Genomic DNA, 71216 nt, shown 5'->3' with positions numbered 1-71216 from the left:
GCGGCCAGTAAGGCATTCCTTGGTCTGAGGCCTGATGTGCCCATAGAATCCTACTCGCAGGTCCAGCAGCAACCCACTGAGTCATTCCTAAAGTTTGTGGAGAGACTAACCCGAGCTGTAGAGTTGCAGGTCAAGCAGCCGGCGGCCAGGGAAGAGGTCATCGCAGAGATGGCTATGGTGAATGCCAACCCTCAATGCAAGGCAGCCATCCTGAGCCTCTCCCTGGACCCCCCGCCAACCATACAGGATATGTTGGAAGTTTGTGCTGCGAAGGCACCACACCTGCAACCTACCAGCTCAGAGAGACAGCGGCCCAGAGGAATGGCCTCAGTGGGAACAGCAACGCATCGCCCTGCAGCGGACCAGAGGAGGACCACGGGCCTGAACACCAAACCACCTCCAACTGCCAACGGCCGAAAGCGAGCCCCGCCGGCCAGGAACACCTGCTTCCTATGTGACCGGCCTGGACATTGGACAAGGGACTGCCCGCTCAAGTGGCAGTTCAAGCAATTTAAAAAGGAACATGAACCTGGGGGACAGGAGGGCCAACTGCAACAAAAAAACTGAATGGGGAGCGCGCGCCCGCCCCGCGTTGTAGTGGTGAAGACAAAAAAGGGACGGGACGCGAGGGGGAGGGGAAACTTAGAGAGACCAAACTATCAGACACGACTTTAAAACCGGACTTGACTTCCTTTTCTGATGGTTCTTTCAGGTTGCAGCTGTTGACACCGTTCCACCTAAAGACCAAAGAGTGGCATACCGCACCGGTAAGCGCTGGTGGTGAGCTGTGGGCAGAAGACCAAGGCCCTGACAGATATGTCATAGTCGGAAATGTTACCTGCACACCACAAGAGATCGAAGTCGCTCCGGGACTAATGACATCTAGTCCCGAAGGACCTGTTCTCTTGCTGCGCTGTGTCCACCCACCTCTTTTCCTGCCCAGAGGGCAGACAGTCGCCCAGGCTATCCCTGTAGAAAGGCCACACCCAACGGTGTGTGCCACACATGTCATAGGGACAGAGAAGCCTCGGGTAGGCTGCGAGATCAACAGAGGGGAGGAAGTCCTACACCTCAGAGGGCTTCTGGACACAGGGGCAGATGTGACGATCATTCCCACACGAGAATGGCCGGCACATTGGGAATTGCAGAACGTGGCTGGACACGTGCAAGGTGTTGGGGGCTTTCAATTGGCCAAACAGTCAAAGAGCATCGTGCAAATCAAGGGACTGAGCGGACAATTGGCAAACATACGTCCGTTCGTATTAGACTACAAGGAACCCCTCTTGGGGAGAGACCTCATGCAGCAGTGGGGAGTCACAATTGACCTACCTGACCCCCCGAAAAATTTTTGGGTTGCGGCCACTGAAGAGCGCCCTACTCAAAAACTAAATTGGAAAACTGATCAGCCCAGCCCATTTGGGTAGAGCAGTGGTCGCTCTATGGTGAGAAGTTGAAGGCGCTCGAGAAGCTCGTGGAGGAGCAACTTGAAAAGGGGAATATCGTGGAATCCAACAGCCCGTGGAATTCCCCTGTCTTTGTTATCAAAAAGCCTAACAAAGACAAATGGCGGCTCCTCCAGGACCTTCGTCAAATTAACAATGCTATTGAGGACATGGGCTCTCTCCAACCAGGGATGCCATCCCCAACGATGCTCCCTCAAAATTGGAATCTGGCAGTAATTGACATTAAAGACTGCTTTTTCCAAATTCCCCTGCACCCTGACGATGCCCCGCGTTTTGCCTTCTCGATTCCTGTTATCAATCGAGAAGCCCCAAGGAAAAGATACCATTGGAAGGTGTTGCCACAGGGTATGAAGAACAGCCCGACCATCTGCCAATGGTATGTCTCTTCCTTGCTTGCCCCAGTTTGCGCAGCAGCAAAAGAGGCCATCATCTTCCATTATATGGATGATGTCCTCGTGTGTGCCCCCGACAATGACATGCTTGCCAGTGTGCTCGACCTGACAATCAATGCATTGGTTGCTGCAGGGTTCGAGCTCCAAGAGGAAAAGATTCAACGGATGCCACCTTGGAAGTACCTGGGCCTACAAATTACAAAGCGGACCATTGTGCCGCAAAAATTGGCTATCAATACCAACATCAAGATTCTGGCAGATGTCCACCAGCTGTGTGGGTCTTTAAATTGGGTGAGGCCGTGGCTGGGTCTGTCCACCGAAGACCTAGCCCCCCTTTTTGATTTACTAAAAGGGGGAGAGGAGCTTAGTTCTCCCCGGACACTCACCCCAGAGGCGCAAACAGCTCTGGAGAAGGTGCAACATCTAATGTCCACCAGGCAGGCAAGCAGGTGTAGGCCTGACTTGCCATTCAAATTCATCATCCTGGGTAATCTGCCACACTTGCACGGGGTTGTCTTCCAATGGGAAGACAACAAAAAGAAGAGCAAAAAGGACCAGGACCGGAGGGATCCCCTCTTAATTATAGAGTGGGTATTTCTCAGTCACCATCGGTCCAAGAGGATGACACAGCCACAAGAGCTGATGGCTGAACTGATCCGGAAGGCTAGGATCCGGATCAGAGAGTTATCAGGATGTGACTTCGACTGCATCCGCGTGCCAATTAGGAAAAAAATGGGCCAAATTCCTAAGGCGATGTTGGAGAGTCTGCTTCAAGATTGTGAAGCATTGCAGTTTGCTCTGGAGGGCTACACAGGCCAAATTTCTTTGCATAGGCCAGCCCACAAAATATTCAATTCGGAAGTTCAATTCGAATTAAATATAATAAGCGTTCGGAGCAAGGAACCTCTAAAGGCCTTGACAGTTTTTACTGACGCGTCCGGGGCGACTTGGAAAAACGCCCAAACTCAGCGGTGGGAGACTGACATCAAAGAGGTAGAAGGATCGCCTCAGGTTGCTGAGTTGGACGCAGTCGTCAGGGCTTTCGAAAGGTTCCCCGAACCCCTAAATTTGGTAACAGACTCTGCATATGTTGCAGGGGTAGTCTCCAGAGCCGAGCACGCCATTTTGCGTGAAGTCTCCAACATGGCCTTGTATGAGTTGCTCTCAAAGTTAATAAATCTGGTCTCCCACCGAGAGCAACCATTTTACGTGATGCACGTCAGGTCACACACGGACCTGCCCGGGTTCATCGCAGAAGGCAACAGGAGGGCAGATGCCCTCGCTGCGCCAGCTGCGATGGCCCCGACTCCAAACGTGTTTGAGCAGGCCAAAATCAGCCATCAGCTGTTCCATCAGAACACTCCTGCCCTAGTTCGTCGATTCAATCTAAAGCACGACCAGGCCAGGGCGATTGTGGCTGCATGTCCAGAATGCCACCAGCTAGCCCTTCCTGCCATTGGTACTGGCGCAAACCCCCGTGGACTTAACAGCTGCGAAGTGTGGCAGATGGACGTGACACATGTTGCTTCATTCGGCAGAATGAAGTACGTACATGTGTCGGTTGATACCTTCTCGGGAGCAGTTTTTGCCTCTGCCCACACAGGGGAAAAGGCTAGCGATGTCCAAAAGCACTTAGTGCAGGCAATCGCTACCCTGGGCATCCCCAAAGTCATCAAAACGGACAATGGCCCAGCGTATACGTCCAAGGAGTTCAGGAGCTTCCTGCAGCGATGGGGAATAGAACACAAGACTGGCATCCCCTATTCCCCGACAGGTCAAGCCATTGTAGAGAGGGCCCACCAAAACATCAAAAGAATGCTCCAGCGCCAGTGCTCCCCCAAAAAGCTAGAGTCACCTGCTGTCAGGCTCTCAAAGGCATTGTTCACCCTAAATTTCCTCGACTGTGCCTTTGAGAACCTGAACCCACCAATCGTGCGGCACTTTGGGCGGTCTCAGCAGTTGCAAATGAAAGAAAGGTCTCCGGTGATGGTTAAGGACCCGGAGACTAGGGAGATACAAGGGCCTTATGAACTAGTTACCTGGGGGAAAGGGTACGCATGTGTATCCACCCCCGAGGGCCCTAGGTGGATCCCATCAAAGTGGGTGAAACCGTGTATCTCCCAGACCGTCAGGAAGGGAGATCAAATACCCCCCAAGACCGGGGTAGGTTAGTCGTGTGCCTCTCTGAGCCCCGAGCCCCAAGTTTATCCCAGTTGTTATCCCCAGTTTCAACCTCATTTTTCTAAGTTTTGTTTTAGTTTGGAGACATCGGAGATGGGTCCTGTGCCGTCAGCGGATGGGGATTATCCAGGTGGACTAGATCCATTCTCCGAACCGGACTGATCTTGTTTTTTATTCTCTTGGTTGTCATAATTATGTTCGGGCTGCTGAAAAAACTGCTAACCAACATGATTATGAGCTCATCCTCCCCTGCAGACATCAACCAAGCAGAGCTCCCCAAAGACTTTGAACTCGAGCCTATGGCCCAGGAGATGACATGGTTCGGGGACCTGTACCCGGACTCAGAGTACTGTCCCCAAGCCGAATTCATGTCATCTTAAAAAACAAAAAAGGAGGAGATGTGGGAGTGTGTTTGTTTAGTTCAGTCCAGGTCTCCCCTCTATGTTCCTTAAGTTTGGTGTACCCCAGTTGGCGCCCCCCGTATTTTATTAAAGTCACCCTATATGACAGTTTTGTCTCCTCCCAGGACCCTGTCTGTCACTCTGGCACCCCTCCCAGGCTTCTGGAAAGTTCTAGCCAGGGGGCCAGGTGACTGGTCCTGGGAAAGAAGTCCCTCCCTTCCCCTGTTACAGTTGGTTCCCTTATGTGTCCCTCGTTCTGTTTGCCGCACCCTTCTCTTCCCTGGTTGGTTACTCTGTACTCCCCCGCCTTGTCTCCCCCCCCCCCCCCCCATAAAATCCCCTGCACGAGACAGGCAGGTGCGCTGAGTTGGGCACCCCCTGGTGGTTGAGGTCCCCCCCGTTCGGAGGACCAATAAACTTTCTGGATTTAACCCAACTCTGAGCCTGCCTCCTTTCCTCCACCGTCTGCCTTTATTGCCGCGGTCCCTTGGAAGGACCCACGAGCCAGACCTCTGATCCCTCCGATATCAGAGGCTGGCCCCCGCAGCCTGCTGTGTCCCGAGCTGACCGGGCTGAGAGGGAACTGTTCCTAGGGGACACAAAGGCAGCTTGGCGCCCAAGCGTGGGGCTTCCCGTTCCATCGGACCCCACGGAAGGGGCGTCCTCGGCAAAGGCAGCTTGGTGCCCGGGCATGGGGCCCCGCTTCCATCGGACCCCACGGAAGGGACTGATTGTTTCGGCAAGTGCGTCATCGGGACGTCAAGCTACCCCAGCTGCAGCACGCTCCGTTTTAGTTAGCTGCGCTCCTGGGGGTGAGGACGGTAGCTTCGCCGTGCCTGCGAAGTCGTTCTCGGCGGAGGAACCGGCCGCCTGGAGCTAACCTGGACTCCAGTCAGGTAAGTATTTTTCCCCGGGGGGGGAAAAACTTGCCTCAAAGCCGGTAAAGGCTTTCGGAGGGACCAGTGTCCCCGGCTCTTGAAGAGCCGAACGCAGGACGATCCCCTGCTCTCAAAGAGCCGAACGTAGGCTGCGCAGCCCCGGAACAAGCGCGGTTAGCTTGTCTCCAGTTGGTTTTTGGGAAAACCGGCCTTCCAGGCTTGAAGTTTAGCTCCAGACGCTGTGCTGTTGGCTATGGGCGCTAAACTCTCCACAGCACAGAAGGGGGCATTTCTCCAAGTTGCGGGACTCCTTGAGGGTGGGGGGATAAGTTTTTCAAAGGGATGTTTAAAACGGTTTATTCGGTGGCTGTTTCTGCACTTCCCTCAGTGCTCTCAGGATACGGTTTTGACCGTTCCCTTTTGGAATGCCGCGGGAGAAAAACTGGCGCGATCTAATTCTGCCAAAGAGAAAGATTTCTCCTTTCTGTACTTGCAAATTAGATTGGCGTTAGCTAAAAAAAGGGAGAGGGAAGGACGAACAACCCCGAATTCCCCAGTTGTTACCCCTAACCCGTCTCCCGAACCCGTGTCCCCTCAAACGGGCATGCTGAGGAGAGCAACCCGCGATGCGCAGGGCTGCCACCGTCTCCCTGGCTCTCCTCGGGATCCCCGGAGTCCCCGCTCAGACAGTCCCGGCCAGACTGCCCGAGGCTTATCCGGTTCCCCGGCTTCCCCAGTTGTTAGACCCCGAGTTCGGTTTGGCTATCCAGAGAGTTTAGAAAATGCCCTCCCTGCCCGAGGAGGACAAGATGGCGGGCGCCACGTGGCAGAAACCCCCTCTTGCTTTTCCCCGCGCTTTTCCACCCGAAATCCCTTTCTCCCGAGTCCCAACCCCTTTCTCCCCGACCCCTCCTACTCCCAAGCTGGTTCCACACCTCTTACCCCTCCTACCTGCCACCAGTGGGCGCCCCCGTGCTCCTCCCCCAGAAATCGCGGTTCCATGCCCGGCTGCCACCCACTTCCTGCTTCCGGTTCCCACGCCTGTCCTTCCGGTTCCCACGGTGTCTGGCCGGAAGGGGGGGGGGCCCGAGGACCGGAACCCGGAACTGGATCCCATTCCCTCGGCCGCTCCGGTTTTTTATCAGAGGTCCCGGAGAGGAGGAACAACCCATGTCAGCTGGGAACCCCTCTCACACCAAACAATAAAGGAACTCTGCAAGGCACAGAAGGAGTTTGGGAGAGAAAGCGAATATTTTCGTGGCCTCTTAAAGGCAAGTCTCTCCGGAGCAGTAATGACACCTTTCGATCTGCGTCAGCTTTTCTCATGCCTGCTTTCCTCGGCAGAGTTTCTGCTCTGGAAGGCAGCGTGGGAAAGGGAGCTCCGCAGACTCCTTCCAGCGCTCTTGCAAGGTTCTGATACGGCCGTTGATGCCGACAATAAGGAATTCACATTGGACCATCTAAGCGGCGAAGCAGATTGGGCTTTGGCGCTGAAGCAAGCTCAAGGCTTGCCTTTGGAGGTTCTGCAACAGGTCAAGGAAGCGGCCAGTAAGGCATTCCTTGGTCTGAGGCCTGATGTGCCCATAGAATCCTACTCGCAGGTCCAGCAGCAACCCACTGAGTCATTCCTAAAGTTTGTGGAGAGACTAACCCGAGCTGTAGAGTTGCAGGTCAAGCAGCCGGCGGCCAGGGAAGAGGTCATCGCAGAGATGGCTATGGTGAATGCCAACCCTCAATGCAAGGCAGCCATCCTGAGCCTCCCCCTGGACCCCCCGCCAACCATACAGGATATGTTGGAAGTTTGTGCTGCGAAGGCACCACACCTGCAACCTACCAGCTCAGAGAGACAGCGGCCCAGAGGAATGGCCTCAGTGGGAACAGCAACGCATCGCCCTGCAGCGGACCAGAGGAGGACCACGGGCCTGAACACCAAACCACCTCCAACTGCCAACGGCCGAAAGCGAGCCCCGCCGGCCAGGAACACCTGCTTCCTATGTGACCGGCCTGGACATTGGACAAGGGACTGCCCGCTCAAGTGGCAGTTCAAGCAATTTAAAAAGGAACATGAACCTGGGGGACAGGAGGGCCAACTGCAACAAAAAAACTGAATGGGGAGCGCGCGCCCGCCCCGCGTTGTAGTGGTGAAGACAAAAAAGGGACGGGACGCGAGGGGGAGGGGAAACTTAGAGAGACCAAACTATCAGACACGACTTTAAAACCGGACTTGACTTCCTTTTCTGATGGTTCTTTCAGGTTGCAGCTGTTGACACCGTTCCACCTAAAGACCAAAGAGTGGCATACCGCACCGGTAAGCGCTGGTGGTGAGCTGTGGGCAGAAGACCAAGGCCCTGACAGATATGTCATAGTCGGAAATGTTACCTGCACACCACAAGAGATCGAAGTCGCTCCGGGACTAATGACATCTAGTCCCGAAGGACCTGTTCTCTTGCTGCGCTGTGTCCACCCACCTCTTTTCCTGCCCAGAGGGCAGACAGTCGCCCAGGCTATCCCTGTAGAAAGGCCACACCCAACGGTGTGTGCCACACATGTCATAGGGACAGAGAAGCCTCGGGTAGGCTGCGAGATCAACAGAGGGGAGGAAGTCCTACACCTCAGAGGGCTTCTGGACACAGGGGCAGATGTGACGATCATTCCCACACGAGAATGGCCGGCACATTGGGAATTGCAGAACGTGGCTGGACACGTGCAAGGTGTTGGGGGCTTTCAATTGGCCAAACAGTCAAAGAGCATCGTGCAAATCAAGGGACTGAGCGGACAATTGGCAAACATACGTCCGTTCGTATTAGACTACAAGGAACCCCTCTTGGGGAGAGACCTCATGCAGCAGTGGGGAGTCACAATTGACCTACCTGACCCCCCGAAAAATTTTTGGGTTGCGGCCACTGAAGAGCGCCCTACTCAAAAACTAAATTGGAAAACTGATCAGCCCAGCCCATTTGGGTAGAGCAGTGGTCGCTCTATGGTGAGAAGTTGAAGGCGCTCGAGAAGCTCGTGGAGGAGCAACTTGAAAAGGGGAATATCGTGGAATCCAACAGCCCGTGGAATTCCCCTGTCTTTGTTATCAAAAAGCCTAACAAAGACAAATGGCGGCTCCTCCAGGACCTTCGTCAAATTAACAATGCTATTGAGGACATGGGCTCTCTCCAACCAGGGATGCCATCCCCAACGATGCTCCCTCAAAATTGGAATCTGGCAGTAATTGACATTAAAGACTGCTTTTTCCAAATTCCCCTGCACCCTGACGATGCCCCGCGTTTTGCCTTCTCGATTCCTGTTATCAATCGAGAAGCCCCAAGGAAAAGATACCATTGGAAGGTGTTGCCACAGGGTATGAAGAACAGCCCGACCATCTGCCAATGGTATGTCTCTTCCTTGCTTGCCCCAGTTTGCGCAGCAGCAAAAGAGGCCATCATCTTCCATTATATGGATGATGTCCTCGTGTGTGCCCCCGACAATGACATGCTTGCCAGTGTGCTCGACCTGACAATCAATGCATTGGTTGCTGCAGGGTTCGAGCTCCAAGAGGAAAAGATTCAACGGATGCCACCTTGGAAGTACCTGGGCCTACAAATTACAAAGCGGACCATTGTGCCGCAAAAATTGGCTATCAATACCAACATCAAGATTCTGGCAGATGTCCACCAGCTGTGTGGGTCTTTAAATTGGGTGAGGCCGTGGCTGGGTCTGTCCACCGAAGACCTAGCCCCCCTTTTTGATTTACTAAAAGGGGGAGAGGAGCTTAGTTCTCCCCGGACACTCACCCCAGAGGCGCAAACAGCTCTGGAGAAGGTGCAACATCTAATGTCCACCAGGCAGGCAAGCAGGTGTAGGCCTGACTTGCCATTCAAATTCATCATCCTGGGTAATCTGCCACACTTGCACGGGGTTGTCTTCCAATGGGAAGACAACAAAAAGAAGAGCAAAAAGGACCAGGACCGGAGGGATCCCCTCTTAATTATAGAGTGGGTATTTCTCAGTCACCATCGGTCCAAGAGGATGACACAGCCACAAGAGCTGATGGCTGAACTGATCCGGAAGGCTAGGATCCGGATCAGAGAGTTATCAGGATGTGACTTCGACTGCATCCGCGTGCCAATTAGGAAAAAAATGGGCCAAATTCCTAAGGCGATGTTGGAGAGTCTGCTTCAAGATTGTGAAGCATTGCAGTTTGCTCTGGAGGGCTACATAGGCCAAATTTCTTTGCATAGGCCAGCCCACAAAATATTCAATTCGGAAGTTCAATTCGAATTAAATATAATAAGTGTTCGGAGCAAGGAACCTCTAAAGGCCTTGACAGTTTTTACTGACGCGTCCGGGGCGACTTGGAAAAACGCCCAAACTCAGCGGTGGGAGACTGACATCAAAGAGGTAGAAGGATCGCCTCAGGTTGCTGAGTTGGACGCAGTCGTCAGGGCTTTCGAAAGGTTCCCCGAACCCCTAAATTTGGTAACAGACTCTGCATATGTTGCAGGGGTAGTCTCCAGAGCCGAGCACGCCATTTTGCGTGAAGTCTCCAACATGGCCTTGTATGAGTTGCTCTCAAAGTTAATAAATCTGGTCTCCCACCGAGAGCAACCATTTTACGTGATGCACGTCAGGTCACACACGGACCTGCCCGGGTTCATCGCAGAAGGCAACAGGAGGGCAGATGCCCTCGCTGCGCCAGCTGCGATGGCCCCGACTCCAAACGTGTTTGAGCAGGCCAAAATCAGCCATCAGCTGTTCCATCAGAACACTCCTGCCCTAGTTCGTCGATTCAATCTAAAGCACGACCAGGCCAGGGCGATTGTGGCTGCATGTCCAGAATGCCACCAGCTAGCCCTTCCTGCCATTGGTACTGGCGCAAACCCCCGTGGACTTAACAGCTGCGAAGTGTGGCAGATGGACGTGACACATGTTGCTTCATTCGGCAGAATGAAGTACGTACATGTGTCGGTTGATACCTTCTCGGGAGCAGTTTTTGCCTCTGCCCACACAGGGGAAAAGGCTAGCGATGTCCAAAAGCACTTAGTGCAGGCAATCGCTACCCTGGGCATCCCCAAAGTCATCAAAACGGACAATGGCCCAGCGTATACGTCCAAGGAGTTCAGGAGCTTCCTGCAGCGATGGGGAATAGAACACAAGACTGGCATCCCCTATTCCCCGACAGGTCAAGCCATTGTAGAGAGGGCCCACCAAAACATCAAAAGAATGCTCCAGCGCCAGTGCTCCCCCAAAAAGCTAGAGTCACCTGCTGTCAGGCTCTCAAAGGCATTGTTCACCCTAAATTTCCTCGACTGTGCCTTTGAGAACCTGAACCCACCAATCGTGCGGCACTTTGGGCGGTCTCAGCAGTTGCAAATGAAAGAAAGGTCTCCGGTGATGGTTAAGGACCCGGAGACTAGGGAGATACAAGGGCCTTATGAACTAGTTACCTGGGGGAAAGGGTACGCATGTGTATCCACCCCCGAGGGCCCTAGGTGGATCCCATCAAAGTGGGTGAAACCGTGTATCTCCCAGACCGTCAGGAAGGGAGATCAAATACCCCCCAAGACCGGGGTAGGTTAGTCGTGTGCCTCTCTGAGCCCCGAGCCCCAAGTTTATCCCAGTTGTTATCCCCAGTTTCAACCTCATTTTTCTAAGTTTTGTTTTAGTTTGGAGACATCGGAGATGGGTCCTGTGCCGTCAGCGGATGGGGATTATCCAGGTGGACTAGATCCATTCTCCGAACCGGACTGATCTTGTTTTTTATTCTCTTGGTTGTCATAATTATGTTCGGGCTGCTGAAAAAACTGCTAACCAACATGATTATGAGCTCATCCTCCCCTGCAGACATCAACCAAGCAGAGCTCCCCAAAGACTTTGAACTCGAGCCTATGGCCCAGGAGATGACATGGTTCGGGGACCTGTACCCGGACTCAGAGTACTGTCCCCAAGCCGAATTCATGTCATCTTAAAAAACAAAAAAGGAGGAGATGTGGGAGTGTGTTTGTTTAGTTCAGTCCAGGTCTCCCCTCTATGTTCCTTAAGTTTGGTGTACCCCAGTTGGCGCCCCCCGTATTTTATTAAAGTCACCCTATATGACAGTTTTGTCTCCTCCCAGGACCCTGTCTGTCACTCTGGCACCCCTCCCAGGCTTCTGGAAAGTTCTAGCCAGGGGGCCAGGTGACTGGTCCTGGGAAAGAAGTCCCTCCCTTCCCCTGTTACAGTTGGTTCCCTTATGTGTCCCTCGTTCTGTTTGCCGCACCCTTCTCTTCCCTGGTTGGTTACTCTGTACTCCCCCGCCTTGTCTCCCCCCCCCCCCCCCCATAAAATCCCCTGCACGAGACAGGCAGGTGCGCTGAGTTGGGCACCCCCTGGTGGTTGAGGTCCCCCCCGTTCGGAGGACCAATAAACTTTCTGGATTTAACCCAACTCTGAGCCTGCCTCCTTTCCTCCACCGTCTGCCTTTATTGCCGCGGTCCCTTGGAAGGACCCACGAGCCAGACCTCTGATCCCTCCGATATCAGAGGCTGGCCCCCGCAGCCTGCTGTGTCCCGAGCTGACCGGGCTGAGAGGGAACTGTTCCTAGGGGACACAAAGGCAGCTTGGCGCCCAAGCGTGGGGCTTCCCGTTCCATCGGACCCCACGGAAGGGGCGTCCTCGGCAAAGGCAGCTTGGTGCCCGGGCATGGGGCCCCGCTTCCATCGGACCCCACGGAAGGGACTGATTGTTTCGGCAAGTGCGTCATCGGGACGTCAAGCTACCCCAGCTGCAGCACGCTCCGTTTTAGTTAGCTGCGCTCCTGGGGGTGAGGACGGTAGCTTCGCCGTGCCTGCGAAGTCGTTCTCGGCGGAGGAACCGGCCGCCTGGAGCTAACCTGGACTCCAGTCAGGTAAGTATTTTTCCCCGGGGGGGGAAAAACTTGCCTCAAAGCCGGTAAAGGCTTTCGGAGGGACCAGTGTCCCCGGCTCTTGAAGAGCCGAACGCAGGACGATCCCCTGCTCTCAAAGAGCCGAACGTAGGCTGCGCAGCCCCGGAACAAGCGCGGTTAGCTTGTCTCCAGTTGGTTTTTGGGAAAACCGGCCTTCCAGGCTTGAAGTTTAGCTCCAGACGCTGTGCTGTTGGCTATGGGCGCTAAACTCTCCACAGCACAGAAGGGGGCATTTCTCCAAGTTGCGGGACTCCTTGAGGGTGGGGGGATAAGTTTTTCAAAGGGATGTTTAAAACGGTTTATTCGGTGGCTGTTTCTGCACTTCCCTCAGTGCTCTCAGGATACGGTTTTGACCGTTCCCTTTTGGAATGCCGCGGGAGAAAAACTGGCGCGATCTAATTCTGCCAAAGAGAAAGATTTCTCCTTTCTGTACTTGCAAATTAGATTGGCGTTAGCTAAAAAAAGGGAGAGGGAAGGACGAACAACCCCGAATTCCCCAGTTGTTACCCCTAACCCGTCTCCCGAACCCGTGTCCCCTCAAACGGGCATGCTGAGGAGAGCAACCCGCGATGCGCAGGGCTGCCACCGTCTCCCTGGCTCTCCTCGGGATCCCCGGAGTCCCCGCTCAGACAGTCCCGGCCAGACTGCCCGAGGCTTATCCGGTTCCCCGGCTTCCCCAGTTGTTAGACCCCGAGTTCGGTTTGGCTATCCAGAGAGTTTAGAAAATGCCCTCCCTGCCCGAGGAGGACAAGATGGCGGGCGCCACGTGGCAGAAACCCCCTCTTGCTTTTCCCCGCGCTTTTCCACCCGAAATCCCTTTCTCCCGAGTCCCAACCCCTTTCTCCCCGACCCCTCCTACTCCCAAGCTGGTTCCACACCTCTTACCCCTCCTACCTGCCACCAGTGGGCGCCCCCGTGCTCCTCCCCCAGAAATCGCGGTTCCATGCCCGGCTGCCACCCACTTCCTGCTTCCGGTTCCCACGCCTGTCCTTCCGGTTCCCACGGTGTCTGGCCGGAAGGGGGGGGGGCCCGAGGACCGGAACCCGGAACTGGATCCCATTCCCTCGGCCGCTCCGGTTTTTTATCAGAGGTCCCGGAGAGGAGGAACAACCCATGTCAGCTGGGAACCCCTCTCACACCAAACAATAAAGGAACTCTGCAAGGCACAGAAGGAGTTTGGGAGAGAAAGCGAATATTTTCGTGGCCTCTTAAAGGCAAGTCTCTCCGGAGCAGTAATGACACCTTTCGATCTGCATCAGCTTTTCTCATGCCTGCTTTCCTCGGCAGAGTTTCTGCTCTGGAAGGCAGCGTGGGAAAGGGAGCTCCGCAGACTCCTTCCAGCGCTCTTGCAAGGTTCTGATACGGCCGTTGATGCCGACAATAAGGAATTCACATTGGACCATCTAAGCGGCGAAGCAGATTGGGCTTTGGCGCTGAAGCAAGCTCAAGGCTTGCCTTTGGAGGTTCTGCAACAGGTCAAGGAAGCGGCCAGTAAGGCATTCCTTGGTCTGAGGCCTGATGTGCCCATAGAATCCTACTCGCAGGTCCAGCAGCAACCCACTGAGTCATTCCTAAAGTTTGTGGAGAGACTAACCCGAGCTGTAGAGTTGCAGGTCAAGCAGCCGGCGGCCAGGGAAGAGGTCATCGCAGAGATGGCTATGGTGAATGCCAACCCTCAATGCAAGGCAGCCATCCTGAGCCTCTCCCTGGACCCCCCGCCAACCATACAGGATATGTTGGAAGTTTGTGCTGCGAAGGCACCACACCTGCAACCTACCAGCTCAGAGAGACAGCGGCCCAGAGGAATGGCCTCAGTGGGAACAGCAACGCATCGCCCTGCAGCGGACCAGAGGAGGACCACGGGCCTGAACACCAAACCACCTCCAACTGCCAACGGCCGAAAGCGAGCCCCGCCGGCCAGGAACACCTGCTTCCTATGTGACCGGCCTGGACATTGGACAAGGGACTGCCCGCTCAAGTGGCAGTTCAAGCAATTTAAAAAGGAACATGAACCTGGGGGACAGGAGGGCCAACTGCAACAAAAAAACTGAATGGGGAGCGCGCGCCCGCCCCGCGTTGTAGTGGTGAAGACAAAAAAGGGACGGGACGCGAGGGGGAGGGGAAACTTAGAGAGACCAAACTATCAGACACGACTTTAAAACCGGACTTGACTTCCTTTTCTGATGGTTCTTTCAGGTTGCAGCTGTTGACACCGTTCCACCTAAAGACCAAAGAGTGGCATACCGCACCGGTAAGCGCTGGTGGTGAGCTGTGGGCAGAAGACCAAGGCCCTGACAGATATGTCATAGTCGGAAATGTTACCTGCACACCACAAGAGATCGAAGTCGCTCCGGGACTAATGACATCTAGTCCCGAAGGACCTGTTCTCTTGCTGCGCTGTGTCCACCCACCTCTTTTCCTGCCCAGAGGGCAGACAGTCGCCCAGGCTATCCCTGTAGAAAGGCCACACCCAACGGTGTGTGCCACACATGTCATAGGGACAGAGAAGCCTCGGGTAGGCTGCGAGATCAACAGAGGGGAGGAAGTCCTACACCTCAGAGGGCTTCTGGACACAGGGGCAGATGTGACGATCATTCCCACACGAGAATGGCCGGCACATTGGGAATTGCAGAACGTGGCTGGACACGTGCAAGGTGTTGGGGGCTTTCAATTGGCCAAACAGTCAAAGAGCATCGTGCAAATCAAGGGACTGAGCGGACAATTGGCAAACATACGTCCGTTCGTATTAGACTACAAGGAACCCCTCTTGGGGAGAGACCTCATGCAGCAGTGGGGAGTCACAATTGACCTACCTGACCCCCCGAAAAATTTTTGGGTTGCGGCCACTGAAGAGCGCCCTACTCAAAAACTAAATTGGAAAACTGATCAGCCCAGCCCATTTGGGTAGAGCAGTGGTCGCTCTATGGTGAGAAGTTGAAGGCGCTCGAGAAGCTCGTGGAGGAGCAACTTGAAAAGGGGAATATCGTGGAATCCAACAGCCCGTGGAATTCCCCTGTCTTTGTTATCAAAAAGCCTAACAAAGACAAATGGCGGCTCCTCCAGGACCTTCGTCAAATTAACAATGCTATTGAGGACATGGGCTCTCTCCAACCAGGGATGCCATCCCCAACGATGCTCCCTCAAAATTGGAATCTGGCAGTAATTGACATTAAAGACTGCTTTTTCCAAATTCCCCTGCACCCTGACGATGCCCCGCGTTTTGCCTTCTCGATTCCTGTTATCAATCGAGAAGCCCCAAGGAAAAGATACCATTGGAAGGTGTTGCCACAGGGTATGAAGAACAGCCCGACCATCTGCCAATGGTATGTCTCTTCCTTGCTTGCCCCAGTTTGCGCAGCAGCAAAAGAGGCCATCATCTTCCATTATATGGATGATGTCCTCGTGTGTGCCCCCGACAATGACATGCTTGCCAGTGTGCTCGACCTGACAATCAATGCATTGGTTGCTGCAGGGTTCGAGCTCCAAGAGGAAAAGATTCAACGGATGCCACCTTGGAAGTACCTGGGCCTACAAATTACAAAGCGGACCATTGTGCCGCAAAAATTGGCTATCAATACCAACATCAAGATTCTGGCAGATGTCCACCAGCTGTGTGGGTCTTTAAATTGGGTGAGGCCGTGGCTGGGTCTGTCCACCGAAGACCTAGCCCCCCTTTTTGATTTACTAAAAGGGGGAGAGGAGCTTAGTTCTCCCCGGACACTCACCCCAGAGGCGCAAACAGCTCTGGAGAAGGTGCAACATCTAATGTCCACCAGGCAGGCAAGCAGGTGTAGGCCTGACTTGCCATTCAAATTCATCATCCTGGGTAATCTGCCACACTTGCACGGGGTTGTCTTCCAATGGGAAGACAACAAAAAGAAGAGCAAAAAGGACCAGGACCGGAGGGATCCCCTCTTAATTATAGAGTGGGTATTTCTCAGTCACCATCGGTCCAAGAGGATGACACAGCCACAAGAGCTGATGGCTGAACTGATCCGGAAGGCTAGGATCCGGATCAGAGAGTTATCAGGATGTGACTTCGACTGCATCCGCGTGCCAATTAGGAAAAAAATGGGCCAAATTCCTAAGGCGATGTTGGAGAGTCTGCTTCAAGATTGTGAAGCATTGCAGTTTGCTCTGGAGGGCTACACAGGCCAAATTTCTTTGCATAGGCCAGCCCACAAAATATTCAATTCGGAAGTTCAATTCGAATTAAATATAATAAGCGTTCGGAGCAAGGAACCTCTAAAGGCCTTGACAGTTTTTACTGACGCGTCCGGGGCGACTTGGAAAAACGCCCAAACTCAGCGGTGGGAGACTGACATCAAAGAGGTAGAAGGATCGCCTCAGGTTGCTGAGTTGGACGCAGTCGTCAGGGCTTTCGAAAGGTTCCCCGAACCCCTAAATTTGGTAACAGACTCTGCATATGTTGCAGGGGTAGTCTCCAGAGCCGAGCACGCCATTTTGCGTGAAGTCTCCAACATGGCCTTGTATGAGTTGCTCTCAAAGTTAATAAATCTGGTCTCCCACCGAGAGCAACCATTTTACGTGATGCACGTCAGGTCACACACGGACCTGCCCGGGTTCATCGCAGAAGGCAACAGGAGGGCAGATGCCCTCGCTGCGCCAGCTGCGATGGCCCCGACTCCAAACGTGTTTGAGCAGGCCAAAATCAGCCATCAGCTGTTCCATCAGAACACTCCTGCCCTAGTTCGTCGATTCAATCTAAAGCACGACCAGGCCAGGGCGATTGTGGCTGCATGTCCAGAATGCCACCAGCTAGCCCTTCCTGCCATTGGTACTGGCGCAAACCCCCGTGGACTTAACAGCTGCGAAGTGTGGCAGATGGACGTGACACATGTTGCTTCATTCGGCAGAATGAAGTACGTACATGTGTCGGTTGATACCTTCTCGGGAGCAGTTTTTGCCTCTGCCCACACAGGGGAAAAGGCTAGCGATGTCCAAAAGCACTTAGTGCAGGCAATCGCTACCCTGGGCATCCCCAAAGTCATCAAAACGGACAATGGCCCAGCGTATACGTCCAAGGAGTTCAGGAGCTTCCTGCAGCGATGGGGAATAGAACACAAGACTGGCATCCCCTATTCCCCGACAGGTCAAGCCATTGTAGAGAGGGCCCACCAAAACATCAAAAGAATGCTCCAGCGCCAGTGCTCCCCCAAAAAGCTAGAGTCACCTGCTGTCAGGCTCTCAAAGGCATTGTTCACCCTAAATTTCCTCGACTGTGCCTTTGAGAACCTGAACCCACCAATCGTGCGGCACTTTGGGCGGTCTCAGCAGTTGCAAATGAAAGAAAGGTCTCCGGTGATGGTTAAGGACCCGGAGACTAGGGAGATACAAGGGCCTTATGAACTAGTTACCTGGGGGAAAGGGTACGCATGTGTATCCACCCCCGAGGGCCCTAGGTGGATCCCATCAAAGTGGGTGAAACCGTGTATCTCCCAGACCGTCAGGAAGGGAGATCAAATACCCCCCAAGACCGGGGTAGGTTAGTCGTGTGCCTCTCTGAGCCCCGAGCCCCAAGTTTATCCCAGTTGTTATCCCCAGTTTCAACCTCATTTTTCTAAGTTTTGTTTTAGTTTGGAGACATCGGAGATGGGTCCTGTGCCGTCAGCGGATGGGGATTATCCAGGTGGACTAGATCCATTCTCCGAACCGGACTGATCTTCTTTTTAATTCTCTTGGTTGTCATAATTATGTTCGGGCTGCTGAAAAAACTGCTAACCAACATGATTATGAGCTCATCCTCCCCTGCAGACATCAACCAAGCAGAGCTCCCCAAAGACTTTGAACTCGAGCCTATGGCCCAGGAGATGACATGGTTCGGGGACCTGTACCCGGACTCAGAGTACTGTCCCCAAGCCGAATTCATGTCATCTTAAAAAACAAAAAAGGAGGAGATGTGGGAGTGTGTTTGTTTAGTTCAGTCCAGGTCTCCCCTCTATGTTCCTTAAGTTTGGTGTACCCCAGTTGGCGCCCCCCGTATTTTATTAAAGTCACCCTATATGACAGTTTTGTCTCCTCCCAGGACCCTGTCTGTCACTCTGGCACCCCTCCCAGGCTTCTGGAAAGTTCTAGCCAGGGGGCCAGGTGACTGGCCCTGGGAAAGAAGTCCCTCCCTTCCCCTGTTACGGTTGGTTCCCTTATGTGTCCCTCGTTCTGTTTGCCGCACCCTTCTCTTCCCTGGTTGGTTACTCTGTACTCCCCCGCCTTGCCTCCCCCCCCCCCCCCCATAAAATCCCCTGCACGAGACAGGCAGGTGCGCTGAGTTGGGCACCACCTGGTGGTTGAGGTCCCCCCCGTTCGGAGGACCAATAAACTTTCTGGATTTAACCCAACTCTGAGCCTGCCTCCTTTCCTCCACCGTCTGCCTTTATTGCCGCGGTCCCTTGGAAGGACCCACGAGCCAGACCTCTGATCCCTCCGATATCAGAGGCTGGCCCCCGCAGCCTGCTGTGTCCCGAGCTGACCGGGCTGAGAGGGAACTGTTCCTAGGGGACACAAAGGCAGCTTGGCGCCCAAGCGTGGGGCTTCCCGTTCCATCGGACCCCACGGAAGGGGCGTCCTCGGCAAAGGCAGCTTGGCGCCCGGGCATGGGGCCCCGCTTCCATCGGACCCCACGGAAGGGACTGATTGTTTCGGCAAGTGCGTCATCGGGACGTCAAGCTACCCCAGCTGCAGCACGCTCCGTTTTAGTTAGCTGCGCTCCTGGGGGTGAGGACGGTAGCTTCGCCGTGCCTGCGAAGTCGTTCTCGGCGGAGGAACCGGCCGCCTGGAGCTAACCTGGACTCCAGTCAGGTAAGTATTTTTCCCCGGGGGGGGAAAAACTTGCCTCAAAGCCGGTAAAGGCTTTCGGAGGGACCAGTGTCCCCGGCTCTTGAAGAGCCGAACGCAGGACGATCCCCTGCTCTCGAAGAGCCGAACGTAGGCTGCGCAGCCCCGGAACAAGCGCGGTTAGCTTGTCTCCAGTTGGTTTTTGGGAAAACCGGCCTTCCAGGCTTGAAGTTTAGCTCCAGACGCTGTGCTGTTGGCTATGGGCGCTAAACTCTCCACAGCACAGAAGGGGGCATTTCTCCAAGTTGCGGGACTCCTTGAGGGTGGGGGGATAAGTTTTTCAAAGGGATGTTTAAAACGGTTTATTCGGTGGCTGTTTCTGCACTTCCCTCAGTGCTCTCAGGATACGGTTTTGACCGTTCCCTTTTGGAATGCCGCGGGAGAAAAACTGGCGCGATCTAATTCTGCCAAAGAGAAAGATTTCTCCTTTCTGTACTTGCAAATTAGATTGGCGTTAGCTAAAAAAAGGGAGAGGGAAGGACGAACAACCCCGAATTCCCCAGTTGTTACCCCTAACCCGTCTCCCGAACCCGTGTCCCCTCAAACGGGCATGCTGAGGAGAGCAACCCGCGATGCGCAGGGCTGCCACCGTCTCCCTGGCTCTCCTCGGGATCCCCGGAGTCCCCGCTCAGACAGTCCCGGCCAGACTGCCCGAGGCTTATCCGGTTCCCCGGCTTCCCCAGTTGTTAGACCCCGAGTTCGGTTTGGCTATCCAGAGAGTTTAGAAAATGCCCTCCCTGCCCGAGGAGGACAAGATGGCGGGCGCCACGTGGCAGAAACCCCCTCTTGCTTTTCCCCGCGCTTTTCCACCCGAAATCCCTTTCTCCCGAGTCCCAACCCCTTTCTCCCCGACCCCTCCTACTCCCAAGCTGGTTCCACACCTCTTACCCCTCCTACCTGCCACCAGTGGGCGCCCCCGTGCTCCTCCCCCAGAAATCGCGGTTCCATGCCCGGCTGCCACCCACTTCCTGCTTCCGGTTCCCACGCCTGTCCTTCCGGTTCCCACGGTGTCTGGCCGGAAGGGGGGGGGGCCCGAGGACCGGAACCCGGAACTGGATCCCATTCCCTCGGCCGCTCCGGTTTTTTATCAGAGGTCCCGGAGAGGAGGAACAACCCATGTCAGCTGGGAACCCCTCTCACACCAAGCAATAAAGGAACTCTGCAAGGCACAGAAGGAGTTTGGGAGAGAAAGCGAATATTTTCGTGGCCTCTTAAAGGCAAGTCTCTCCGGAGCAGTAATGACACCTTTCGATCTGCGTCAGCTTTTCTCATGCCTGCTTTCCTCGGCAGAGTTTCTGCTCTGGAAGGCAGCGTGGGAAAGGGAGCTCCGCAGACTCCTTCCAGCGCTCTTGCAAGGTTCTGATACGGCCGTTGATGCCGACAATAAGGAATTCACATTGGACCATCTAAGCGGCGAAGCAGATTGGGCTTTGGCGCTGAAGCAAGCTCAAGGCTTGCCTTTGGAGGTTCTGCAACAGGTCAAGGAAGCGGCCAGTAAGGCATTCCTTGGTCTGAGGCCTGATGTGCCCATAGAATCCTACTCGCAGGTCCAGCAGCAACCCACTGAGTCATTCCTAAAGTTTGTGGAGAGACTAACCCGAGCTGTAGAGTTGCAGGTCAAGCAGCCGGCGGCCAGGGAAGAGGTCATCGCAGAGATGGCTATGGTGAATGCCAACCCTCAATGCAAGGCAGCCATCCTGAGCCTTCCCCTGGACCCCCCGCCAACCATACAGGATATGTTGGAAGTTTGTGCTGCGAAGGCACCACACCTGCAACCTACCAGCTCAGAGAGACAGCGGCCCAGAGGAATGGCCTCAGTGGGAACAGCAACTCTGAGCCTGCCTCCTTTCCTCCACCGTCTGCCTTTATTGCCGCGGTCCCTTGGAAGGACCCACGAGCCAGACCTCTGATCCCTCCGATATCAGAGGCTGGCCCCCGCAGCCTGCTGTGTCCCGAGCTGACCGGGCTGAGAGGGAACTGTTCCTAGGGGACACAAAGGCAGCTTGGCGCCCAAGCGTGGGGCTTCCCGTTCCATCGGACCCCACGGAAGGGGCGTCCTCGGCAAAGGCAGCTTGGCGCCCGGGCATGGGGCCCCGCTTCCATCGGACCCCACGGAAGGGACTGATTGTTTCGGCAAGTGCGTCATCGGGACGTCAAGCTACCCCAGCTGCAGCACGCTCCGTTTTAGTTAGCTGCGCTCCTGGGGGTGAGGACGGTAGCTTCGCCGTGCCTGCGAAGTCGTTCTCGGCGGAGGAACCGGCCGCCTGGAGCTAACCTGGACTCCAGTCAGGTAAGTATTTTTCCCCGGGGGGGGAAAAACTTGCCTCAAAGCCGGTAAAGGCTTTCGGAGGGACCAGTGTCCCCGGCTCTTGAAGAGCCGAACGCAGGACGATCCCCTGCTCTCAAAGAGCCGAACGTAGGCTGCGCAGCCCCGGAACAAGCGCGGTTAGCTTGTCTCCAGTTGGTTTTTGGGAAAACCGGCCTTCCAGGCTTGAAGTTTAGCTCCAGACGCTGTGCTGTTGGCTATGGGCGCTAAACTCTCCACAGCACAGAAGGGGGCATTTCTCCAAGTTGCGGGACTCCTTGAGGGTGGGGGGATAAGTTTTTCAAAGGGATGTTTAAAACGGTTTATTCGGTGGCTGTTTCTGCACTTCCCTCAGTGCTCTCAGGATACGGTTTTGACCGTTCCCTTTTGGAATGCCGCGGGAGAAAAACTGGCGCGATCTAATTCTGCCAAAGAGAAAGATTTCTCCTTTCTGTACTTGCAAATTAGATTGGCGTTAGCTAAAAAAAGGGAGAGGGAAGGACGAACAACCCCGAATTCCCCAGTTGTTACCCCTAACCCGTCTCCCGAACCCGTGTCCCCTCAAACGGGCATGCTGAGGAGAGCAACCCGCGATGCGCAGGGCTGCCACCGTCTCCCTGGCTCTCCTCGGGATCCCCGGAGTCCCCGCTCAGACAGTCCCGGCCAGACTGCCCGAGGCTTATCCGGTTCCCCGGCTTCCCCAGTTGTTAGACCCCGAGTTCGGTTTGGCTATCCAGAGAGTTTAGAAAATGCCCTCCCTGCCCGAGGAGGACAAGATGGCGGGCGCCACGTGGCAGAAACCCCCTCTTGCTTTTCCCCGCGCTTTTCCACCCGAAATCCCTTTCTCCCGAGTCCCAACCCCTTTCTCCCCGACCCCTCCTACTCCCAAGCTGGTTCCACACCTCTTACCCCTCCTACCTGCCACCAGTGGGCGCCCCCGTGCTCCTCCCCCAGAAATCGCGGTTCCATGCCCGGCTGCCACCCACTTCCTGCTTCCGGTTCCCACGCCTGTCCTTCCGGTTCCCACGGTGTCTGGCCGGAAGGGGGGGGGGCCCGAGGACCGGAACCCGGAACTGGATCCCATTCCCTCGGCCGCTCCGGTTTTTTATCAGAGGTCCCGGAGAGGAGGAACAACCCATGTCAGCTGGGAACCCCTCTCACACCAAACAATAAAGGAACTCTGCAAGGCACAGAAGGAGTTTGGGAGAGAAAGCGAATATTTTCGTGGCCTCTTAAAGGCAAGTCTCTCCGGAGCAGTAATGACACCTTTCGATCTGCGTCAGCTTTTCTCATGCCTGCTTTCCTCGGCAGAGTTTCTGCTCTGGAAGGCAGCGTGGGAAAGGGAGCTCCGCAGACTCCTTCCAGCGCTCTTGCAAGGTTCTGATACGGCCGTTGATGCCGACAATAAGGAATTCACATTGGACCATCTAAGCGGCGAAGCAGATTGGGCTTTGGCGCTGAAGCAAGCTCAAGGCTTGCCTTTGGAGGTTCTGCAACAGGTCAAGGAAGCGGCCAGTAAGGCATTCCTTGGTCTGAGGCCTGATGTGCCCATAGAATCCTACTCGCAGGTCCAGCAGCAACCCACTGAGTCATTCCTAAAGTTTGTGGAGAGACTAACCCGAGCTGTAGAGTTGCAGGTCAAGCAGCCGGCGGCCAGGGAAGAGGTCATCGCAGAGATGGCTATGGTGAATGCCAACCCTCAATGCAAGGCAGCCATCCTGAGCCTCCCCCTGGACCCCCCGCCAACCATACAGGATATGTTGGAAGTTTGTGCTGCGAAGGCACCACACCTGCAACCTACCAGCTCAGAGAGACAGCGGCCCAGAGGAATGGCCTCAGTGGGAACAGCAACGCATCGCCCTGCAGCGGACCAGAGGAGGACCACGGGCCTGAACACCAAACCACCTCCAACTGCCAACGGCCGAAAGCGAGCCCCGCCGGCCAGGAACACCTGCTTCCTATGTGACCGGCCTGGACATTGGACAAGGGACTGCCCGCTCAAGTGGCAGTTCCAGCAATTTAAAAAGGAACATGAACCTGGGGGACAGGAGGGCCAACTGCAACAAAAAAACTGAATGGGGAGCGCGCGCCCGCCCCGCGTTGTAGTGGTGAAGACAAAAAAGGGACGGGACGCGAGGGGGAGGGGAAACTTAGAGAGACCAAACTATCAGACACGACTTTAAAACCGGACTTGACTTCCTTTTCTGATGGTTCTTTCAGGTTGCAGCTGTTGACACCGTTCCACCTAAAGACCAAAGAGTGGCATACCGCACCGGTAAGCGCTGGTGGTGAGCTGTGGGCAGAAGACCAAGGCCCTGACAGATATGTCATTGTCGGAAATGTTACCTGCACACCACAAGAGATCGAAGTCGCTCCGGGACTAATGACATCTAGTCCCGAAGGACCTGTTCTCTTGCTGCGCTGTGTCCACCCACCTCTTTTCCTGCCCAGAGGGCAGACAGTCGCCCAGGCTATCCCTGTAGAAAGGCCACACCCAACGGTGTGTGCCACACATGTCATAGGGACAGAGAAGCCTCGGGTAGGCTGCGAGATCAACAGAGGGGAGGAAGTCCTACACCTCAGAGGGCTTCTGGACACAGGGGCAGATGTGACGATCATTCCCACACGAGAATGGCCGGCACATTGGGAATTGCAGAACGTGGCTGGACACGTGCAAGGTGTTGGGGGCTTTCAATTGGCCAAACAGTCAAAGAGCATCGTGCAAATCAAGGGACTGAGCGGACAATTGGCAAACATACGTCCGTTCGTATTAGACTACAAGGAACCCCTCTTGGGGAGAGACCTCATGCAGCAGTGGGGAGTCACAATTGACCTACCTGACCCCCCGAAAAATTTTTGGGTTGCGGCCACTGAAGAGCGCCCTACTCAAAAACTAAATTGGAAAACTGATCAGCCCAGCCCATTTGGGTAGAGCAGTGGTCGCTCTATGGTGAGAAGTTGAAGGCGCTCGAGAAGCTCGTGGAGGAGCAACTTGAAAAGGGGAATATCGTGGAATCCAACAGCCCGTGGAATTCCCCTGTCTTTGTTATCAAAAAGCCTAACAAAGACAAATGGCGGCTCCTCCAGGACCTTCGTCAAATTAACAATGCTATTGAGGACATGGGCTCTCTCCAACCAGGGATGCCATCCCCAACGATGCTCCCTCAAAATTGGAATCTGGCAGTAATTGACATTAAAGACTGCTTTTTCCAAATTCCCCTGCACCCTGACGATGCCCCGCGTTTTGCCTTCTCGATTCCTGTTATCAATCGAGAAGCCCCAAGGAAAAGATACCATTGGAAGGTGTTGCCACAGGGTATGAAGAACAGCCCGACCATCTGCCAATGGTATGTCTCTTCCTTGCTTGCCCCAGTTTGCGCAGCAGCAAAAGAGGCCATCATCTTCCATTATATGGATGATGTCCTCGTGTGTGCCCCCGACAATGACATGCTTGCCAGTGTGCTCGACCTGACAATCAATGCATTGGTTGCTGCAGGGTTCGAGCTCCAAGAGGAAAAGATTCAACGGATGCCACCTTGGAAGTACCTGGGCCTACAAATTACAAAGCGGACCATTGTGCCGCAAAAATTGGCTATCAATACCAACATCAAGACTCTGGCAGATGTCCACCAGCTGTGTGGGTCTTTAAATTGGGTGAGGCCGTGGCTGGGTCTGTCCACCGAAGACCTAGCCCCCCTTTTTGATTTACTAAAAGGGGGAGAGGAGCTTAGTTCTCCCCGGACACTCACCCCAGAGGCGCAAACAGCTCTGGAGAAGGTGCAACATCTAATGTCCACCAGGCAGGCAAGCAGGTGTAGGCCTGACTTGCCATTCAAATTCATCATCCTGGGTAATCTGCCACACTTGCACGGGGTTGTCTTCCAATGGGAAGACAACAAAAAGAAGAGCAAAAAGGACCAGGACCGGAGGGATCCCCTCTTAATTATAGAGTGGGTATTTCTCAGTCACCATCGGTCCAAGAGGATGACACAGCCACAAGAGCTGATGGCTGAACTGATCCGGAAGGCTAGGATCCGGATCAGAGAGTTATCAGGATGTGACTTCGACTGCATCCGCGTGCCAATTAGGAAAAAAATGGGCCAAATTCCTAAGGCGATGTTGGAGAGTCTGCTTCAAGATTGTGAAGCATTGCAGTTTGCTCTGGAGGGCTACACAGGCCAAATTTCTTTGCATAGGCCAGCCCACAAAATATTCAATTCGGAAGTTCAATTCGAATTAAATATAATAAGTGTTCGGAGCAAGGAACCTCTAAAGGCCTTGACAGTTTTTACTGACGCGTCCGGGGCGACTTGGAAAAACGCCCAAACTCAGCGGTGGGAGACTGACATCAAAGAGGTAGAAGGATCGCCTCAGGTTGCTGAGTTGGACGCAGTCGTCAGGGCTTTCGAAAGGTTCCCCGAACCCCTAAATTTGGTAACAGACTCTGCATATGTTGCAGGGGTAGTCTCCAGAGCCGAGCACGCCATTTTGCGTGAAGTCTCCAACATGGCCTTGTATGAGTTGCTCTCAAAGTTAATAAATCTGGTCTCCCGCCGAGAGCAACCATTTTACGTGTTGCACGTCAGGTCACACACGGACCTGCCCGGGTTCATCGCAGAAGGCAACAGGAGGGCAGATGCCCTCGCTGCGCCAGCTGCGATGGCCCCGACTCCAAACGTGTTTGAGCAGGCCAAAATCAGCCATCAGCTGTTCCATCAGAACACTCCTGCCCTAGTTCGTCGATTCAATCTAAAGCACGACCAGGCCAGGGCGATTGTGGCTGCATGTCCAGAATGCCACCAGCTAGCCCTTCCTGCCATTGGTACTGGCGCAAACCCCCGTGGACTTAACAGCTGCGAAGTGTGGCAGATGGACGTGACACATGTTGCTTCATTCGGCAGAATGAAGTACGTACATGTGTCGGTTGATACCTTCTCGGGAGCAGTTTTTGCCTCTGCCCACACAGGGGAAAAGGCTAGCGATGTCCAAAAGCACTTAGTGCAGGCAATCGCTACCCTGGGCATCCCCAAAGTCATCAAAACGGACAATGGCCCAGCGTATACGTCCAAGGAGTTCAGGAGCTTCCTGCAGCGATGGGGAATAGAACACAAGACTGGCATCCCCTATTCCCCGACAGGTCAAGCCATTGTAGAGAGGGCCCACCAAAACATCAAAAGAATGCTCCAGCGCCAGTGCTCCCCCAAAAAGCTAGAGTCACCTGCTGTCAGGCTCTCAAAGGCATTGTTCACCCTAAATTTCCTCGACTGTGCCTTTGAGAACCTGAACCCACCAATCGTGCGGCACTTTGGGCGGTCTCAGCAGTTGCAAATGAAAGAAAGGTCTCCGGTGATGGTTAAGGACCCGGAGACTAGGGAGATACAAGGGCCTTATGAACTAGTTACCTGGGGGAAAGGGTACGCATGTGTATCCACCCCCGAGGGCCCTAGGTGGATCCCATCAAAGTGGGTGAAACCGTGTATCTCCCAGACCGTCAGGAAGGGAGATCAAATACCCCCCAAGACCGGGGTAGGTTAGTCGTGTGCCTCTCTGAGCCCCGAGCCCCAAGTTTATCCCAGTTGTTATCCCCAGTTTCAACCTCATTTTTCTAAGTTTTGTTTTAGTTTGGAGACATCGGAGATGGGTCCTGTGCCGTCAGCGGATGGGGATTATCCAGGTGGACTAGATCCATTCTCCGAACCGGACTGATCTTGTTTTTTATTCTCTTGGTTGTCATAATTATGTTCGGGCTGCTGAAAAAACTGCTAACCAACATGATTATGAGCTCATCCTCCCCTGCAGACATCAACCAAGCAGAGCTCCCCAAAGACTTTGAACTCGAGCCTATGGCCCAGGAGATGACATGGTTCGGGGACCTGTACCCGGACTCAGAGTACTGTCCCCAAGCCGAATTCATGTCATCTTAAAAAACAAAAAAGGAGGAGATGTGGGAGTGTGTTTGTTTAGTTCAGTCCAGGTCTCCCCTCTATGTTCCTTAAGTTTGGTGTACCCCAGTTGGCGCCCCCCGTATTTTATTAAAGTCACCCTATATGACAGTTTTGTCTCCTCCCAGGACCCTGTCTGTCACTCTGGCACCCCTCCCAGGCTTCTGGAAAGTTCTAGCCAGGGGGCCAGGTGACTGGTCCTGGGAAAGAAGTCCCTCCCTTCCCCTGTTACAGTTGGTTCCCTTATGTGTCCCTCGTTCTGTTTGCCGCACCCTTCTCTTCCCTGGTTGGTTACTCTGTACTCCCCCGCCTTGTCTCCCCCCCCCCCCCCCCCCCATAAAATCCCCTGCACGAGATCGGCAGGTGCGCTGAGTTGGGCACCCCCTGGTGGTTGAGGTCCCCCCCGTTCGGAGGACCAATAAACTTTCTGGATTTAACCCAACTCTGAGCCTGCCTCCTTTCCTCCACCGTCTGCCTTTATTGCCGCGGTCCCTTGGAAGGACCCACGAGCCAGACCTCTGATCCCTCCGATATCAGAGGCTGGCCCCCGCAGCCTGCTGTGTCCCGAGCTGACCGGGCTGAGAGGGAACTGTTCCTAGGGGACACAAAGGCAGCTTGGCGCCCAAGCGTGGGGCTTCCCGTTCCATCGGACCCCACGGAAGGGGCGTCCTCGGCAAAGGCAGCTTGGCGCCCGGGCATGGGGCCCCGCTTCCATCGGACCCCACGGAAGGGACTGATTGTTTCGGCAAGTGCGTCATCGGGACGTCAAGCTACCCCAGCTGCAGCACGCTCCGTTTTAGTTAGCTGCGCTCCTGGGGGTGAGGACGGTAGCTTCGCCGTGCCTGCGAAGTCGTTCTCGGCGGAGGAACCGGCCGCCTGGAGCTAACCTGGACTCCAGTCAGGTAAGTATTTTTCCCCGGGGGGGGGAAAAACTTGCCTCAAAGCCGGTAAAGGCTTTCGGAGGGACCAGTGTCCCCGGCTCTTGAAGAGCCGAACGCAGGACGGTCCCCGGCTCTCGAAGAGCCGAACGTAGGCTGCGCAGCCCCGGAACAAGCGCGGTTAGCTTGTCTCCGGTTGGTTTTTGGGAAAACCGGCCTTCCAGGCTTGAAGTTTAGCTCCAGACGCTGTGCTGTCGGCTATGGGCGCTAAACTCTCCACAGCACAGAAGGGGGCATTTCTCCAAGTTGCGGGACTCCTTGAGGGTGGGGGGATAAGTTTTTCAAAGGGATGTTTAAAACGGTTTATTCGGTGGCTGTTTCTGCACTTCCCTCAGTGCTCTCAGGATACGGTTTTGACCGTTCCCTTTTGGAATGCCGCGGGAGAAAAACTGGCGCGATCTAATTCTGCCAAAGAGAAAGATTTCTCCTTTCTGTACTTGCAAATTAGATTGGCGTTAGCTAAAAAAAGGGAGAGGGAAGGACGAACAACCCCGAATTCCCCAGTTGTTACCCCTAACCCGTCTCCCGAACCCGTGTCCCCTCAAACGGGCATGCTGAGGAGAGCAACCCGCGATGCGCAGGGCTGCCACCGTCTCCCTGGCTCTCCTCGGGATCCCCGGAGTCCCCGCTCAGACAGTCCCGGCCAGACTGCCCGAGGCTTATCCTGTTCCCCGGCTTCCCCAGTTGTTAGACCCCGAGTTCGGTTTGGCTATCCAGAGAGTTTAGAAAATGCCCTCCCTGCCCGAGGAGGACAAGATGGCGGGCGCCACGTGGCAGAAACCCCCTCTTGCTTTTCCCCGCGCTTTTCCACCCGAAATCCCTTTCTCCCGAGTCCCAACCCCTTTCTCCCCGACCCCTCCTACTCCCAAGCTGGTTCCACACCTCTTACCCCTCCTACCTGTCACCAGTGCGCGCCCCCGTGCTCCTCCCCCAGAAATCGCGGTTCCATGCCCGGCTGCCACCCACTTCCTGCTTCCGGTTCCCACGCCTGTCCTTCCGGTTCCCACGGTGTCTGGCCGGAAGGGGGGGGGGGCCCGAGGACCGGAACCCGGAACTGGATCCCATTCCCTCGGCCGCTCCGGTTTTTTATCAGAGGTCCCGGAGAGGAGGAACAACCCATGTCAGCTGGGAACCCCTCTCACACCAAACAATAAAGGAACTCTGCAAGGCACAGAAGGAGTTTGGGAGAGAAAGCGAATATTTTCGTGGCCTCTTAAAGGCAAGTCTCTCCGGAGCAGTAATGACACCTTTCGATCTGCGTCAGCTTTTCTCATGCCTGCTTTCCTCGGCAGAGTTTCTGCTCTGGAAGGCAGCGTGGGAAAGGGAGCTCCGCAGACTCCTTCCAGCGCTCTTGCAAGGTTCTGATACGGCCGTTGATGCCGACAATAAGGAATTCACATTGGACCATCTAAGCGGCGAAGCAGATTGGGCTTTGGCGCCGAAGCAAGCTCAAGGCTTGCCTTTGGAGGTTCTGCAACAGGTCAAGGAAGCGGCCAGTAAGGCATTCCTTGGTCTGAGGCCTGATGTGCCCATAGAATCCTACTCGCAGGTCCAGCAGCAACCCACTGAGTCATTCCTAAAGTTTGTGGAGAGACTAACCCGAGCTGTAGAGTTGCAGGTCAAGCAGCCGGCGGCCAGGGAAGAGGTCATCGCAGAGATGGCTATGGTGAATGCCAACCCTCAATGCAAGGCAGCCATCCTGAGCCTCCCCCTGGACCCCCCGCCAACCATACAGGATATGTTGGAAGTTTGTGCTGCGAAGGCACCACACCTGCAACCTACCAGCTCAGAGAGACAGCGGCCCAGAGGAATGGCCTCAGTGGGAACAGCAACGCATCGCCCTGCAGCGGACCAGAGGAGGACCACGGGCCTGAACACCAAACCACCTCCAACTGCAAACGGCCGAAAGCGAGCCCCGCCGGCCAGGAACACCTGCTTCCTATGTGACCGGCCTGGACATTGGACAAGGGACTGCCCGCTCAAGTGGCAGTTCCAGCAATTTAAAAAGGAACATGAACCTGGGGGACAGGAGGGCCAACTGCAACAAAAAAACTGAATGGGGAGCGCGCGCCCGCCCCGCGTTGTAGTGGTGAAGACAAAAAAGGGACGGGACGCGAGGGGGAGGGGAAACTTAGAGAGACCAAACTATCAGACACGACTTTAAAACCGGACTTGACTTCCTTTTCTGATGGTTCTTTCAGGTTGCAGCTGTTGACACCGTTCCACCTAAAGACCAAAGAGTGGCATACCGCACCGGTAAGCGCTGGTGGTGAGCTGTGGGCAGAAGACCAAGGCCCTGACAGATATGTCATTGTCGGAAATGTTACCTGCACACCACAAGAGATCGAAGTCGCTCCGGGACTAATGACATCCAGTCCCGAAGGACCTGTTCTCTTGCTGCGCTGTGTCCACCCACCTCTTTTCCTGCCCAGAGGGCAGACAGTCGCCCAGGCTATCCCTGTAGAAAGGCCACACCCAACGGTGTGTGCCACACATGTCATAGGGACAGAGAAGCCTCGGGTAGGCTGCGAGATCAACAGAGGGGAGGAAGTCCTACACCTCAGAGGGCTTCTGGACACAGGGGCAGATGTGACGATCATTCCCACACGAGAATGGCCGGCACATTGGGAATTGCAGAACGTGGCTGGACACGTGCAAGGTGTTAGGGGCATTCAATTGGCCAAACAGTCAAAGAGCATCGTGCAAATCAAGGGACTGAGCGGACAATTGGCAAACATACGTCCGTTCGTATTAGACTACAAGGAACCCCTCTTGGGGAGAGACCTCATGCAGCAGTGGGGAGTCACAATTGACCTACCTGACCCCCCGAAAAATTTTTGGGTTGCGGCCACTGAAGAGCGCCCTACTCAAAAACTAAATTGGAAAACTGATCAGCCCATTTGGGTAGAGCAGTGGTCGCTCTATGGTGAGAAGTTGAAGGCGCTCGAGAAGCTCGTGGAGGAGCAACTTGAAAAGGGGAATATCGTGGAATCCAACAGCCCGTGGAATTCCCCTGTCTTTGTTATCAAAAAGCCTAACAAAGACAAATGACGGCTCCTCCAGGACCTTCGTCAAATTAACAATGCTATTGAGGACATGGGCTCTCTCCAACCAGGGATGCCATCCCCAACGATGTTCCCTCAAAATTGGAATCTGGCAGTAATTGACATTAAAGACTGCTTTTTCCAAATTCCCCTGCACCCTGACGATGCCCCGCGTTTTGCCTTCTCGATTCCTGTTATCAATCGAGAAGCCCCAAGGAAAAGATACCATTGGAAGGTGTTGCCACAGGGTATGAAGAACAGCCCGACCATCTGCCAATGGTATGTCTCTTCCTTGCTTGCCCCAGTTTGCGCAGCAGCAAAAGAGGCCATCATCTTCCATTATATGGATGATGTCCTCGTGTGTGCCCCCGACAATGACATGCTTGCCAGTGTGCTTGACCTGACAATCAATGCATTGGTTGCTGCAGGGTTCGAGCTCCAAGAGGAAAAGATTCAACGGATGCCACCTTGGAAGTACCTGGGCCTACAAATTACAAAGCGGACCATTGTGCCGCAAAAATTGGCTATCAATACCAACATCAAGACTCTGGCAGATGTCCACCAGCTGTGTGGGTCTTTAAATTGGGTGAGGCCGTGGCTGGGTCTGTCCACCGAAGACCTAGCCCCCCTTTTTGATTTACTAAAAGGGGGAGAGGAGCTTAGTTCTCCCCGGACACTCACCCCAGAGGCGCAAACAGCTCTGGAGAAGGTGCAACATCTAATGTCCACCAGGCAGGCAAGCAGGTGTAGGCCTGACTTGCCATTCAAATTCATCATCCTGGGTAATCTGCCACACTTGCACGGGGTTGTCTTCCAATGGGAAGACAACAAAAAGAAGAGCAAAAAGGACCAGGACCGGAGGGATCCCCTCTTAATTATAGAGTGGGTATTTCTCAGTCACCATCGGTCCAAGAGGATGACACAGCCACAAGAGCTGATGGCTGAACTGATCCGGAAGGCTAGGATCCGGATCAGAGAGTTATCAGGATGTGACTTCGACTGCATCCGCGTGCCAATTAGGAAAAAAATGGGCCAAATTCCTAAGGCGATGTTGGAGAGTCTGCTTCAAGATTGTGAAGCATTGCAGTTTGCTCTGGAGGGCTACATAGGCCAAATTTCTTTGCATAGGCCAGCCCACAAAATATTCAATTCGGAAGTTCAATTCGAATTAAATATAATAAGTGTTCGGAGCAAGGAACCTCTAAAGGCCTTGACAGTTTTTACTGACGCGTCCGGGGCGACTTGGAAAAACGCCCAAACTCAGCGGTGGGAGACTGACATCAAAGAGGTAGAAGGATCGCCTCAGGTTGCTGAGTTGGACGCAGTCGTCAGGGCTTTCGAAAGGTTCCCCGAACCCCTAAATTTGGTAACAGACTCTGCATATGTTGCAGGGGTAGTCTCCAGAGCCGAGCACGCCATTTTGCGTGAAGTCTCCAACATGGCCTTGTATGAGTTGCTCTCAAAGTTAATAAATCTGGTCTCCCACCGAGAGCAACCATTTTACGTGATGCACGTCAGGTCACACACGGACCTGCCCGGGTTCATCGCAGAAGGCAACAGGAGGGCAGATGCCCTCGCTGCGCCAGCTGCGATGGCCCCGACTCCAAACGTGTTTGAGCAGGCCAAAATCAGCCATCAGCTGTTCCATCAGAACACTCCTGCCCTAGTTCGTCGATTCAATCTAAAGCACGACCAGGCCAGGGCGATTGTGGCTGCATGTCCAGAATGCCACCAGCTAGCCCTTCCTGCCATTGGTACTGGCGCAAACCCCCGTGGACTTAACAGCTGCGAAGTGTGGCAGATGGACGTGACACATGTTGCTTCATTCGGCAGAATGAAGTACGTACATGTGTCGGTTGATACCTTCTCGGGAGCAGTTTTTGCCTCTGCCCACACAGGGGAAAAGGCTAGCGATGTCCAAAAGCACTTAGTGCAGGCAATCGCTACCCTGGGCATCCCCAAAGTCATCAAAACGGACAATGGCCCAGCCTATACGTCCAAGGAGTTCAGGAGCTTCCTGCAGCGATGGGGAATAGAACACAAGACTGGCATCCCCTATTCCCCGACAGGTCAAGCCATTGTAGAGAGGGCCCACCAAAACATCAAAAGAATGCTCCAGCGCCAGTGCTCCCCCAAAAAGCTAGAGTCACCTGCTGTCAGGCTCTCAAAGGCATTGTTCACCCTAAATTTCCTCGACTGTGCCTTTGAGAACCTGAACCCACCAATCGTGCGGCACTTTGGGCGGTCTCAGCAGTTGCAAATGAAAGAAAGGTCTCCGGTGATGGTTAAGGACCCGGAGACTAGGGAGATACAAGGGCCTTATGAACTAGTTACCTGGGGGAAAGGGTACGCATGTGTATCCACCCCCGAGGGCCCTAGGTGGATCCCATCAAAGTGGGTGAAACCGTGTATCTCCCAGACCGTCAGGAAGGGAGATCAAATACCCCCCAAGACCGGGGTAGGTTAGTCGTGTGCCTCTCTGAGCCCCGAGCCCCAAGTTTATCCCAGTTGTTATCCCCAGTTTCAACCTCATTTTTCTAAGTTTTGTTTTAGTTTGGAGACATCGGAGATGGGTCCTGTGCCGTCAGCGGATGGGGATTATCCAGGTGGACTAGATCCATTCTCCGAACCGGACTGATCTTGTTTTTTATTCTCTTGGTTGTCATAATTATGTTCGGGCTGCTGAAAAAACTGCTAACCAACATGATTATGAGCTCATCCTCCCCTGCAGACATCAACCAAGCAGAGCTCCCCAAAGACTTTGAACTCGAGCCTATGGCCCAGGAGATGACATGGTTCGGGGACCTGTACCCGGACTCAGAGTACTGTCCCCAAGCCGAATTCATGTCATCTTAAAAAACAAAAAAGGAGGAGATGTGGGAGTGTGTTTGTTTAGTTCAGTCCAGGTCTCCCCTCTATGTTCCTTAAGTTTGGTGTACCCCAGTTGGCGCCCCCCGTATTTTATTAAAGTCACCCTATATGACAGTTTTGTCTCCTCCCAGGACCCTGTCTGTCACTCTGGCACCCCTCCCAGGCTTCTGGAAAGTTCTAGCCAGGGGGCCAGGTGACTGGTCCTGGGAAAGAAGTCCCTCCCTTCCCCTGTTACAGTTGGTTCCCTTATGTGTCCCTCGTTCTGTTTGCCGCACCCTTCTCTTCCCTGGTTGGTTACTCTGTACTCCCCCGCCTTGTCTCCCCCCCCCCCCCCCCCCATAAAACCCCCTGCACGAGACAGGCAGGTGCGCTGAGTTGGGCACCCCCTGGTGGTTGAGGTCCCCCCCGTTCGGAGGACCAATAAACTTTCTGGATTTAACCCAACTCTGAGCCTGCCTCCTTTCCTCCACCGTCTGCCTTTATTGCCGCGGTCCCTTGGAAGGACCCACGAGCCAGACCTCTGATCCCTCCGATATCAGAGGCTGGCCCCCGCAGCCTGCTGTGTCCCGAGCTGACCGGGCTGAGAGGGAACTGTTCCTAGGGGACACAAAGGCAGCTTGGCGCCCAAGCGTGGGGCTTCCCGTTCCATCGGACCCCACGGAAGGGGCGTCCTCGGCAAAGGCAGCTTGGCGCCCGGGCATGGGGCCCCGCTTCCATCGGACCCCACGGAAGGGACTGATTGTTTCGGCAAGTGCGTCATCGGGACGTCAAGCTACCCCAGCTGCAGCACGCTCCGTTTTAGTTAGCTGCGCTCCTGGGGGTGAGGACGGTAGCTTCGCCGTGCCTGCGAAGTCGTTCTCGGCGGAGGAACCGGCCGCCTGGAGCTAACCTGGACTCCAGTCAGGTAAGTATTTTTCCCCGGGGGGGGAAAAACTTGCCTCAAAGCCGGTAAAGGCTTTCGGAGGGACCAGTGTCCCCGGCTCTTGAAGAGCCGAACGCAGGACGGTCCCCGGCTCTCGAAGAGCCGAACGTAGGCTGCGCAGCCTTGGAACAAGCGCGGTTAGCTTGTCTCCGGTTGGTTTTTGGGAAAACCGGCCTTCCAGGCTTGAAGTTTAGCTCCAGACGCTGTGCTGTCGGCTATGGGCGCTAAACTCTCCACAGCACAGAAGGGGGCATTTCTCCAAGTTGCGGGACTCCTTGAGGGTGGGGGGATAAGTTTTTCAAAGGGATGTTTAAAACAGTTTATTCGGTGGCTGTTTCTGCACTTCCCTCAGTGCTCTCAGGATACGGTTTTGACCGTTCCCTTTTGGAATGCCGCGGGAGAAAAACTGGCGCGATCTAATTCTGCCAAAGAGAAAGATTTCTCCTTTCTGTACTTGCAAATTAGATTGGCGTTAGCTAAAAAAAGGGAGAGGGAAGGACGAACAACCCCGAATTCCCCAGTTGTTACCCCTAACCCGTCTCCCGAACCCGTGTCCCCTCAAACGGGCATGCTGAGGAGAGCAACCCGCGATGCGCAGGGCTGCCACCGTCTCCCTGGCTCTCCTCGGGATCCCCGGAGTCCCCGCTCAGACAGTCCCGGCCAGACTGCCCGAGGCTTATCCTGTTCCCCGGCTTCCCCAGTTGTTAGACCCCGAGTTCGGTTTGGCTATCCAGAGAGTTTAGAAAATGCCCTCCCTGCCCGAGGAGGACAAGATGGCGGGCGCCACGTGGCAGAAACCCCCTCTTGCTTTTCCCCGCGCTTTTCCACCCGAAATCCCTTTCTCCCGAGTCCCAACCCCTTTCTCCCCGACCCCTCCTACTCCCAAGCTGGTTCCACACCTCTTACCCCTCCTACCTGTCACCAGTGCGCGCCCCCGTGCTCCTCCCCCAGAAATCGCGGTTCCATGCCCGGCTGCCACCCACTTCCTGCTTCCGGTTCCCACGCCTGTCCTTCCGGTTCCCACGGTGTCTGGCCGGAAGGGGGGGGGGGCCCGAGGACCGGAACCCGGAACTGGATCCCATTCCCTCGGCCGCTCCGGTTTTTTATCAGAGGTCCCGGAGAGGAGGAACAACCCATGTCAGCTGGGAACCCCTCTCACACCAAACAATAAAGGAACTCTGCAAGGCACAGAAGGAGTTTGGGAGAGAAAGCGAATATTTTCGTGGCCTCTTAAAGGCAAGTCTCTCCGGAGCAGTAATGACACCTTTCGATCTGCGTCAGCTTTTCTCATGCCTGCTTTCCTCGGCAGAGTTTCTGCTCTGGAAGGCAGCGTGGGAAAGGGAGCTCCGCAGACTCCTTCCAGCGCTCTTGCAAGGTTCTGATACGGCCGTTGATGCCGACAATAAGGAATTCACATTGGACCATCTAAGCGGCGAAGCAGATTGGGCTTTGGCGCCGAAGCAAGCTCAAGGCTTGCCTTTGGAGGTTCTGCAACAGGTCAAGGAAGCGGCCAGTAAGGCATTCCTTGGTCTGAGGCCTGATGTGCCCATAGAATCCTACTCGCAGGTCCAGCAGCAACCCACTGAGTCATTCCTAAAGTTTGTGGAGAGACTAACCCGAGCTGTAGAGTTGCAGGTCAAGCAGCTGGCGGCCAGGGAAGAGGTCATCGCAGAGATGGCTATGGTGAATGCCAACCCTCAATGCAAGGCAGCCATCCTGAGCCTCCCCCTGGACCCCCCGCCAACCATACAGGATATGTTGGAAGTTTGTGCTGCGAAGGCACCACACCTGCAACCTACCAGCTCAGAGAGACAGCGGCCCAGAGGAATGGCCTCAGTGGGAACAGCAACGCATCGCCCTGCAGCGGACCAGAGGAGGACCACGGGCCTGAACACCAAACCACCTCCAACTGCAAACGGCCGAAAGCGAGCCCCGCCGGCCAGGAACACCTGCTTCCTATGTGACCGGCCTGGACATTGGACAAGGGACTGCCCGCTCAAGTGGCACTTCCAGCAATTTAAAAAGGAACATGAACCTGGGGGACAGGAGGGCCAACTGCAACAAAAAAACTGAATGGGGAGCGCGCGCCCGCCCCGCGTTGTAGTGGTGAAGACAAAAAAGGGACGGGACGCGAGGGGGAGGGGAAACTTAGAGAGACCAAACTATCAGACACGACTTTAAAACCGGACTTGACTTCCTTTTCTGATGGTTCTTTCAGGTTGCAGCTGTTGACACCGTTCCACCTAAAGACCAAAGAGTGGCATACCGCACCGGTAAGCGCTGGTGGTGAGCTGTGGGCAGAAGACCAAGGCCCTGACAGATATGTCATTGTCGGAAATGTTACCTGCACACCACAAGAGATCGAAGTCGCTCCGGGACTAATGACATCCAGTCCCGAAGGACCTGTTCTCTTGCTGCGCTGTGTCCACCCACCTCTTTTCCTGCCCAGAGGGCAGACAGTCGCCCAGGCTATCCCTGTAGAAAGGCCACACCCAACGGTGTGTGCCACACATGTCATAGGGACAGAGAAGCCTCGGGTAGGCTGCGAGATCAACAGAGGGGAGGAAGTCCTACACCTCAGAGGGCTTCTGGACACAGGGGCAGATGTGACGATCATTCCCACACGAGAATGGCCGGCACATTGGGAATTGCAGAACGTGGCTGGACACGTGCAAGGTGTTAGGGGCATTCAATTGGCCAAACAGTCAAAGAGCATCGTGCAAATCAAGGGACTGAGCGGACAATTGGCAAACATACGTCCGTTCGTATTAGACTACAAGGAACCCCTCTTGGGGAGAGACCTCATGCAGCAGTGGGGAGTCACAATTGACCTACCTGACCCCCCGAAAAATTTTTGGGTTGCGGCCACTGAAGAGCGCCCTACTCAAAAACTAAATTGGAAAACTGATCAGCCCATTTGGGTAGAGCAGTGGTCGCTCTATGGTGAGAAGTTGAAGGCGCTCGAGAAGCTCGTGGAGGAGCAACTTGAAAAGGGGAATATCGTGGAATCCAACAGCCCGTGGAATTCCCCTGTCTTTGTTATCAAAAAGCCTAACAAAGACAAATGACGGCTCCTCCAGGACCTTCGTCAAATTAACAATGCTATTGAGGACATGGGCTCTCTCCAACCAGGGATGCCATCCCCAACGATGTTCCCTCAAAATTGGAATCTGGCAGTAATTGACATTAAAGACTGCTTTTTCCAAATTCCCCTGCACCCTGACGATGCCCCGCGTTTTGCCTTCTCGATTCCTGTTATCAATCGAGAAGCCCCAAGGAAAAGATACCATTGGAAGGTGTTGCCACAGGGTATGAAGAACAGCCCGACCATCTGCCAATGGTATGTCTCTTCCTTGCTTGCCCCAGTTTGCGCAGCAGCAAAAGAGGCCATCATCTTCCATTATATGGATGATGTCCTCGTGTGTGCCCCCGACAATGACATGCTTGCCAGTGTGCTTGACCTGACAATCAATGCATTGGTTGCTGCAGGGTTCGAGCTCCAAGAGGAAAAGATTCAACGGATGCCACCTTGGAAGTACCTGGGCCTACAAATTACAAAGCGGACCATTGTGCCGCAAAAATTGGCTATCAATACCAACATCAAGACTCTGGCAGATGTCCACCAGCTGTGTGGGTCTTTAAATTGGGTGAGGCCGTGGCTGGGTCTGTCCACCGAAGACCTAGCCCCCCTTTTTGATTTACTAAAAGGGGGAGAGGAGCTTAGTTCTCCCCGGACACTCACCCCAGAGGCGCAAACAGCTCTGGAGAAGGTGCAACATCTAATGTCCACCAGGCAGGCAAGCAGGTGTAGGCCTGACTTGCCATTCAAATTCATCATCCTGGGTAATCTGCCACACTTGCACGGGGTTGTCTTCCAATGGGAAGACAACAAAAAGAAGAGCAAAAAGGACCAGGACCGGAGGGATCCCCTCTTAATTATAGAGTGGGTATTTCTCAGTCACCATCGGTCCAAGAGGATGACACAGCCACAAGAGCTGATGGCTGAACTGATCCGGAAGGCTAGGATCCGGATCAGAGAGTTATCAGGATGTGACTTCGACTGCATCCGCGTGCCAGCTAGGAAAAAAATGGGCCAAATTCCTAAGGCGATGTTGGAGAGTCTGCTTCAAGATTGTGAAGCATTGCAGTTTGCTCTGGAGGGCTACATAGGCCAAATTTCTTTGCATAGGCCAGCCCACAAAATATTCAATTCGGAAGTTCAATTCGAATTAAATATAATAAGTGTTCGGAGCAAGGAACCTCTAAAGGCCTTGACAGTTTTTACTGACGCGTCCGGGGCGACTTGGAAAAACGCCCAAACTCAGCGGTGGGAGACTGACATCAAAGAGGTAGAAGGATCGCCTCAGGTTGCTGAGTTGGACGCAGTCGTCAGGGCTTTCGAAAGGTTCCCCGAACCCCTAAATTTGGTAACAGACTCTGCATATGTTGCAGGGGTAGTCTCCAGAGCCGAGCACGCCATTTTGCGTGAAGTCTCCAACATGGCCTTGTATGAGTTGCTCTCAAAGTTAATAAATCTGGTCTCCCACCGAGAGCAACCATTTTACGTGATGCACGTCAGGTCACACACGGACCTGCCCGGGTTCATCGCAGAAGGCAACAGGAGGGCAGATGCCCTCGCTGCGCCAGCTGCGATGGCCCCGACTCCAAACGTGTTTGAGCAGGCCAAAATCAGCCATCAGCTGTTCCATCAGAACACTCCTGCCCTAGTTCGTCGATTCAATCTAAAGCACGACCAGGCCAGGGCGATTGTGGCTGCATGTCCAGAATGCCACCAGCTAGCCCTTCCTGCCATTGGTACTGGCGCAAACCCCCGTGGACTTAACAGCTGCGAAGTGTGGCAGATGGACGTGACACATGTTGCTTCATTCGGCAGAATGAAGTACGTACATGTGTCGGTTGATACCTTCTCGGGAGCAGTTTTTGCCTCTGCCCACACAGGGGAAAAGGCTAGCGATGTCCAAAAGCACTTAGTGCAGGCAATCGCTACCCTGGGCATCCCCAAAGTCATCAAAACGGACAATGGCCCAGCCTATACGTCCAAGGAGTTCAGGAGCTTCCTGCAGCGATGGGGAATAGAACACAAGACTGGCATCCCCTATTCCCCGACAGGTCAAGCCATTGTAGAGAGGGCCCACCAAAACATCAAAAGAATGCTCCAGCGCCAGTGCTCCCCCAAAAAGCTAGAGTCACCTGCTGTCAGGCTCTCAAAGGCATTGTTCACCCTAAATTTCCTCGACTGTGCCTTTGAGAACCTGAACCCACCAATCGTGCGGCACTTTGGGCGGTCTCAGCAGTTGCAAATGAAAGAAAGGTCTCCGGTGATGGTTAAGGACCCGGAGACTAGGGAGATACAAGGGCCTTATGAACTAGTTACCTGGGGGAAAGGGTACGCATGTGTATCCACCCCCGAGGGCCCTAGGTGGATCCCATCAAAGTGGGTGAAACCGTGTATCTCCCAGACCGTCAGGAAGGGAGATCAAATACCCCCCAAGACCGGGGTAGGTTAGTCGTGTGCCTCTCTGAGCCCCGAGCCCCAAGTTTATCCCAGTTGTTATCCCCAGTTTCAACCTCATTTTTCTAAGTTTTGTTTTAGTTTGGAGACATCGGAGATGGGTCCTGTGCCGTCAGCGGATGGGGATTATCCAGGTGGACTAGATCCATTCTCCGAACCGGACTGATCTTGTTTTTTATTCTCTTGGTTGTCATAATTATGTTCGGGCTGCTGAAAAAACTGCTAACCAACATGATTATGAGCTCATCCTCCCCTGCAGACATCAACCAAGCAGAGCTCCCCAAAGACTTTGAACTCGAGCCTATGGCCCAGGAGATGACATGGTTCGGGGACCTGTACCCGGACTCAGAGTACTGTCCCCAAGCCGAATTCATGTCATCTTAAAAAACAAAAAAGGAGGAGATGTGGGAGTGTGTTTGTTTAGTTCAGTCCAGGTCTCCCCTCTATGTTCCTTAAGTTTGGTGTACCCCAGTTGGCGCCCCCCGTATTTTATTAAAGTCACCCTATATGACAGTTTTGTCTCCTCCCAGGACCCTGTCTGTCACTCTGGCACCCCTCCCAGGCTTCTGGAAAGTTCTAGCCAGGGGGCCAGGTGACTGGTCCTGGGAAAGAAGTCCCTCCCTTCCCCTGTTACAGTTGGTTCCCTTATGTGTCCCTCGTTCTGTTTGCCGCACCCTTCTCTTCCCTGGTTGGTTACTCTGTACTCCCCCGCCTTGTCTCCCCCCCCCCCCCCCCCCCATAAAATCCCCTGCACGAGATCGGCAGGTGCGCTGAGTTGGGCACCCCCTGGTGGTTGAGGTCCCCCCCGTTCGGAGGACCAATAAACTTTCTGGATTTAACCCAACTCTGAGCCTGCCTCCTTTCCTCCACCGTCTGCCTTTATTGCCGCGGTCCCTTGGAAGGACCCACGAGCCAGACCTCTGATCCCTCCGATATCAGAGGCTGGCCCCCGCAGCCTGCTGTGTCCCGAGCTGACCGGGCTGAGAGGGAACTGTTCCTAGGGGACACAAAGGCAGCTTGGCGCCCAAGCGTGGGGCTTCCCGTTCCATCGGACCCCACGGAAGGGGCGTCCTCGGCAAAGGCAGCTTGGCGCCCGGGCATGGGGCCCCGCTTCCATCGGACCCCACGGAAGGGACTGATTGTTTCGGCAAGTGCGTCATCGGGACGTCAAGCTACCCCAGCTGCAGCACGCTCCGTTTTAGTTAGCTGCGCTCCTGGGGGTGAGGACGGTAGCTTCGCCGTGCCTGCGAAGTCGTTCTCGGCGGAGGAACCGGCCGCCTGGAGCTAACCTGGACTCCAGTCAGGTAAGTATTTTTCCCCGGGGGGGGGAAAAACTTGCCTCAAAGCCGGTAAAGGCTTTCGGAGGGACCAGTGTCCCCGGCTCTTGAAGAGCCGAACGCAGGACGGTCCCCGGCTCTCGAAGAGCCGAACGTAGGCTGCGCAGCCCCGGAACAAGCGCGGTTAGCTTGTCTCCGGTTGGTTTTTGGGAAAACCGGCCTTCCAGGCTTGAAGTTTAGCTCCAGACGCTGTGCTGTCGGCTATGGGCGCTAAACTCTCCACAGCACAGAAGGGGGCATTTCTCCAAGTTGCGGGACTCCTTGAGGGTGGGGGGATAAGTTTTTCAAAGGGATGTTTAAAACGGTTTATTCGGTGGCTGTTTCTGCACTTCCCTCAGTGCTCTCAGGATACGGTTTTGACCGTTCCCTTTTGGAATGCCGCGGGAGAAAAACTGGCGCGATCTAATTCTGCCAAAGAGAAAGATTTCTCCTTTCTGTACTTGCAAATTAGATTGGCGTTAGCTAAAAAAAGGGAGAGGGAAGGACGAACAACCCCGAATTCCCCAGTTGTTACCCCTAACCCGTCTCCCGAACCCGTGTCCCCTCAAACGGGCATGCTGAGGAGAGCAACCCGCGATGCGCAGGGCTGCCACCGTCTCCCTGGCTCTCCTCGGGATCCCCGGAGTCCCCGCTCAGACAGTCCCGGCCAGACTGCCCGAGGCTTATCCTGTTCCCCGGCTTCCCCAGTTGTTAGACCCCGAGTTCGGTTTGGCTATCCAGAGAGTTTAGAAAATGCCCTCCCTGCCCGAGGAGGACAAGATGGCGGGCGCCACGTGGCAGAAACCCCCTCTTGCTTTTCCCCGCGCTTTTCCACCCGAAATCCCTTTCTCCCGAGTCCCAACCCCTTTCTCCCCGACCCCTCCTACTCCCAAGCTGGTTCCACACCTCTTACCCCTCCTACCTGTCACCAGTGCGCGCCCCCGTGCTCCTCCCCCAGAAATCGCGGTTCCATGCCCGGCTGCCACCCACTTCCTGCTTCCGGTTCCCACGCCTGTCCTTCCGGTTCCCACGGTGTCTGGCCGGAAGGGGGGGGGGGCCCGAGGACCGGAACCCGGAACTGGATCCCATTCCCTCGGCCGCTCCGGTTTTTTATCAGAGGTCCCGGAGAGGAGGAACAACCCATGTCAGCTGGGAACCCCTCTCACACCAAACAATAAAGGAACTCTGCAAGGCACAGAAGGAGTTTGGGAGAGAAAGCGAATATTTTCGTGGCCTCTTAAAGGCAAGTCTCTCCGGAGCAGTAATGACACCTTTCGATCTGCGTCAGCTTTTCTCATGCCTGCTTTCCTCGGCAGAGTTTCTGCTCTGGAAGGCAGCGTGGGAAAGGGAGCTCCGCAGACTCCTTCCAGCGCTCTTGCAAGGTTCTGATACGGCCGTTGATGCCGACAATAAGGAATTCACATTGGACCATCTAAGCGGCGAAGCAGATTGGGCTTTGGCGCCGAAGCAAGCTCAAGGCTTGCCTTTGGAGGTTCTGCAACAGGTCAAGGAAGCGGCCAGTAAGGCATTCCTTGGTCTGAGGCCTGATGTGCCCATAGAATCCTACTCGCAGGTCCAGCAGCAACCCACTGAGTCATTCCTAAAGTTTGTGGAGAGACTAACCCGAGCTGTAGAGTTGCAGGTCAAGCAGCCGGCGGCCAGGGAAGAGGTCATCGCAGAGATGGCTATGGTGAATGCCAACCCTCAATGCAAGGCAGCCATCCTGAGCCTCCCCCTGGACCCCCCGCCAACCATACAGGATATGTTGGAAGTTTGTGCTGCGAAGGCACCACACCTGCAACCTACCAGCTCAGAGAGACAGCGGCCCAGAGGAATGGCCTCAGTGGGAACAGCAACGCATCGCCCTGCAGCGGACCAGAGGAGGACCACGGGCCTGAACACCAAACCACCTCCAACTGCAAACGGCCGAAAGCGAGCCCCGCCGGCCAGGAACACCTGCTTCCTATGTGACCGGCCTGGACATTGGACAAGGGACTGCCCGCTCAAGTGGCACTTCCAGCAATTTAAAAAGGAACATGAACCTGGGGGACAGGAGGGCCAACTGCAACAAAAAAACTGAATGGGGAGCGCGCGCCCGCCCCGCGTTGTAGTGGTGAAGACAAAAAAGGGACGGGACGCGAGGGGGAGGGGAAACTTAGAGAGACCAAACTATCAGACACGACTTTAAAACCGGACTTGACTTCCTTTTCTGATGGTTCTTTCAGGTTGCAGCTGTTGACACCGTTCCACCTAAAGACCAAAGAGTGGCATACCGCACCGGTAAGCGCTGGTGGTGAGCTGTGGGCAGAAGACCAAGGCCCTGACAGATATGTCATTGTCGGAAATGTTACCTGCACACCACAAGAGATCGAAGTCGCTCCGGGACTAATGACATCCAGTCCCGAAGGACCTGTTCTCTTGCTGCGCTGTGTCCACCCACCTCTTTTCCTGCCCAGAGGGCAGACAGTCGCCCAGGCTATCCCTGTAGAAAGGCCACACCCAACGGTGTGTGCCACACATGTCATAGGGACAGAGAAGCCTCGGGTAGGCTGCGAGATCAACAGAGGGGAGGAAGTCCTACACCTCAGAGGGCTTCTGGACACAGGGGCAGATGTGACGATCATTCCCACACGAGAATGGCCGGCACATTGGGAATTGCAGAACGTGGCTGGACACGTGCAAGGTGTTAGGGGCATTCAATTGGCCAAACAGTCAAAGAGCATCGTGCAAATCAAGGGACTGAGCGGACAATTGGCAAACATACGTCCGTTCGTATTAGACTACAAGGAACCCCTCTTGGGGAGAGACCTCATGCAGCAGTGGGGAGTCACAATTGACCTACCTGACCCCCCGAAAAATTTTTGGGTTGCGGCCACTGAAGAGCGCCCTACTCAAAAACTAAATTGGAAAACTGATCAGCCCATTTGGGTAGAGCAGTGGTCGCTCTATGGTGAGAAGTTGAAGGCGCTCGAGAAGCTCGTGGAGGAGCAACTTGAAAAGGGGAATATCGTGGAATCCAACAGCCCGTGGAATTCCCCTGTCTTTGTTATCAAAAAGCCTAACAAAGACAAATGACGGCTCCTCCAGGACCTTCGTCAAATTAACAATGCTATTGAGGACATGGGCTCTCTCCAACCAGGGATGCCATCCCCAACGATGTTCCCTCAAAATTGGAATCTGGCAGTAATTGACATTAAAGACTGCTTTTTCCAAATTCCCCTGCACCCTGACGATGCCCCGCGTTTTGCCTTCTCGATTCCTGTTATCAATCGAGAAGCCCCAAGGAAAAGATACCATTGGAAGGTGTTGCCACAGGGTATGAAGAACAGCCCGACCATCTGCCAATGGTATGTCTCTTCCTTGCTTGCCCCAGTTTGCGCAGCAGCAAAAGAGGCCATCATCTTCCATTATATGGATGATGTCCTCGTGTGTGCCCCCGACAATGACATGCTTGCCAGTGTGCTTGACCTGACAATCAATGCATTGGTTGCTGCAGGGTTCGAGCTCCAAGAGGAAAAGATTCAACGGATGCCACCTTGGAAGTACCTGGGCCTACAAATTACAAAGCGGACCATTGTGCCGCAAAAATTGGCTATCAATACCAACATCAAGACTCTGGCAGATGTCCACCAGCTGTGTGGGTCTTTAAATTGGGTGAGGCCGTGGCTGGGTCTGTCCACCGAAGACCTAGCCCCCCTTTTTGATTTACTAAAAGGGGGAGAGGAGCTTAGTTCTCCCCGGACACTCACCCCAGAGGCGCAAACAGCTCTGGAGAAGGTGCAACATCTAATGTCCACCAGGCAGGCAAGCAGGTGTAGGCCTGACTTGCCATTCAAATTCATCATCCTGGGTAATCTGCCACACTTGCACGGGGTTGTCTTCCAATGGGAAGACAACAAAAAGAAGAGCAAAAAGGACCAGGACCGGAGGGATCCCCTCTTAATTATAGAGTGGGTATTTCTCAGTCACCATCGGTCCAAGAGGATGACACAGCCACAAGAGCTGATGGCTGAACTGATCCGGAAGGCTAGGATCCGGATCAGAGAGTTATCAGGATGTGACTTCGACTGCATCCACGTGCCAATTAGGAAAAAAATGGGCCAAATTCCTAAGGCGATGTTGGAGAGTCTGCTTCAAGATTGTGAAGCATTGCAGTTTGCTCTGGAGGGCTACACAGGCCAAATTTCTTTGCATAGGCCAGCCCACAAAATATTCAATTCGGAAGTTCAATTCGAATTAAATATAATAAGTGTTCGGAGCAAGGAACCTCTAAAGGCCTTGACAGTTTTTACTGACGCGTCCGGGGCGACTTGGAAAAACGCCCAAACTCAGCGGTGGGAGACTGACATCAAAGAGGTAGAAGGATCGCCTCAGGTTGCTGAGTTGGACGCAGTCGTCAGGGCTTTCGAAAGGTTCCCCGAACCCCTAAATTTGGTAACAGACTCTGCATATGTTGCAGGGGTAGTCTCCAGAGCCGAGCACGCCATTTTGCGTGAAGTCTCCAACATGGCCTTGTATGAGTTGCTCTCAAAGTTAATAAATCTGGTCTCCCACCGAGAGCAACCATTTTACGTGATGCACGTCAGGTCACACACGGACCTGCCCGGGTTCATCGCAGAAGGCAACAGGAGGGCAGATGCCCTCGCTGCGCCAGCTGCGATGGCCCCGACTCCAAACGTGTTTGAGCAGGCCAAAATCAGCCATCAGCTGTTTCATCAGAACACTCCTGCCCTAGTTCGTCGATTCAATCTAAAGCACGACCAGGCCAGGGCGATTGTGGCTGCATGTCCAGAATGCCACCAGCTAGCCCTTCCTGCCATTGGTACTGGCGCAAACCCCCGTGGACTTAACAGCTGCGAAGTGTGGCAGATGGACGTGACACATGTTGCTTCATTCGGCAGAATGAAGTACGTACATGTGTCGGTTGATACCTTCTCGGGAGCAGTTTTTGCCTCTGCCCACACAGGGGAAAAGGCTAGCGATGTCCAAAAGCACTTAGTGCAGGCAATCGCTACCCTGGGCATCCCCAAAGTCATCAAAACGGACAATGGCCCAGCGTATACGTCCAAGGAGTTCAGGAGCTTCCTGCAGCGATGGGGAATAGAACACAAGACTGGCATCCCCTATTCCCCGACAGGTCAAGCCATTGTAGAGAGGGCCCACCAAAACATCAAAAGAATGCTCCAGCGCCAGTGCTCCCCCAAAAAGCTAGAGTCACCTGCTGTCAGGCTCTCAAAGGCATTGTTCACCCTAAATTTCCTCGACTGTGCCTTTGAGAACCTGAACCCACCAATCGTGCGGCACTTTGGGCGGTCTCAGCAGTTGCAAATGAAAGAAAGGTCTCCGGTGATGGTTAAGGACCCGGAGACTAGGGAGATACAAGGGCCTTATGAACTAGTTACCTGGGGGAAAGGGTACGCATGTGTATCCACCCCCGAGGGCCCTAGGTGGATCCCATCAAAGTGGGTGAAACCGTGTATCTCCCAGACCGTCAGGAAGGGAGATCAAATACCCCCCAAGACCGGGGTAGGTTAGTCGTGTGCCTCTCTGAGCCCCGAGCCCCAAGTTTATCCCAGTTGTTATCCCCAGTTTCAACCTCATTTTTCTAAGTTTTGTTTTAGTTTGGAGACATCGGAGATGGGTCCTGTGCCGTCAGCGGATGGGGATTATCCAGGTGGACTAGATCCATTCTCCGAACCGGACTGATCTTGTTTTTTATTCTCTTGGTTGTCATAATTATGTTCGGGCTGCTGAAAAAACTGCTAACCAACATGATTATGAGCTCATCCTCCCCTGCAGACATCAACCAAGCAGAGCTCCCCAAAGACTTTGAACTCGAGCCTATGGCCCAGGAGATGACATGGTTCGGGGACCTGTACCCGGACTCAGAGTACTGTCCCCAAGCCGAATTCATGTCATCTTAAAAAACAAAAAAGGAGGAGATGTGGGAGTGTGTTTGTTTAGTTCAGTCCAGGTCTCCCCTCTATGTTCCTTAAGTTTGGTGTACCCCAGTTGGCGCCCCCCGTATTTTATTAAAGTCACCCTATATGACAGTTTTGTCTCCTCCCAGGACCCTGTCTGTCACTCTGGCACCCCTCCCAGGCTTCTGGAAAGTTCTAGCCAGGGGGCCAGGTGACTGGTCCTGGGAAAGAAGTCCCTCCCTTCCCCTGTTACAGTTGGTTCCCTTATGTGTCCCTCGTTCTGTTTGCCGCACCCTTCTCTTCCCTGGTTGGTTACTCTGTACTCCCCCCCCTTGTCTCCCCCCCCCCCCCCCCCCCCCCATAAAATCCCCTGCACGAGATCGGCAGGTGCGCTGAGTTGGGCACCCCCTGGTGGTTGAGGTCCCCCCCGTTCGGAGGACCAATAAACTTTCTGGATTTAACCCAACTCTGAGCCTGCCTCCTTTCCTCCACCGTCTGCCTTTATTGCCGCGGTCCCTTGGAAGGACCCACGAGCCAGACCTCTGATCCCTCCGATATCAGAGGCTGGCCCCCGCAGCCTGCTGTGTCCCGAGCTGACCGGGCTGAGAGGGAACTGTTCCTAGGGGACACAAAGGCAGCTTGGCGCCCAAGCGTGGGGCTTCCCGTTCCATCGGACCCCACGGAAGGGGCGTCCTCGGCAAAGGCAGCTTGGCGCCCGGGCATGGGGCCCCGCTTCCATCGGACCCCACGGAAGGGACTGATTGTTTCGGCAAGTGCGTCATCGGGACGTCAAGCTACCCCAGCTGCAGCACGCTCCGTTTTAGTTAGCTGCGCTCCTGGGGGTGAGGACGGTAGCTTCGCCGTGCCTGCGAAGTCGTTCTCGGCGGAGGAACCGGCCGCCTGGAGCTAACCTGGACTCCAGTCAGGTAAGTATTTTTCCCCGGGGGGGGAAAAACTTGCCTCAAAGCCGGTAAAGGCTTTCGGAGGGACCAGTGTCCCCGGCTCTTGAAGAGCCGAACGCAGGACGATCCCCTGCTCTCGAAGAGCCGAACGTAGGCTGCGCAGCCCCGGAACAAGCGCGGTTAGCTTGTCTCCGGTTGGTTTTTGGGAAAACCGGCCTTCCAGGCTTGAAGTTTAGCTCCAGACGCTGTGCTGTCGGCTATGGGCGCTAAACTCTCCACAGCACAGAAGGGGGCATTTCTCCAAGTTGCGGGACTCCTTGAGGGTGGGGGGATAAGTTTTTCAAAGGGATGTTTAAAACAGTTTATTCGGTGGCTGTTTCTGCACTTCCCTCAGTGCTCTCAGGATACGGTTTTGACCGTTCCCTTTTGGAATGCCGCGGGAGAAAAACTGGCGCGATCTAATTCTGCCAAAGAGAAAGATTTCTCCTTTCTGTACTTGCAAATTAGATTGGCGTTAGCTAAAAAAAGGGAGAGGGAAGGACGAACAACCCCGAATTCCCCAGTTGTTACCCCTAACCCGTCTCCCGAACCCGTGTCCCCTCAAACGGGCATGCTGAGGAGAGCAACCCGCGATGCGCAGGGCTGCCACCGTCTCCCTGGCTCTCCTCGGGATCCCCGGAGTCCCCGCTCAGACAGTCCCGGCCAGACTGCCCGAGGCTTATCCTGTTCCCCGGCTTCCCCAGTTGTTAGACCCCGAGTTCGGTTTGGCTATCCAGAGAGTTTAGAAAATGCCCTCCCTGCCCGAGGAGGACAAGATGGCGGGCGCCACGTGGCAGAAACCCCCTCTTGCTTTTCCCCGCGCTTTTCCACCCGAAATCCCTTTCTCCCGAGTCCCAACCCCTTTCTCCCCGACCCCTCCTACTCCCAAGCTGGTTCCACACCTCTTACCCCTCCTACCTGTCACCAGTGGGCGCCCCCGTGCTCCTCCCCCAGAAATCGCGGTTCCATGCCCGGCTGCCACCCACTTCCTGCTTCCGGTTCCCACGCCTGTCCTTCCGGTTCCCACGGTGTCTGGCCGGAAGGGGGGGGGGGCCCGAGGACCGGAACCCGGAACTGGATCCCATTCCCTCGGCCGCTCCGGTTTTTTATCAGAGGTCCCGGAGAGGAGGAACAACCCATGTCAGCTGGGAACCCCTCTCACACCAAACAATAAAGGAACTCTGCAAGGCACAGAAGGAGTTTGGGAGAGAAAGCGAATATTTTCGTGGCCTCTTAAAGGCAAGTCTCTCCGGAGCAGTAATGACACCTTTCGATCTGCGTCAGCTTTTCTCATGCCTGCTTTCCTCGGCAGAGTTTCTGCTCTGGAAGGCAGCGTGGGAAAGGGAGCTCCGCAGACTCCTTCCAGCGCTCTTGCAAGGTTCTGATACGGCCATTGATGCCGACAATAAGGAATTCACATTGGACCATCTAAGCGGCGAAGCAGATTGGGCTTTGGCGCCGAAGCAAGCTCAAGGCTTGCCTTTGGAGGTTCTGCAACAGGTCAAGGAAGCGGCCAGTAAGGCATTCCTTGGTCTGAGGCCTGATGTGCCCATAGAATCCTACTCGCAGGTCCAGCAGCAACCCACTGAGTCATTCCTAAAGTTTGTGGAGAGACTAACCCGAGCTGTAGAGTTGCAGGTCAAGCAGCTGGCGGCCAGGGAAGAGGTCATCGCAGAGATGGCTATGGTGAATGCCAACCCTCAATGCAAGGCAGCCATCCTGAGCCTCCCCCTGGACCCCCCGCCAACCATACAGGATATGTTGGAAGTTTGTGCTGCGAAGGCACCACACCTGCAACCTACCAGCTCAGAGAGACAGCGGCCCAGAGGAATGGCCTCAGTGGGAACAGCAACGCATCGCCCTGCAGCGGACCAGAGGAGGACCACGGGCCTGAACACCAAACCACCTCCAACTGCAAACGGCCGAAAGCGAGCCCCGCCGGCCAGGAACACCTGCTTCCTATGTGACCGGCCTGGACATTGGACAAGGGACTGCCCGCTCAAGTGGCACTTCCAGCAATTTAAAAAGGAACATGAACCTGGGGGACAGGAGGGCCAACTGCAACAAAAAAACTGAATGGGGAGCGCGCGCCCGCCCCGCGTTGTAGTGGTGAAGACAAAAAAGGGACGGGACGCGAGGGGGAGGGGAAACTTAGAGAGACCAAACTATCAGACACGACTTTAAAACCGGACTTGACTTCCTTTTCTGATGGTTCTTTCAGGTTGCAGCTGTTGACACCGTTCCACCTAAAGACCAAAGAGTGGCATACCGCACCGGTAAGCGCTGGTGGTGAGCTGTGGGCAGAAGACCAAGGCCCTGACAGATATGTCATTGTCGGAAATGTTACCTGCACACCACAAGAGATCGAAGTCGCTCCGGGACTAATGACATCCAGTCCCGAAGGACCTGTTCTCTTGCTGCGCTGTGTCCACCCACCTCTTTTCCTGCCCAGAGGGCAGACAGTCGCCCAGGCTATCCCTGTAGAAAGGCCACACCCAACGGTGTGTGCCACACATGTCATAGGGACAGAGAAGCCTCGGGTAGGCTGCGAGATCAACAGAGGGGAGGAAGTCCTACACCTCAGAGGGCTTCTGGACACAGGGGCAGATGTGACGATCATTCCCACACGAGAATGGCCGGCACATTGGGAATTGCAGAACGTGGCTGGACACGTGCAAGGTGTTAGGGGCATTCAATTGGCCAAACAGTCAAAGAGCATCGTGCAAATCAAGGGACTGAGCGGACAATTGGCAAACATACGTCCGTTCGTATTAGACTACAAGGAACCCCTCTTGGGGAGAGACCTCATGCAGCAGTGGGGAGTCACAATTGACCTACCTGACCCCCCGAAAAATTTTTGGGTTGCGGCCACTGAAGAGCGCCCTACTCAAAAACTAAATTGGAAAACTGATCAGCCCATTTGGGTAGAGCAGTGGTCGCTCTATGGTGAGAAGTTGAAGGCGCTCGAGAAGCTCGTGGAGGAGCAACTTGAAAAGGGGAATATCGTGGAATCCAACAGCCCGTGGAATTCCCCTGTCTTTGTTATCAAAAAGCCTAACAAAGACAAATGACGGCTCCTCCAGGACCTTCGTCAAATTAACAATGCTATTGAGGACATGGGCTCTCTCCAACCAGGGATGCCATCCCCAACGATGTTCCCTCAAAATTGGAATCTGGCAGTAATTGACATTAAAGACTGCTTTTTCCAAATTCCCCTGCACCCTGACGATGCCCCGCGTTTTGCCTTCTCGATTCCTGTTATCAATCGAGAAGCCCCAAGGAAAAGATACCATTGGAAGGTGTTGCCACAGGGTATGAAGAACAGCCCGACCATCTGCCAATGGTATGTCTCTTCCTTGCTTGCCCCAGTTTGCGCAGCAGCAAAAGAGGCCATCATCTTCCATTATATGGATGATGTCCTCGTGTGTGCCCCCGACAATGACATGCTTGCCAGTGTGCTTGACCTGACAATCAATGCATTGGTTGCTGCAGGGTTCGAGCTCCAAGAGGAAAAGATTCAACGGATGCCACCTTGGAAGTACCTGGGCCTACAAATTACAAAGCGGACCATTGTGCCGCAAAAATTGGCTATCAATACCAACATCAAGACTCTGGCAGATGTCCACCAGCTGTGTGGGTCTTTAAATTGGGTGAGGCCGTGGCTGGGTCTGTCCACCGAAGACCTAGCCCCCCTTTTTGATTTACTAAAAGGGGGAGAGGAGCTTAGTTCTCCCCGGACACTCACCCCAGAGGCGCAAACAGCTCTGGAGAAGGTGCAACATCTAATGTCCACCAGGCAGGCAAGCAGGTGTAGGCCTGACTTGCCATTCAAATTCATCATCCTGGGTAATCTGCCACACTTGCACGGGGTTGTCTTCCAATGGGAAGACAACAAAAAGAAGAGCAAAAAGGACCAGGACCGGAGGGATCCCCTCTTAATTATAGAGTGGGTATTTCTCAGTCACCATCGGTCCAAGAGGATGACACAGCCACAAGAGCTGATGGCTGAACTGATCCGGAAGGCTAGGATCCGGATCAGAGAGTTATCAGGATGTGACTTCGACTGCATCCACGTGCCAATTAGGAAAAAAATGGGCCAAATTCCTAAGGCGATGTTGGAGAGTCTGCTTCAAGATTGTGAAGCATTGCAGTTTGCTCTGGAGGGCTACATAGGCCAAATTTCTTTGCATAGGCCAGCCCACAAAATATTCAATTCGGAAGTTCAATTCGAATTAAATATAATAAGTGTTCGGAGCAAGGAACCTCTAAAGGCCTTGACAGTTTTTACTGACGCGTCCGGGGCGACTTGGAAAAACGCCCAAACTCAGCGGTGGGAGACTGACATCAAAGAGGTAGAAGGATCGCCTCAGGTTGCTGAGTTGGACGCAGTCGTCAGGGCTTTCGAAAGGTTCCCCGAACCCCTAAATTTGGTAACAGACTCTGCATATGTTGCAGGGGTAGTCTCCAGAGCCGAGCACGCCATTTTGCGTGAAGTCTCCAACATGGCCTTGTATGAGTTGCTCTCAAAGTTAATAAATCTGGTCTCCCACCGAGAGCAACCATTTTACGTGATGCACGTCAGGTCACACACGGACCTGCCCGGGTTCATCGCAGAAGGCAACAGGAGGGCAGATGCCCTCGCTGCGCCAGCTGCGATGGCCCCGACTCCAAACGTGTTTGAGCAGGCCAAAATCAGCCATCAGCTGTTCCATCAGAACACTCCTGCCCTAGTTCGTCGATTCAATCTAAAGCACGACCAGGCCAGGGCGATTGTGGCTGCATGTCCAGAATGCCACCAGCTAGCCCTTCCTGCCATTGGTACTGGCGCAAACCCCCGTGGACTTAACAGCTGCGAAGTGTGGCAGATGGACGTGACACATGTTGCTTCATTCGGCAGAATGAAGTACGTACATGTGTCGGTTGATACCTTCTCGGGAGCAGTTTTTGCCTCTGCCCACACAGGGGAAAAGGCTAGCGATGTCCAAAAGCACTTAGTGCAGGCAATCGCTACCCTGGGCATCCCCAAAGTCATCAAAACGGACAATGGCCCAGCCTATACGTCCAAGGAGTTCAGGAGCTTCCTGCAGCGATGGGGAATAGAACACAAGACTGGCATCCCCTATTCCCCGACAGGTCAAGCCATTGTAGAGAGGGCCCACCAAAACATCAAAAGAATGCTCCAGCGCCAGTGCTCCCCCAAAAAGCTAGAGTCACCTGCTGTCAGGCTCTCAAAGGCATTGTTCACCCTAAATTTCCTCGACTGTGCCTTTGAGAACCTGAACCCACCAATCGTGCGGCACTTTGGGCGGTCTCAGCAGTTGCAAATGAAAGAAAGGTCTCCGGTGATGGTTAAGGACCCGGAGACTAGGGAGATACAAGGGCCTTATGAACTAGTTACCTGGGGGAAAGGGTACGCATGTGTATCCACCCCCGAGGGCCCTAGGTGGATCCCATCAAAGTGGGTGAAACCGTGTATCTCCCAGACCGTCAGGAAGGGAGATCAAATACCCCCCAAGACCGGGGTAGGTTAGTCGTGTGCCTCTCTGAGCCCCGAGCCCCAAGTTTATCCCAGTTGTTATCCCCAGTTTCAACCTCATTTTTCTAAGTTTTGTTTTAGTTTGGAGACATCGGAGATGGGTCCTGTGCCGTCAGCGGATGGGGATTATCCAGGTGGACTAGATCCATTCTCCGAACCGGACTGATCTTGTTTTTTATTCTCTTGGTTGTCATAATTATGTTCGGGCTGCTGAAAAAACTGCTAACCAACATGATTATGAGCTCATCCTCCCCTGCAGACATCAACCAAGCAGAGCTCCCCAAAGACTTTGAACTCGAGCCTATGGCCCAGGAGATGACATGGTTCGGGGACCTGTACCCGGACTCAGAGTACTGTCCCCAAGCCGAATTCATGTCATCTTAAAAAACAAAAAAGGAGGAGATGTGGGAGTGTGTTTGTTTAGTTCAGTCCAGGTCTCCCCTCTATGTTCCTTAAGTTTGGTGTACCCCAGTTGGCGCCCCCCGTATTTTATTAAAGTCACCCTATATGACAGTTTTGTCTCCTCCCAGGACCCTGTCTGTCACTCTGGCACCCCTCCCAGGCTTCTGGAAAGTTCTAGCCAGGGGGCCAGGTGACTGGTCCTGGGAAAGAAGTCCCTCCCTTCCCCTGTTACAGTTGGTTCCCTTATGTGTCCCTCGTTCTGTTTGCCGCACCCTTCTCTTCCCTGGTTGGTTACTCTGTACTCCCCCGCCTTGTCTCCCCCCCCCCCCCCCCCCATAAAACCCCCTGCACGAGACAGGCAGGTGCGCTGAGTTGGGCACCCCCTGGTGGTTGAGGTCCCCCCCGTTCGGAGGACCAATAAACTTTCTGGATTTAACCCAACTCTGAGCCTGCCTCCTTTCCTCCACCGTCTGCCTTTATTGCCGCGGTCCCTTGGAAGGACCCACGAGCCAGACCTCTGATCCCTCCGATATCAGAGGCTGGCCCCCGCAGCCTGCTGTGTCCCGAGCTGACCGGGCTGAGAGGGAACTGTTCCTAGGGGACACAAAGGCAGCTTGGCGCCCAAGCGTGGGGCTTCCCGTTCCATCGGACCCCACGGAAGGGGCGTCCTCGGCAAAGGCAGCTTGGCGCCCGGGCATGGGGCCCCGCTTCCATCGGACCCCACGGAAGGGACTGATTGTTTCGGCAAGTGCGTCATCGGGACGTCAAGCTACCCCAGCTGCAGCACGCTCCGTTTTAGTTAGCTGCGCTCCTGGGGGTGAGGACGGTAGCTTCGCCGTGCCTGCGAAGTCGTTCTCGGCGGAGGAACCGGCCGCCTGGAGCTAACCTGGACTCCAGTCAGGTAAGTATTTTTCCCCGGGGGGGGAAAAACTTGCCTCAAAGCCGGTAAAGGCTTTCGGAGGGACCAGTGTCCCCGGCTCTTGAAGAGCCGAACGCAGGACGGTCCCCGGCTCTCGAAGAGCCGAACGTAGGCTGCGCAGCCTTGGAACAAGCGCGGTTAGCTTGTCTCCGGTTGGTTTTTGGGAAAACCGGCCTTCCAGGCTTGAAGTTTAGCTCCAGACGCTGTGCTGTCGGCTATGGGCGCTAAACTCTCCACAGCACAGAAGGGGGCATTTCTCCAAGTTGCGGGACTCCTTGAGGGTGGGGGGATAAGTTTTTCAAAGGGATGTTTAAAACAGTTTATTCGGTGGCTGTTTCTGCACTTCCCTCAGTGCTCTCAGGATACGGTTTTGACCGTTCCCTTTTGGAATGCCGCGGGAGAAAAACTGGCGCGATCTAATTCTGCCAAAGAGAAAGATTTCTCCTTTCTGTACTTGCAAATTAGATTGGCGTTAGCTAAAAAAAGGGAGAGGGAAGGACGAACAACCCCGAATTCCCCAGTTGTTACCCCTAACCCGTCTCCCGAACCCGTGTCCCCTCAAACGGGCATGCTGAGGAGAGCAACCCGCGATGCGCAGGGCTGCCACCGTCTCCCTGGCTCTCCTCGGGATCCCCGGAGTCCCCGCTCAGACAGTCCCGGCCAGACTGCCCGAGGCTTATCCTGTTCCCCGGCTTCCCCAGTTGTTAGACCCCGAGTTCGGTTTGGCTATCCAGAGAGTTTAGAAAATGCCCTCCCTGCCCGAGGAGGACAAGATGGCGGGCGCCACGTGGCAGAAACCCCCTCTTGCTTTTCCCCGCGCTTTTCCACCCGAAATCCCTTTCTCCCGAGTCCCAACCCCTTTCTCCCCGACCCCTCCTACTCCCAAGCTGGTTCCACACCTCTTACCCCTCCTACCTGTCACCAGTGCGCGCCCCCGTGCTCCTCCCCCAGAAATCGCGGTTCCATGCCCGGCTGCCACCCACTTCCTGCTTCCGGTTCCCACGCCTGTCCTTCCGGTTCCCACGGTGTCTGGCCGGAAGGGGGGGGGGGCCCGAGGACCGGAACCCGGAACTGGATCCCATTCCCTCGGCCGCTCCGGTTTTTTATCAGAGGTCCCGGAGAGGAGGAACAACCCATGTCAGCTGGGAACCCCTCTCACACCAAACAATAAAGGAACTCTGCAAGGCACAGAAGGAGTTTGGGAGAGAAAGCGAATATTTTCGTGGCCTCTTAAAGGCAAGTCTCTCCGGAGCAGTAATGACACCTTTCGATCTGCGTCAGCTTTTCTCATGCCTGCTTTCCTCGGCAGAGTTTCTGCTCTGGAAGGCAGCGTGGGAAAGGGAGCTCCGCAGACTCCTTCCAGCGCTCTTGCAAGGTTCTGATACGGCCGTTGATGCCGACAATAAGGAATTCACATTGGACCATCTAAGCGGCGAAGCAGATTGGGCTTTGGCGCCGAAGCAAGCTCAAGGCTTGCCTTTGGAGGTTCTGCAACAGGTCAAGGAAGCGGCCAGTAAGGCATTCCTTGGTCTGAGGCCTGATGTGCCCATAGAATCCTACTCGCAGGTCCAGCAGCAACCCACTGAGTCATTCCTAAAGTTTGTGGAGAGACTAACCCGAGCTGTAGAGTTGCAGGTCAAGCAGCTGGCGGCCAGGGAAGAGGTCATCGCAGAGATGGCTATGGTGAATGCCAACCCTCAATGCAAGGCAGCCATCCTGAGCCTCCCCCTGGACCCCCCGCCAACCATACAGGATATGTTGGAAGTTTGTGCTGCGAAGGCACCACACCTGCAACCTACCAGCTCAGAGAGACAGCGGCCCAGAGGAATGGCCTCAGTGGGAACAGCAACGCATCGCCCTGCAGCGGACCAGAGGAGGACCACGGGCCTGAACACCAAACCACCTCCAACTGCAAACGGCCGAAAGCGAGCCCCGCCGGCCAGGAACACCTGCTTCCTATGTGACCGGCCTGGACATTGGACAAGGGACTGCCCGCTCAAGTGGCACTTCCAGCAATTTAAAAAGGAACATGAACCTGGGGGACAGGAGGGCCAACTGCAACAAAAAAACTGAATGGGGAGCGCGCGCCCGCCCCGCGTTGTAGTGGTGAAGACAAAAAAGGGACGGGACGCGAGGGGGAGGGGAAACTTAGAGAGACCAAACTATCAGACACGACTTTAAAACCGGACTTGACTTCCTTTTCTGATGGTTCTTTCAGGTTGCAGCTGTTGACACCGTTCCACCTAAAGACCAAAGAGTGGCATACCGCACCGGTAAGCGCTGGTGGTGAGCTGTGGGCAGAAGACCAAGGCCCTGACAGATATGTCATTGTCGGAAATGTTACCTGCACACCACAAGAGATCGAAGTCGCTCCGGGACTAATGACATCCAGTCCCGAAGGACCTGTTCTCTTGCTGCGCTGTGTCCACCCACCTCTTTTCCTGCCCAGAGGGCAGACAGTCGCCCAGGCTATCCCTGTAGAAAGGCCACACCCAACGGTGTGTGCCACACATGTCATAGGGACAGAGAAGCCTCGGGTAGGCTGCGAGATCAACAGAGGGGAGGAAGTCCTACACCTCAGAGGGCTTCTGGACACAGGGGCAGATGTGACGATCATTCCCACACGAGAATGGCCGGCACATTGGGAATTGCAGAACGTGGCTGGACACGTGCAAGGTGTTAGGGGCATTCAATTGGCCAAACAGTCAAAGAGCATCGTGCAAATCAAGGGACTGAGCGGACAATTGGCAAACATACGTCCGTTCGTATTAGACTACAAGGAACCCCTCTTGGGGAGAGACCTCATGCAGCAGTGGGGAGTCACAATTGACCTACCTGACCCCCCGAAAAATTTTTGGGTTGCGGCCACTGAAGAGCGCCCTACTCAAAAACTAAATTGGAAAACTGATCAGCCCATTTGGGTAGAGCAGTGGTCGCTCTATGGTGAGAAGTTGAAGGCGCTCGAGAAGCTCGTGGAGGAGCAACTTGAAAAGGGGAATATCGTGGAATCCAACAGCCCGTGGAATTCCCCTGTCTTTGTTATCAAAAAGCCTAACAAAGACAAATGACGGCTCCTCCAGGACCTTCGTCAAATTAACAATGCTATTGAGGACATGGGCTCTCTCCAACCAGGGATGCCATCCCCAACGATGTTCCCTCAAAATTGGAATCTGGCAGTAATTGACATTAAAGACTGCTTTTTCCAAATTCCCCTGCACCCTGACGATGCCCCGCGTTTTGCCTTCTCGATTCCTGTTATCAATCGAGAAGCCCCAAGGAAAAGATACCATTGGAAGGTGTTGCCACAGGGTATGAAGAACAGCCCGACCATCTGCCAATGGTATGTCTCTTCCTTGCTTGCCCCAGTTTGCGCAGCAGCAAAAGAGGCCATCATCTTCCATTATATGGATGATGTCCTCGTGTGTGCCCCCGACAATGACATGCTTGCCAGTGTGCTTGACCTGACAATCAATGCATTGGTTGCTGCAGGGTTCGAGCTCCAAGAGGAAAAGATTCAACGGATGCCACCTTGGAAGTACCTGGGCCTACAAATTACAAAGCGGACCATTGTGCCGCAAAAATTGGCTATCAATACCAACATCAAGACTCTGGCAGATGTCCACCAGCTGTGTGGGTCTTTAAATTGGGTGAGGCCGTGGCTGGGTCTGTCCACCGAAGACCTAGCCCCCCTTTTTGATTTACTAAAAGGGGGAGAGGAGCTTAGTTCTCCCCGGACACTCACCCCAGAGGCGCAAACAGCTCTGGAGAAGGTGCAACATCTAATGTCCACCAGGCAGGCAAGCAGGTGTAGGCCTGACTTGCCATTCAAATTCATCATCCTGGGTAATCTGCCACACTTGCACGGGGTTGTCTTCCAATGGGAAGACAACAAAAAGAAGAGCAAAAAGGACCAGGACCGGAGGGATCCCCTCTTAATTATAGAGTGGGTATTTCTCAGTCACCATCGGTCCAAGAGGATGACACAGCCACAAGAGCTGATGGCTGAACTGATCCGGAAGGCTAGGATCCGGATCAGAGAGTTATCAGGATGTGACTTCGACTGCATCCACGTGCCAATTAGGAAAAAAATGGGCCAAATTCCTAAGGCGATGTTGGAGAGTCTGCTTCAAGATTGTGAAGCATTGCAGTTTGCTCTGGAGGGCTACATAGGCCAAATTTCTTTGCATAGGCCAGCCCACAAAATATTCAATTCGGAAGTTCAATTCGAATTAAATATAATAAGTGTTCGGAGCAAGGAACCTCTAAAGGCCTTGACAGTTTTTACTGACGCGTCCGGGGCGACTTGGAAAAACGCCCAAACTCAGCGGTGGGAGACTGACATCAAAGAGGTAGAAGGATCGCCTCAGGTTGCTGAGTTGGACGCAGTCGTCAGGGCTTTCGAAAGGTTCCCCGAACCCCTAAATTTGGTAACAGACTCTGCATATGTTGCAGGGGTAGTCTCCAGAGCCGAGCACGCCATTTTGCGTGAAGTCTCCAACATGGCCTTGTATGAGTTGCTCTCAAAGTTAATAAATCTGGTCTCCCACCGAGAGCAACCATTTTACGTGATGCACGTCAGGTCACACACGGACCTGCCCGGGTTCATCGCAGAAGGCAACAGGAGGGCAGATGCCCTCGCTGCGCCAGCTGCGATGGCCCCGACTCCAAACGTGTTTGAGCAGGCCAAAATCAGCCATCAGCTGTTCCATCAGAACACTCCTGCCCTAGTTCGTCGATTCAATCTAAAGCACGACCAGGCCAGGGCGATTGTGGCTGCATGTCCAGAATGCCACCAGCTAGCCCTTCCTGCCATTGGTACTGGCGCAAACCCCCGTGGACTTAACAGCTGCGAAGTGTGGCAGATGGACGTGACACATGTTGCTTCATTCGGCAGAATGAAGTACGTACATGTGTCGGTTGATACCTTCTCGGGAGCAGTTTTTGCCTCTGCCCACACAGGGGAAAAGGCTAGCGATGTCCAAAAGCACTTAGTGCAGGCAATCGCTACCCTGGGCATCCCCAAAGTCATCAAAACGGACAATGGCCCAGCCTATACGTCCAAGGAGTTCAGGAGCTTCCTGCAGCGATGGGGAATAGAACACAAGACTGGCATCCCCTATTCCCCGACAGGTCAAGCCATTGTAGAGAGGGCCCACCAAAACATCAAAAGAATGCTCCAGCGCCAGTGCTCCCCCAAAAAGCTAGAGTCACCTGCTGTCAGGCTCTCAAAGGCATTGTTCACCCTAAATTTCCTCGACTGTGCCTTTGAGAACCTGAACCCACCAATCGTGCGGCACTTTGGGCGGTCTCAGCAGTTGCAAATGAAAGAAAGGTCTCCGGTGATGGTTAAGGACCCGGAGACTAGGGAGATACAAGGGCCTTATGAACTAGTTACCTGGGGGAAAGGGTACGCATGTGTATCCACCCCCGAGGGCCCTAGGTGGATCCCATCAAAGTGGGTGAAACCGTGTATCTCCCAGACCGTCAGGAAGGGAGATCAAATACCCCCCAAGACCGGGGTAGGTTAGTCGTGTGCCTCTCTGAGCCCCGAGCCCCAAGTTTATCCCAGTTGTTATCCCCAGTTTCAACCTCATTTTTCTAAGTTTTGTTTTAGTTTGGAGACATCGGAGATGGGTCCTGTGCCGTCAGCGGATGGGGATTATCCAGGTGGACTAGATCCATTCTCCGAACCGGACTGATCTTGTTTTTTATTCTCTTGGTTGTCATAATTATGTTCGGGCTGCTGAAAAAACTGCTAACCAACATGATTATGAGCTCATCCTCCCCTGCAGACATCAACCAAGCAGAGCTCCCCAAAGACTTTGAACTCGAGCCTATGGCCCAGGAGATGACATGGTTCGGGGACCTGTACCCGGACTCAGAGTACTGTCCCCAAGCCGAATTCATGTCATCTTAAAAAACAAAAAAGGAGGAGATGTGGGAGTGTGTTTGTTTAGTTCAGTCCAGGTCTCCCCTCTATGTTCCTTAAGTTTGGTGTACCCCAGTTGGCGCCCCCCGTATTTTATTAAAGTCACCCTATATGACAGTTTTGTCTCCTCCCAGGACCCTGTCTGTCACTCTGGCACCCCTCCCAGGCTTCTGGAAAGTTCTAGCCAGGGGGCCAGGTGACTGGTCCTGGGAAAGAAGTCCCTCCCTTCCCCTGTTACAGTTGGTTCCCTTATGTGTCCCTCGTTCTGTTTGCCGCACCCTTCTCTTCCCTGGTTGGTTACTCTGTACTCCCCCGCCTTGTCTCCCCCCCCCCCCCCCCCCATAAAACCCCCTGCACGAGACAGGCAGGTGCGCTGAGTTGGGCACCCCCTGGTGGTTGAGGTCCCCCCCGTTCGGAGGACCAATAAACTTTCTGGATTTAACCCAACTCTGAGCCTGCCTCCTTTCCTCCACCGTCTGCCTTTATTGCCGCGGTCCCTTGGAAGGACCCACGAGCCAGACCTCTGATCCCTCCGATATCAGAGGCTGGCCCCCGCAGCCTGCTGTGTCCCGAGCTGACCGGGCTGAGAGGGAACTGTTCCTAGGGGACACAAAGGCAAGTCATAAGTCTTACACAAGTGTTACGTAGGTATTACACAATTTGCGCATATCGTTTCTATCAGTTCCTATTGTTTATGTGAACACTCTAAAAAATGTGAACAGTATAATTCTATCTATATTTTGTCTAAAGTAAAGAGTTCTGTGAAAACACTGCTGCAGCAAGAACTGTGTTTAAGGTCTCTGCTACAGCTTTTTAACGTTTTAAGCCCTTAGCATATATTTCTACTAAAAGTTTAAAAATCTATATTTCTATTTCACTTTGGTGTGGCTTCATGTGTCTCACCTTGTCCAAAGGTTTTAATTCAACGCCTGTGCTTTGGCTTTCCTCTGGGCCTGAGTCCAGAGGAGCTTTTACTCCAACACTCATCGACTGCCTGCTTTATAGTGGAAAAATGATGAGAGCGAGTGGAGTCACTTGAGGCCAGAAGCAAAGCTCTTTCTGCAACCCATTTAATATCTCCCAGGATTAATTCAGTATGTTGCTGTGCCTGATCCTGGGGCTTTTCTAGACTCCCCTTGCCACAAAGATGGTCTAATATCAAATTCACTCTGTTAAGATTCCTCCGATAGCCTTGGAGGAGGTCCCGTAACAACTTTTTCCAAGTCCTTTCCCACAGCATGTATTCTGCAGGGGAGAGGAGACACGACATAATGGTTTTTATGTCGTGCTGGACCAGGGTGTTTGCAGCGAAGGTAGCCTGGATCAAATTTTTAAAATAAGGGGATTCCTGCCCAAAACCCTTTCCCGCTTTACACAACTCTTTCAACTGCTCGTAGGGAAGGGTTTCCCATCATGGGTTTCCGCCTACCCTGTCATACCGGACTGGAGCGGCTCTTACATCAATTTTACCTGCCAGCTCCCAGTCCCTGCCCTTCGCGGCCCGCCTCCGTATCTTGGCCCAGTGATCCTCAACATCTGAGAGATCACTTTCTCCCTCCTCTGAAGAGGGGGAAATGTCTCTGGACCTAAAGTGGTGCGGCCCGTCTCCCCGCTGGCATGGGGCTGCGGAAGCCAGGATGGCTTCCTTCCACTTGGCGCCACTCCCACTTCCGGCCCCCATAGCGTGAGAACTGGAGGAGGCGGGGCTGGCCAGGGGCGGGACTGCCAAAGAAGGGGGCGTAAACATGGGTAAAGCCTGTGACTGGAAAGGGACTCCTGATGGTAGGGAGAGGGACCGATGCGGATACACCCATCAATGTGGGGGAGGGGTCCGATGCATGAACATGCAACTATGCAGTGGGTGGGGTTATGGAGGAGCCAAAGATTTCGGCGGGCACAGGCAGATTCGAACAAGAAGAAGGCATGATGGCGCGCCCAGCCAAGCAGTCGGTGCCATCTTGTAAACTAACTAGGGTCGATACAGCAGGGCATTGGGGCATCGGAAGGAGGGTTAGGGGAGAGCCCAAGACGGGGTGATCAGTCCCGACCCAAGGAGGGGATAGGGGGGACTGGGAAGAATCAGAGGGACGGGAGCTCCTCTGCACCATGTGACGAGGTACACTTTCCGATCCTCCCTGAGAGTCAGGGGGACAGGGGACACAGGGAGAGGGGATAGACAAAGGGGTACCAACACCAGAGGGACCTGAACTCCCCGGCACTCACGATTCAGTCTCCAAATTCTTAACTGACTTATAAGTAATGACTAACAAAGAGAAAAACCTCCCAACTGAGGCATCTCCACTCTGAGTGTACTAGTTTGAAAACAAACCAGTGGGAGGCACCAAGTCAGAATAACAATTTAATAGGGAAATTAAAAAAAAAAAAAAAGACAGAAAACACTGGATTAAACTGACAGAGTCAGGATACAACCTGACACCCTGTTAGTCAGGGTGGCAGTGGCAGTCCGATAAAATGGTGGCTGCAGTCCTCCTGAAGTGATGGATGTGGTTCTGTTGAAGCGGTGGTCCTGTAGAAGGGTCTGCTCTTCTTCGGAAGGTCCAGTGGTGGCTATGTATTTCCTGTCCTCTGGGAATCCAGTGGAAAGGTTGTCTGTGGTGTTCAGAATCTCAGATTATATACAGGATGGAATGCTTGGTTCCTCCCTCTGGGTGGAGCATCTCACAATGGGATGATGAGTCATGAGGCCAGGCGTTGATGGGCTCATTAACAGAAGATAGTCCAGAGGGAGTTATCTCTGAGTCATGCGGCATGGCATTGATGGGCCATTAACAGAAATATATTCCGGGGGGAGGAGGCAAGGAAACACTGCCCCACCTGGTTTCAACAGCTAATGAGGATGGTAATAGAATACACTGCAACCACTGAGAAAGGTAAACTTCTCCCCAACTTTGTCCCAGAACCCAAGAGACTGGACAGAAACCATAGAAGCATCTGGGAAAATCTCAAACAGCCAACGAACAAATCATTTTAAATTTCCCTTCAAAAAAGGGAATTTTCCCACTTTAAAGCTACCCTTAACTTGGGAATATACCTCCCTCTGGGGACAGGCTACCTTCCCACCCATCCTTCCCCAGAAAACTCTTCCCAGAACTGAGAGGAAAGGGTAAAACAAAAGAGTGCAAAAAGGGGACATAAGCAGAGTTCCACCGACACACAGCTCCAGAGCTCCGGGGGTTAAATAAAACTCTCGGCATGGTCCTCTGGTTTTCGGCTGATCCTCCCGTCAGAGACCACGGAGGGTTGCCAGCTGGCCTTTGAAACAGGTCTAATAAAACATAGATCTGCTCTCGGGGAAGCAGCTGCTGCAAAATACGACACCTGGTAGCACGGAGACTTCAGGGACGTTTTCAGGGACTTTTCAGCAAAAGTCCAAGTTTGGGCGGCCACATAACGCTGTGGGCAGTGGTCAGTGGAGAGTTCGCTACGTTATTCCGAGAGCATCCCTGGCAAAGGTCCCTCTGGCGGTGCTGTGTAGCACGCTAGCAGGCTAACTTCCTCACCTGTGCAGCTAGAGGTACGGAAGCACGCACACAAGCTGCATAGCTCAGCGTTCCCAGAGACAACGAGTTGGGATGGTGTCTTGGGGTGACCTTATGATGTGTATCCCATATCGCTGCCTATGCCCAGAAATTAATTCCTGTGCCTTTCTATGCCTCTAAACTGAGCCTGAGAGGGGGAAGGAAAAAACTGAGCAAAACTTTTTCAAGGCAGTTTGCAGCTTGTTCAAGGTCACACACAGATAGCAATTGGTTTTCCCAGCTGCGGCAGGGGAGGGAGGAAGCACCTGGCTTGCTGCGCCCAGAACAGTTTTATTTGGCCAGTGGTTCAGCTGCTTTGTTTTCCGGAGAGAGACTGAGAGTTGAATGTTTCCTTCTCTGGAATTTCAGATTTTCTCCCTTTTCTACTGGACTGCTTGATTGCTTTAACATCAGAACACATCGGGAGGACTTTCCACTGGGCACAGAGGGCCTGGCCCTGGGCCAAGCCCCAGCTCCAAGGAGACCAAAGGGAGGACTCTAACGCTTTCCCAGGTTTTTCCTCCACAGTAAAAGATTTTATTATTTAGCATTATTATCCTTTCCCGTGTGTTTGTTAAATAAATAGTTTTATCTTCTTCACTTTCCTTCAAGGAAAATTTATTTTTTTCCCGAACCTGGTGGGGGAGGGGTGGTTGTGCCTTCTCTCAGAGGATATATTTCTAAATTTGACCAAACCGGTACAGATGGGTCCCCCTATAGCATTCCACAGACGAAGGTTTATTGCAGCCACACCATGAAGGGAAACCAGTGACGAAAGACATGGGAACAATGCAGTGTCCATGGTTTTATATGGGGGCGGGGTAGAGCATCAGGGACCAATGGTCTGAGGGCACAAAGGCAGTAGAAAGGCGGGACTAGGGAATGGGAGCCAATGGGGAGAAGGGAGGGGCAGAGTGGGCAGCAAGCCAACCAGACAGACCCAATCTGCATAGCACCACAAAGCCTGATGGGAGAGGCTTTTCCTTTCTCACCCCCCACCAATGGGCCTCTCCTACTTCGGAGCTCTTTGGCCCCTTGGCCATCACAGCCGCTGGCTCAGCCACTACAACATGTCTTCACTGAGTGAATTATTAATCTGAAGACTGCACAGTGAGTAATGAAGTTGGTAGATTTTCATAAGGAGAGGCAATAAAACATATTTTATAGATTAAGCTTTGCCATCTTACACCAGAGATAACAGAATCACAGAATGGCTGAGGTTGGAAGGGACCTCTGAATGTCATTTTGTCCAACCCTCCTGCTCAAGCAGGGCCACCTACAGCAGGTTGCCCAGGACCATGTTCATACAGCTTTTGAATATCTTCAAGGAGAGAAACTCCACAACCTCTCTGGGAAACCTCTGCCAGTGCTCAGTCACCGTCACAGGGAAAGAGTGTTTCCTGATGCATGATGAAGTCAAGAATATGCCACCAATATTATAGCAAGTAATACCCATAATATTTTGTACCTAACCTGCTGTCTTCCCAGTGTGACCTATTGTCACGCTCAATACTCCCACTCTTCCTTACATTACTCATTTCCTGTAGTCAGCAGCTCCACCATCCCCACATGGTTCATCCTTCACCTCCCAGTCACCACCTTGTGTTGCTTTAACACAGCCTAGTTTTTTGTGGGGGTGGGAGAAAAGCTGCTCGAAACTTCTATGTCTGGCACAGAGCCAATCGCTGAAGGCTCTGACAATGGGCAGGTTACTAGCCCAATTAGACAAGTTGGTAACGCCTCTGTGATGACATATTTAAGAAAGGAAAAACCACGGGAAGTGCTCTTTCTTCTCCCAAGGGGTGCTGAGGTGGCCACTGGGGCCCATCCCGGTGGGGGCCGCCAGGGACTGCAGGGCCGGGGCCCTCCTGAGGCTGGAGCCACCCATGCAGTGCCAGCAGGGACCACGTGGCCAGTAGCAAGAGACATGGTGTACCGGTTTGGCCAAATTTAGAAATATATACTCTGAGAGAAGGCACAACCACCCCTCCCCCACCAGGTTCGGGAAAAAAAAATAAATTTTCCTCGAAGGAAAGTGAAGAAGATAAAACAATTTATTTAACAAACACACGGGAAAGGAAAATGAGGTTAAATGGTAAAATCTTTTGCTGTGGAGGAAAAAAACCTGGGAAAGCGTTAGAGTCCTCCCTTTGGTCTCCTCGGCGCTGGGGCTTGGCCCAGGGCCAGGCCCTCTGTGCCCGACGAAAAGTCCTCCCGATGTGCTCTGAGGTTGAAAAGCAGTCCAGTAGCAAAGGGAGAAAAAAATCCGGAATTCTAGAGAAGGGAAAAAGCAAAGTCCAACTCTCAGTCTCTCTCCGGAGAACCAGAAACTGAAACAACTGGCCAAAAGCTGACTGGAACACAGCAAACCGGGTGCTTCCTCGCCCCCCTGCCGCGGCTGGGCAGGGAAAAAAAAAAACCTCCTATCTTTAAGTGACCTTGAACAAGCTGCAAACTGCTTTGAGAAAGTTTTGCTCAGTTTTTTCTTCTCCCTCTCAGGCTCAGTTTAGAGGCATAGAAAGGCACAAAATTAATTTCTGGGCATAGGCAGCGATATGGGATACATATCATAACGTCACCCCAAGACATTCCACCCCTTATCCCATATTGTTGGCTCAATGCCCAAACTAAGATATTCTAATTCTACACACACATTAATACATATATATATATACACAGCTATATATGAACAGCGACAGTGACAATCAGCAAGCAGGGGTATACAAGCATTTCACACTACAATCAGATCTCCCTGTGGTACACAACGTGTTGTTCCATCTTTCTTCATTACCCACCATGTGCAACCAGGTCCCTGGGCGAAGACAACCCCACGGGTGGGTTTGTCTGTACTCGAGGCAGATTTTACCCATACAGTCTTTCCTAACAGACCTCTGACATGCACTACTGGGACCTTATCTCCATCTGTTGTATGCAGGGATTCAGATTGGGCTGGACCAGCTCTATTGGTGGAACCTCGGGTGTTAACTAACCAGGTGGCCTTTGCTAGATGCTGTTCCCAATTTTTGAAAGTTCCCCCACCTAGTGCCTTCAAAGTGGTTTTCAACAATCCATTACACCGTTCCACTTTGCCTGCAGCTGGTGCATGGTAAGGGATGTGGTACACCCACTCAATGCCATGTTCTCTAGCCCAGGTGTTAATAAGGCTGTTCTTAAAATGAGTCCCATTATCAGATTCAATTCTCTCAGGGGTACCATGCCTCCAAAGGACTTGCTTTTCGAGGCCCAGGATGGTGTTCCGGGCTGTAGCATGAGGCACAGGGTAGGTCTCCAGCCATCCTGTGGTGGCTTCTACCATTGTGAGCACATGGCGCTTGCCTTGGCGGGTTTGAGGCAGTGTGATGTAATCAATCTGCCAGGCCTCCCCATACTTGTATTTGGACCACCGCCCACCATACCACAGGGGCTTCACCCGCTTGGCCTGCTTGATCGCAGCGCATGTCTCACAGTCATGGATGACCTGGGAGATACTGTCCATGGTTAGATCCACCCCTCGGTCTCGTGCCCACTTATAGGTGGCATCTCTGCCCTGATGGCCTGAGGCATCATGGGCCCATCGAGCTAGGAACAACTCTCCCTTGTGTTTCCAGTCCAAGTCTACCTGTGACACTTCTATCTTTGCAGCCTGATCTACCTGCTTGTTGTTTTGGTGTTCTTCATTAGCCCTGCTCTTGGGGACATGGGCATCTACATGGCGGACTTTCACAACCAGCTTTCTCACTCGGGCAGTGATGTTTTTCCACTCTTCAGCAGCCCAGATTGGTTTTCCCCTACGCTGCCAATTAGCTTTTTCCCACTTCTCTAACCATCCCCACAGAGCATTGGCTACCATCCATGAATCAGTGTAGAGGTAGAGCTTTGGCCACTTCTCCCTTTCAGCAATGTCCAGGGCTAGTTGAACAGCTTTGAGTTCAGCGAATTGGCTTGATCCACCTTCTCCCTCAGTAGCTTCTGCAACCCGTCGTGTGGGACTCCATACGGCTGCTTTCCACTTTCGTTTCATCCCTACGATACGACAAGAACCGTCGGTGAAAAGAGCGTAGCGTGTGTCTTCTGATGGCAGTTGGTTGTACGGTGGAGCTTCTTCAGCACGTGTCACTTGTTCTTCTTCATCAGCGAGACCAAAGTTTTCACCTTCAGGCCAATTTGTGATTATTTCCAAAATCCCAGGGCGATTCAGTTTTCCAATACAGGCGCGCTGTGTGATGAGAGCAATCCATTTGCTCCATGTGGCATTGGTGGCGTGGTGGGTAGAGGGAACCTCTGCTTTGAACATCCACCCCAGCACTGGTAGTCGGGGTGCCAAGAGGAGTTGTGCCTCAGTTCCAATTACCTCTGAGGCGGCTTTGATTCCTTCATAGGCTGCCAGGATTTCCTTCTCTGTGGGAGTGTAGTTGGCTTCAGACCCTCTGTAGCTTCGGCTCCAAAACCCCAGTGGTCGACCACGAGTCTCACCAGACACCTTCTGCCAGAGGCTCCAGGACAGGCCATGGCTCCCAGCTGCAGAGTAGAGCACGTTCTTCACTTCGGGTCCTGTCCTAACTGGGCCAAGGGCTACCGCATGAGCGATTTCCTGCTTGATTTGGGTGAAAGCTTGTTGCTGTTCGGGGCCCCAGTGGAAATCGTTCTTCTTGCGGGTAACCAGGTAGAGAGGACTCACAATCTGGCTGTACTCAGGAATGTGCATCCTCCAAAAGCCTATGGCACCTAGGAAAGCTTGTGTTTCCTTCTTGTTGGTTGGTGGAGACATTGCAGTGATCTTATTGATGACCTCAACAGGAATCTGACGTCGTCCATCTTGCCACTTTACTCCCAGGAACTGGATCTCTCGGGCAGGTCCCTTGACTTTACTCTTCTTGATGGCGAAACCAGCTTCCAGGAGAATCCGGATAACTTTCTCTCCTTTCTCAAACACTTCTGTTGCAGTGTTCCCCCACACAATGATGTCATCAATGTACTGCAGATGTTCTGGAGCCTCACCCTTTTCTAGTGCAGTCTGGATTAGTCCATGGCAGATGGTGGGACTGTGCTTCCACCCCTGGGGCAGTCGGTTCCAGGTGTACTGCACACCTCTCCAGGTGAAAGCAAACTGAGGCCTGCACTCTGCTGCCAGAGGGATGGAGAAAAATGCATTGGCAATGTCAATAGTGGCATACCACTTCGCTGCTTTGGACTCCAGCTCATACTGGAGCTCCAACATGTTCGGCACAGCAGCGCTCAGTGGTGGAGTCACTTCATTCAAGGCACGATAGTCCACAGTCAATCTCCATTCTCCTTCAGATTTGCGCACAGGCCAAATGGGGCTGTTGAAGGGTGAGTGGGTCTTGCTGACCACCCCTTGGCTCTCCAGCTCACGGATCATCTTGTGGATGGGGATCACAGCATCTCGAGTTGTCCGGTACTGTCGGCGATGCACTGTCGAGGTAGCAATTGGTACTCTTTGTTCTTCCACCTTCAGAAGGCCGACTGCAGACGGGTTTTCTGATAGCCCAGGCAAAGTGTTCAATTGCTTACTGCCCTCTGTCTCCACAGCAGCTATTCCAAAAGCCCACTTGAGTCCCTTTGGGTCTCTAAAATACCCGTTCCGGAGGAAGTCTATGCCCAAAATGCACGGGGCCTGTGGGCCAGTCACAATGAGATGCTTCTTCCACTCAGTTCCAGTCAGGCTCACCTCAGCTTCCACCAAGGTCAAATTTTGTGATCCACCCGTTACACCAGAAATAGAAACAGATTCTACCCCCACATGCTGCGATGGAATTATTGTACACTGCGCACCAGTGTCAACCAAGGCATCATATTTTTGTGGTTCTGATGTACCAGGCCAACGAATCCACACAGTCCAAAAAACACGGTTTTCCCTGACCTCTACCTGGCTAGAGGCAGGGCCCCTCTATGCCTGGTTATCTTTCTTTCCCTGGGCCTGTATCTTAGAGGTTCCTTCATGGGAATTGGACATGTCATCCTCTTTTCCATCATTTCCGGCAGTTTGGCTACAGGCAACTGGTGCTACTTCCTTTTTGGTAGGTCCTCCTTTCTGAGACTTGCGCTCCTTCAATTCAC

The sequence above is a fragment of the Aphelocoma coerulescens genome (genome assembly GCF_041296385.1).
Source record: "Aphelocoma coerulescens isolate FSJ_1873_10779 chromosome W unlocalized genomic scaffold, UR_Acoe_1.0 ChrW_unloc_scaf_5, whole genome shotgun sequence".
In the NCBI taxonomy this organism is placed as follows: Eukaryota; Metazoa; Chordata; class Aves; order Passeriformes; family Corvidae; genus Aphelocoma; species Aphelocoma coerulescens.
The sequence above is the reverse complement of the archived record's forward strand: the minus strand, read 5'-3'. Positions refer to the sequence as shown.